The following is a 60948-nucleotide window of genomic DNA, read 5'->3' on the forward strand; positions in this document are numbered from 1 at the left end:
GTGAGGCTCCTGGGAGGTGGTGGGACCTTTAAGACCCATCTAGTGGGCAGTCTTAGTTCAGTGGGGGTGTGTCCTCAAAGGGGATTGTGGGACTCTTGCTTTTTAGCAATTGTGGAAGGGAACAAGGCTCCACTGCAAGTTCCTATCAGCCACCAGCCTAAGGCAACAGGATGCTACAGCCATAGACTGAAACCTCTGAACTGTGAGCCGAAATGAAGCTTTTATTAAGTTGAGGTCTCACCTATTTTGTCACAGTGATGGAAAGCTGACTTATACCCCTTAGCTTTGGAATCTTGTCCTGGGGGCGGGCACAGCTCCTCTCAGAGCTTTGGTCAGGTTGGGTACTAAAGCAAGTAGCCAGGTTCCTACAGTTTCATGCTACACTGTTATGCACAGCCAACATCGCTCATGGGAATGCTGTAGCTGCCAGACAGACATCCACGACATATAGTATATGAGCAGCTGCTTTGAAAACTGGACGCTCATCCTGGCTCCACCACACGGAATCTTTCATCTCTTATCAATTCAAAACGGAAGGACCATTCAGGAGTATTCTCTGTACAGCCCCATGAGCTCCCATAATACACGATTTAAAAAGTATATATTTAACAATAACAACTCTCAGGCTTTGCCACCTTGTATGCTATTTTTGCAAACTGCATGTTCCTTCCAAAGCAAATTCTCGGTCCCAAACAGGGCATTTTCTGTCCAGCTGTTACTTGTGGATCTGATAGGCCGCTCAAGGGCATCATTAAACAATTTCATCAAAGAGGACATAAACTTGGTTGCTGCTGAGGCACCGTAACCTTGGATTCCAGAAATGATTTTATAGTTATGAGACTTCATAAAATGACTTGATAACAAAACTTGGCTCACATGGAAATCACCAGGCTGAAGGACTTTGTTCCAGTTGGAGATGTGAGTTGCATTTGTTTTTAAGGAAATATCTATGGGTTGATTGCCAGCTTTGTCTTTCTGCTAAATTTACAGTTTCTTTTGATCACTCTAAAGGTGGGGATGCTGCTCTTTGATTTCACAGTCACCGATCATTTTACTGATGCTTCTGCTGTGGGTTCAATTTTTGTTTGAACATTGACTGGCCGCCCTTGTTTTCCATCCACATCAGATGAATGGGAAAACTTAGCAGCTTACAAATGCACGCCGAAGCTTCATGATAATGATGTTCCATCTGCCTGTCAAAGCTTGGAGTAGAAGCCTCAGTACATCTAAACTATTCAGAGTGCCCTACATCTTGACTTGCAGGCAACAGGAAGTGGTCTGATTCACATGTGGGTCAAGATGTAGGAATTTCTGCTCCTCCATGTCTGCCTGCGTGCCACCATACTCCCAGCCACCATGCTCTCTACCACGACGATAATGGACTTAACTTCTGAAACTGTAAGTTTCCACCTCAGTTAAATGTTTTCCTTTATAAGAGTTGCTGTGGTCATGGTGTCTCTTTGCGGCAATAGAAACCCTAAGACGTGGGACTAGTGACAGAACCCACTTCAGACATAAGGTTGTTAGTGGGGACTCCATGTCCAAAGTCTACTGAGCAGAGCCTGTGACATAGGTGGTGCCGGAATCATTTTGCTCATGTCTTGTTTTAATAGGAACATCCCTTTTTAGGAGAGGAAATGGACTCAGCAATTAAGTAACTACACACCTCTAAACGATAGAGCCAGATGGAGTGGATTTCAAATATTGGCCTCTTTTTTTTTTTTAATCTCTGTTTCTTTTCTTCTGATACTGTTTTGTGAGACAGACCTTTTCTCTGTGGCCCAGACCTCAAACCTTGCAATTCTCCTGCTTCAGTTCCTGAGTGACGGGATTACAGACATGGAGCACATGTACCTCCCTGTGCTGCTCTCCTGAAGAAACCTGGCCTCTCACCAGGCAACCTCTGACTCAGGGACTTGGGCTTGCTGGGTAATCACTCACCACTGAGCTCCATCTCCAGGTTTTTTTAGTTAAGGGGTTTTATAGGAAATACTTTTTTTTTTTTTTTTTAGGTCCTAAAAAGAGAAACTTATTTTTTCCTTCTCTTTCACGGTGAGATGCTGCCAAATCTTTTTTGGTTTTCATCTGGGCTATGAACACACTCAGGTTCACTTCTGTCCGATGAATCCTTCTTTCCTGGGACAAAGAATAAAGAAAATTAAGTGCAAGGAAAACAAAGCGAGAACGTAGACGAGAGATTGCAGGGCAAACAGCACGTGGGCTCGCACTGGAAAGGGTGGGACCGAGTCACCCCCTCCTGCGTGCTTTATTTAGTAACAGTTTCACTGTTTGTCCTAAGAAAAGGAAGAAGACAGGAACATCACGTACATTGCTCCGCACCGAGTCTTCACTTTAGCTAGAATCCACTTCACACACAAAGGCGCATGCGGCTGAGCAAAGGCAGTCCAACAGCATTCCTAAAAGGGAACAAAGAGCCGTGGTCTTCAGGGGAAACCTAATTATGGTTCTCCCTCAGGTCAAACCTCTCCGGCTTCGGATCTCCTGTTATTCGCTGTTCCTCTTTTTATCCTCAGTCCGCCTTTTCTGTATTTCAGGAGTATTTCTGTCTCGGGGACTGTAAGTGAGCGTTTCGTAGAGCGTTTTGTAAGACTAGGGAGTAACTTACTTAACTGGAGAAATTAGGTGCTCCCCCCTCACCCCAACTCCACCCCTAACCTCACCCTACCTCAGGGGCTCACACATGAAGCATTTTCAGAGCTCAACCAGGGCCCCCTTCTACCTGATTTCCACAATACTGAGGACGTTTTTTATCCTGTTTTTTTTTTTTCTTTTCCTTTTTTTCTTTTTTCTTTTTTTTTTTTTTTTTGGGTGTGGGTACCTGTGTTCATGTGTGTGGAAGCAGGAGACGCCTCTCCTATGTGGCATTCCTCAGGAACCATCTACTTTGTATCTTGAGACAGGACCTCGCACTGGGACTTAGGATGGGCAGAGTAGGCTAGACTGGTTGGCCAGCAAGCCCCAGGGACCCACCTGTCTCCACCTCCTCAGCGCTGGGATTATGTGTGGGCTGCCACACCTGGTAGCTTTTTATTGGGCACTGAGGTTAAGCTCAGGTCCTCATGTTGGCAAGCGCATCATTGATGGTCTATGTCCTCGGTCCATTATCCTGTTTCTCACAAGGAACTTCCTTTCTTCCTGGAGGAAGGAAAGAAAAATGAAGGCAGTTCCTGTGACTCTTTCAGTTTTGTGTTTGAGTTCCTCAGTGGGCCCAGTTGGCCCTCCATGCCCTCTCTTTATTTCCAGCAATGCTCAGCCTTAAGTTTCTATTTAAACTGAGACCTGCTGCCTTAAGATAATCTGCATAAGTCGTCCTGGCTAAGTCTTGTCAATGTGATACCAACTAGAGATATCTGAGAACAGGGAACATCAACTGAGAAATCGCTTTCAATAGACTGGCCCATTGGCACGTCTGTGGGGTATTTTCTTGATTAAGGATTGATGTAGGAGGGCCTAGCTCACGATAGAGTTGGGCAGGTGGTCCTGGGTTGTGTGAGAAAGTAAGCAGAGAGGCTGGAGAGATGGCTCAGCTGTTCAGAGTGCTGGCTGCTCCTTCAGAGTACTAGGGTTCAATTCCCAGCAGCTCACGATAGCCTATAACTCCAGTTCCAGGAGACCTGATGCCCTCTTCTGGCCTCTACAGGTACTGCATGTACATCTAAACAGGTGACACACACCTCCTCATAAATCAAGAAAGAAAGCTGAGTAAGCCTCGGTGGCCAAGTGAATGCGCAGCTTCCTCCATGGTTCCTGCCTTTGCTCCTGTTCCCATTCCCTCACTGACTTCTATCCATGATGGGCTGTGACTGGGACAGGTTAGCATAAACCCTTTCCTTCCCCAGTTGCTTTTGGTAGGTGTTTTATCTACAACAGTAGAAAGCAAACTAGAATACTCCAACTAGAATTCCTTTCCTCCAGGCATTGTCGCTTGTCAAATTCCTAATTGGACAAGACCTGGTAGTCATTAGTCTCTCCAGGAAAGCTCTCCCCAAGTTTCCCAGTCTGACTTCGGAGTTCCTCCTTCACGCGCCACATCACATCAGGCAAACCTCTTCCACGACACCACTCACTGCCAGTGTGTAGCCCATAGCCATTCAGTTCCACCTCTGTTGCCGCACCCCCACGCAGGGTCTCACTGTGTAGCTCTGGCTGGCCTGGAACATGCTATGTAAACTAGGCTTCCCTAGAACTCAGAGATCCTCCAGCTTCTGCCTCCTGAGTGCTGGAAGCAAATGCCTACACCACCATGCCCAGATATTACTGCCTTCTTGATCTTGTCTGGATAAAATTATTGTCTCCTAAGATGTCTCCCAATCCTCCGCTTCCACCCCCCCACCCCGTGTCCACTCTTCCCCTTCTCTCCACTCCCCTTCCTCCTATCCCTCCCTTGCTCTTCTCCTTCCATCTCCTCCTCTCCAGATCTCTCTCTGTTTCCCAGGCTGGCTTTGATTCAGAATGTTCTTGTTCCCACCACTTAAGTGGTGAGTCCCACACACGCACACCGCACACGCAGTGGTGAGCTCCACACATGCACACCGTACATGCAGCTCACAGTCCTTCCTCTCTTTGGTCTTATTATTTACGCTGCAGTCACAGTGACCTTTTTGAGAAGACAGACTTCATTTATACACAATTCAGATAATACACAGAATTAGTTATAACGAGTAAAGTGAGTACCTGTGAGCCAACTTAAGAAATAGAGAATTAGGCATTGGGGATTTAGCTCAGTGGTAGAGCGCTGGTCTAGCAAGTGCAAGGCCCTGGGTTCGGTCCTCAGCTCAAAAAACAAAACAACAACAACAAACAAACAAACAAAAAACCCCAAAGAAATAGAGAATTAAAGGCGTGTAGTGGTGCATGCCTTTAATCCCAGCACTTGGGAGGCAGAGCCAGGCAGATCTCTGTAGGCCAGCCTGGTCTACAGAGCAAGATCCAGGACAGGCACCAAAACTACATAGAGAAACCCTGCCTCAGAAAACCAAAAAAAAAAAAAAAAGAAAAGAAAAGAGAATTAAGCTGGGCAGTGGTGGTGGTGCACACCTTTAATCCCAGCACTCTGGAGGCGCAGGTGGATCTCTGAGTTTGAGGCCAGCCTGGTCTACAAGAGTGAATTTCATGATAGCTAGGACTACACAGAGAAACTCTGTCTTGAAAAACAAACAAGTAATAAATAAGTAAATAAATAAAAATTAAAAAAATAAAAGAAATGAATTACCTTTGAAGTTCAGATTTTCTCCTCTCTGTTAACTATACTGGACTTGATATTAACATTGTTTTGTCTATTTGTTTATCTTTTTTATGTATTTGTTTGGCTTGTCTGATATGCTGGGGATCTCTCTGTCTGTCTATCTCTCTATCTCTCTGCTGATAGGGATCAAACCAAAGGCTCTACCACTAAACTACATATAACCTCATTATTTTGTCATTTTGTATGTCTCTCTAATCAATACATTCTTTAGTTTGCCTTGTTTTTGAACTCTGAAAAATGGCTGCATGGTGTTCACATCATGATTCTTTATGTGCAGTAATATTGTTTTGTAAACTCATCCATGTATTTTTATTTCTGTGTAGTATTTTATGCAAGTGTCTATGAATGAGCTAGTGGAGTTTTGGGGGGAGGATTCTGTGCAATCACCAGCAATGCTAAAACACACAGTCTTGACCATGACACCTAATGAGCAATTTCTCCTGGGAAGCGCTGTCCAGCAGAATTTCCTGTGATGATAAAAGCCTTCTACTGTACAGCAGCTTGACACTGTGGCCTTGCCTCCAAGCAGATGTGGATACTGAACACACAGAATGTGACTCTTCCATTGAAAAACTGAACTTTTGTTTTAGTTCTTGTGCTAGGGGCTGAACCCAGAGCCCCACACTTACGAGGCACTCACGATTACCACTGAGATACATTCGTAATCTACATTTGAAATTTTACTTTAAATAGCCAACAAGCTCCTGGTAGCCAGAGTGGCTCTTGAATGGACTTGCTGAGTTAGAGAGTATGTGCATCTTAGATATTATGAAATATAGCCATGTACTACATAAGGATTTTCTGTCAATAACAGTGTACAAGAAAGTGTCGCTACAAGATTGTAGTGGAGCTGAAAAGTTCCTATGGCCAATGATCTTGTGTCCCAGTGCACAGGACAATAGATTACAAGGTTATGAGGTGCTGCTGTAAGCAGACCTGCTGGATGGCCACCCATGTGATAGATAGCATAGCACAGACGGTACATGATGTTTGATGATAGATGGCTGTTTATGTGTCCATAATATGATATTCTTATTGTTCATTTAGAGGATGACCCTTCCACTTCCGTAAACTGTTTTACTGCCGAACAGCATGCCATACTATACTAGCTTTAGCCTCACACATCCCTGTTTACTGTTTACCTCATCTTGATCGTATCAAGAGATCCTATCAAAAGATTGACTTAGGCCATCCAGGCTTGTGTAAGCTCACTGTGTGTTTGCACAACAATGAAGTCAACAACACAGTTCTCAGGATGTGCTCCTGTCATTCAGCAGCAGGGACTGCACTGACAGATGTGTTTAAGCTGGCAGTGTTAAGTTATGCTCCCATGAGCAGCATATAAGAATTGTCAATGGTGGGTTTTTTTTTTTTTTTTTTTTTTTTAGCACTTTTCTTTTAATTGTTTTATTATAGAGGTATCCAATGGTATCTTATTTCAGTTTTAATTTGTAGTACTATCATCTGTTTCCCTCTTGTGTGTTGCCTATTTAGGTCTTTTGTGCCTTTTTTCTTTTGGCTTATTTTTAATTTTTTAAAAATTACATTTAATTATTTTATTTTAATTTTATTATACGGGTACATATGTGCACACACATGCTTGTGGAAGTCGGAGGAGACCTAGAGTCGTTTCTACCCTTTTCATGTGCTATTTTAGTTGACCTTTGAAAACCACCCATCTGCCAGGCGGTGGTGGCACATACCTTTGATCCCAGTACTTGGGAGGCAGAGAGATCTGTGTTTGAGGCTAGCCTGGTCTACAGATGGAGATCTGGGACATCCAGGGCTACACAGAGAAACCCTGTCTTGAAAAACAAACAAACAAAAACAACCCCCCCCCAAAACCAATCTAACCAAACAAACAGACAAACAAACAAACAAACAAACAAACAAACAAAAAGCCCCACTCACCTTAGATGTATAGATAACACTCCTCTGTGGGCCTTGATGGTAAGCCGAGGCAGTCTGTGTGTACAGAGCATTGGTGACTTCTAACCCCAATCACCTTCCCCATCCTCAGCCTGTCAGTACCCCCAACCCTATCCTGCTCCTGCAGACTTGAAATTTGCTACCTGGTCTCCATGTGTGGTCACTTGGCACACACACACACAGAGAGCAGTTACACAAAATTGTCTCAATTCAAGACTATTTCCTCTTGGCAATAAGTGTAAGTTCACTGAAGAGCAGATACTGTTTTCCCAGCTAAAACGCTCCTCCATGTGGCAATAGCACAAATAGTTTCTAGTTCACTTCACTACCAACTATTTCAAAAGTATGCATTTCTTTAAAGATTTATTTATTTGTGTGTGTGTGTGTGTGTGTGTGTGTGTGTGTGTGTGTGTGTGTGTGTGTTGATGGAGACCAGATAAAGCATCAGATCCCCTGAAGCTGGAGTTATAGATAGTAAGCCATTGATGTGGGTGCTGGGAACTGATCTTGGTTCCTCTGGAAGAGCAACAAGCATTCGTAACTAAAGCATCTCTCCAGGCTCCAAAGTATGCATTTATTGACAAATGTTAGATATTGTGAGGACTTCACCTTGTTTGGGGTTTTGTGCGTGTCATGAAGTGGTTATAATGAATTATTTCAAATGTACTGAATCAAATGTAGCTGGCCCTCCATATCCATGGGCCCCATATTTACAGATTCTGTATCTGCAAATTTAATTGATTGCTGGTTGAAAATATTCAGAAAAGAATGCCCTGGAAGCTGGAGAGATGACTCAGCAGTTAAAAGTGTGTACTACTCTTGCAGAGGACTTGTGTTCGGTTCTCAGAACCCACATCAGGCAGCTCATAACTGCCTGGAACTCCAGCTCCAGGGGAGCTAGCTGATGCCTCTGGCACGCTTAGACTCTGCACTGAAACACATGTGCCAGTGCACACACACAATCTTTAAAAGTGCACCTCTACTGACCATGTGCCAACTTTTCTTATTATTCCCTAAGCAATATGATGGAACAACCTTTTATATAGTATTTATGTTGGGGATTATCAGCAATCTCAAGATAATTTAAACTCCCTGGGAGGTTGCAATAGGTGGTAGGTAAATACTATGTGATTTTATACAAAGGAAGTGAGCATCCTGAGAGCTTGAGAGTCCCCTGTGTATTAGGTATCCCTGTGGAGCCCAAGGAGTGCACTCTAATTTGACCAGACTGTCTCATTGTTCCTGTATCACACCCAAATCCATCCGGGCCCCTTTCTCTGTATGTGCCCTTTTCTCTGTCTCTTCAGTGGATTGCGAGCACCTGGGACAATGGCGATTGGCAGGAGTGTCTTATCTAGTGGCAGGAAAAAATTTGCAGAGACAGCCTCATTCAAGATCCTTGGGTGATATTTCAGGAAACAAAGCAAAGCAAACACCCAGACACAATTTACGACTAATGTTGAGTATGCTAAAAGGCTGAGTCTTTGGGCCAAGAGAGAAAGGTCAAGGGTTGGGTTAAATTTGCAAGGGGTTTAGGAGCAGCAGGGAGTGTAGAACAACTAAGAAAGCAGTCTGCCTGTGTTCATGTGTTGAAGATGTAGTGAAGGGCCAGGTAGAGTGGCACAGGCAGGTCTCTGTGAGTTTGAGGACAGTCTGGTCTACATAAAGAGCACCAGGCCAGCAGGGGATACCTAAGGGTACCCTGTCTCAAAATACAAAAACAAAAATAGAAAGTGTAGTAAAGGGATATATGTGCCTTTGTCTCAGAAAGTTCTAGGTCTGGCATCTCTAAGCCGTGGCAGATCAGTTCCTGGTGGCTTTCCTGATTCCAAGGATCAAGGTAAGGGAAAGAATGGAAGGAGAAGTAATGTCTCCAAACTCCACTTAGGTAACTCTACACCAGACATCGGAAAACTCCTACATCCATAGGCCGTCAAGAAAAATGTAAAACAAGTTATATGCACACACATTCACACACATGTGGACCCCTTGAGAAAAATGACAATTTTGTATGGAAGAGATGCCTTTGTACACTTACACATGTATATGCAGGGTGCATGCACCCAGAGGTCAGAGGTTAATGTTGCATGCTTTCCTCTATCTCCATCTTATTATTATTTTTTTTTGCTTTGTTTTGTGTTTTGGTTTTTCGAGACAGGGTTTCTCTCTGTAGTTTTGGTGCCTGTCCTGGATCTTAAAGGCATTCACAACCACTGCCTGGCATGCCTGGCTTTTTATATAGGTGTTAGAACACTAAACTCAAGTCCTTCCTCTTATGCAGTGAGCACTTTAACAACTGGGCCTTTCCCCAGCCTTGAAATGACAGTCTTTTTAAGACAAGTCAGCTACCCAGAGTTTTATAGAGAACTTTTCAATTTTAAATATTGATTCAAAACACTGAAATTATACTAGGTGTGGAGGCGCAGGCCTGCAGTCCTACCATGTCAGAGGCAGATGGAGGAACTCTGAAGATGAAGGCCAATTTAGAGTATATAACCAGACCGTGTCTTAAAAATAAATATTAAATTACCATGAGGGGCAAACAGAACATATAGAAGCTGGAATTATTTCAGTAGGCCTCAGATGTGTAAACCCTGAAGCTTATTAAGTCAGGAGACTTTTGACAAGAGCAAATATCAGAGTTGTTTGGGAAATACTTAATTGTAAAAGATTTTCATGAGCTTGCAAAGTGTTGATGTTAGATTCTGGTCCAGACCTCTAGCCACCATAGAAGTCTGACTTGTGTCACCAAAATAGAAGCAGTTGACCAGCACCTGTCAAAGACTAGTGGACAGCAAAGGAGGGGCCTGGATAGAAAATTCTCAGAGACTGGCCCTGTTTGCTCTAGGAGCACTAGGCAGAAGGTCTAACCGCACGGGCACACTGTGCTGTTCCCTAGGGTTTTGCTTTGTCGCACTGTGAGATGTCACTGGGTCCCATCGCATTTCTTCTGGCTGGAGTTAAAGGAGGAAAAAATATATACAAATTTTATTTGAGGGGAATTGTCTTCCTGGGTGGGTCCCTTGGAGGAGGACCCAATGGAAACCAGCTTATTATATACCTCCCCTCCTTGCCCACACGAGGGTTGAGTGTATGGGTGTGGGCTGCTGGGTGGAAAGCTAGTACAAAGGGTGTCGCCCTGACAACAGGGCAGAGCAGGAGGTCTGGGAGGAGATGGTGATAGGAATCTGCAGGCATAGGGTGGGGAAATATAACCACCCGCATGAAAGGGGCGGCAGTCGCTGTAAAACGAGTCCCTTCCACTTCTTGGGTGACTCCATCTTCTCTTGACCTGAGTGCTTACATTAGCAAATGCACGTTTTTCTGACACACAGTCCCATCTCTCATCTGTGCCGGCGTCTTCCCCACAACCCCAGTGGACATACTTCCGCCTCACCTTACTACGGTGAGGCTTTTATCAACCCTCTACTGCTGCTGCAGCTGCCCTCTCCAGACTGGAGTTCTCAGCACAAGCAGGGCTTGGTATATTAGTCAAGCTGACAACCAAGAATAGCTGTCCCGTCTGGCCGTTCTGGAATTTGAACATAGAACTTTCCAGGCTGTCTCTAACTTCCTTGGCTGCTCCTTTCCTCCCAGCTCCTCAGTTTTCACTGATGCTCCCCTGGTCCACAGCACCCTTGTAAGACTTATCAAAACCTGATTAGCACAGTCCTGGGCCAGGATATGTGTGCAGCGCACAGAGCCTAGAATGGATTATAACCCTCTGAGCACACTTAGCCTGGTGCCCTGGGGACCTGAACACCTTGTGCAGTAATATGCTGAGGTCCAGGGTGCTAACCTTGGACTTCATCTTTCTGGTTCGGGCCTCTTCTGCAAACTTCCATGGTCACAGCTCTAGTCTGTGTGTCTTACCTGATTTCTAGGCTCTCATGTGCCTCCTGCAGTTCTCGTCTTGCTTTCCTGTAGGAACCTCAAAGTTGTCATGGTGCAAATAGAATTCAGACACCCATACCCCCATACTTCTATACCCCCCATACCTTCATACCCCCAAATATGCTGATTTTTCAATATTCCTTCTTGGTTCAGGGTTTCTTAAACTTTTTCCATTTATAACCACTTGTCACTTACGTACTTTTTATGTGACCCTAGGGGTATGTGTATATGTGCCAAAAATGTATTACTAATAAATCATAAACTTGTTTTAATATAATTCCTTGGTATGCATATAAGACCAAGGTGAATTTTCATACTGAGAAGATGGAGGTCCTTGTTTCTTTTTACAAAGAATTAAATATTGACTGAATATTCGATATTGCAGGGCATGAACCATCCTCAGCATTTCTTAGAGTTGATCAATAGTTTGGTCTTATCATTCTCAGCACTGAAGATGATGCTTTGCATACATAGAGAATAAAAAATGGCAGGAGTGGGCTAGTGAGGTAGCTTAGCAGATCAGGGCACTTGGAAGGAGGTATATATGTGTGTGTGCACGCACACGCACACATAACAAATAAATGTAAAACAACTTTCAATGGGAGAAGTACAGTTAGGGCCCTTTTGGAAATTGCTGGAAAAGCCAAGAGCAATAGCATGTGCCTCTATTCTCAGGCAGAGGCAGGAAGATCTCTGTGAGTTCCAGGCAGCCAGGGCTATGCAGTGAGGCCTTGTGTCAAAAAAACAAAGAAAGAAAAAAACCGTCAGAAAATGGTGGGAATTTTTTTTTTTTTTATGTGTTTATTATGTACACAGGGGAGGGGCACCAGATCTCATTAGAGATGGTTGTGAGCCACCATGTGGTTGCTGGGAATTGAACTCAGGACCTCTGGAAGAGCAGTCAGTGCTCTTAACCTCTGAGCCATCTCTCCAGCCGGAATTTTTTTTATATGAAACAAGTCAGCCACTCAAACAGCAATCTTTAAAATCAAACATTCTAATGATACACTAATTTGACACTTACATGAAGAAAATGATAGGAACTATTTTAAATGTTTTTTGTAATTAAACCATTATATTTCAATAAGAGAAGAACATCTTGCATGTACAGTAAAACACTGCAATTCATAGTATACAACAGTATATAATCTGTCGCTGAGGTGTCTCAGGCAATGTTCATTTATGTTACCTGGTGTGACGGCATACACAGGTCAATGTCCCTATCCTGTATTCAAATACCAGGCTTCAGTGATGTCCTATGAGGCAGCACAGGTGAGTATTGCCAGACACATCTCAAATACACTGAATGCTGGATTTTGAATGAATTTTAGTCATTACATGTTCAGAAACTTTTTTACAATTGCCAGTGAAAGAAGAGATTTAGTCCTTCAGAAATATTATGTCAGAGAGCCCACAAAGGTCAGAAGGCATCAGATCCCATGGGACTGGAATTATAGATGATTGTGAGCAACAGTGTGGGTTCTGGGTTCTGCTCTCTGGGAGAGCAGTCAGTACTCTTAACCACTGAACCATTACTTTAGCCCCTGCTGAAAAATTTTTCATGATCCCCATCCTACCTCCAGTTACATGATCCCATATGAGATTAAAACCTATAGTTTTAAAAGCCAGGCCTTGGTTAATGACATCATCTTCTATCCTCTAATTCAACTGCAAGCTTAGAGGCTATCTATGCTTCTTCTATTTCCACAATCTAAAGCTGTTGTTATCTCCCAAGTGTTCTACTGGGAGCATTCTGACTAATTTTCCTGTCTTCAGAATCTCTTCCTTCCCTGTAGTCACCAGATTTTTCTTTATACAGATCTGAGACTATTGCTCCTTTGTTTAAAACTTTTGACTCCTAATTAAGCATAGAATAAAGTCCAGATGCTCAGGTGTGGCACATAAAACCTTTCACATCCCAGCCCAAACCTACTTTCCCAGTCATGCAGTTTGCCTCTGATCTTAACACATTTAACCACACCAGATAGCGATGCACAGAGGCCTGAGTGTGATGTTGTCATGTGCTCTCATGCCCTGTGTCTTTGCTGTTACCTTGAATGCCCTGTCTCTTATTCTTTGTCTTGTAAAATTCCATCCACTCTTCAAAATTATGATCACTTGTCTCCTTTTTCTTTCTGTGGTGCCGAAGATTAAATTCAGGGTCCCCACGCCTGCTAAGCAAGTGTTCTACTACTGAGCTTGGCCTTATCACCTTGTTTCCCCCTAAGCATCTGGCTCTAATTACTAGCTGCTACTTATACAGTATTGGCTTATGTCCAATCTCTTCCCCACCACATTTAAAAAAAGATTTTATTTTTAATGTGTATATGTGTGTGTCTGTGTATATATGTGCACATGTGATGGATGCCCATGGTAGCCAGAAGGGAATGTTGGATCCCTCGGAGCTGGACTTACAGTTTTCTGACTTGGATCCCCTGGAAAAGCAGCAAGTACTTTGTTGTTGTTGTTGTTTTGAGATGGGGTTTCTCTGTGTAGTTTTGGTGCCTGTCCTGGATCTCTCTCTCTCTGTAGACCAGGCTGGCTGGCCACCGTCCGAGTGCTGGGATTAAAGGCGTGAGCCACCATCGCCTGGCTGTACAAGTACTCTTATCTGCTAGCAGTCTCTCAAGCCCACATCATGAGTTTCTTGAAGACAAGATTAAACTTTTTAGCCTTCATATCATCAGAAGATTTACGAGGATCTGTTATACTGTAGATGTTGAGTAAAAGTTTATGATTTGAATTGGGCAGGAACTTTGGACATGATTTTGCAAAACCATCGATGATTTCTTTCAGCACAGAGTTGTAGCTGTTTCTCTTTTTCAGAAAATGGAAACATCTCAGAACAGGAAAAAATCTCGTTGATAGGCTGGCTCCCTTGAAGATAGTTGCTATGTCCGTTGCCAGCCTTTAGTGAAGTCTCTTAGGGACACAGAGACTGAATTCTCAAACGACAGATGAGAAAAAGCATGTGGCTTTTTCCAAACATCAGAATTCCTCTGAAGCACAGATGATTCTCAATTTAAGACTTAGATTCTAGGCTCCACGGAAAACCGAATAGTAAGGTCGCAGTGAGCAGTTGTACTTATTTTATATGTAGTGCTCCACCCACCAATCTTGAAAAACTGATTAATTATCTTGAATGGTGTGTGCTTCTTTTACAGGTTTTGTAGATATTGGGGAAAATTTTTTGGTGCGCAAAACTAACCTAGTCATTCTCCTTAGCCCAAGCTGGGCTCAGAAGCAGCCGTTCACAAGCCTTGTGATGCCCAGAATGTGTAGATGAAATGAGCAGATGTGTATTTGTAGAACCGTGGTAGTAGCTTATGGGTGGGTGGGAAAGAAATTGGTTCCAAAATCCTTTCAAATACAAGAACTTGGTTCTCACTAGAATCCAAGCAACAAGTTGCAACTGAAAAAATGAACAGATTGGTCAGCTAAGTGTTTACAGGAAAAGCTTTGGGGTGGATTTTTTGAGACCTGCCAAACCATCCTAAGGTCCCATGCCTAATTTTGGTACCCTAGGTTCCTTTTCATCTCCTGGAGCCTCCTTTTGGCTTCCCAAAAGACTTCTGGGCGTTAGTTTCCCCAATGCTAGAATGTGAGGGATCTGGGCTCAGCACAAAACCCTCAACCTACTTCCTCTGGGAGCTTGGGATCCCGGGAGAGCGTCCTTGTGGGATCACAGATGGCGGAGGGCGCCGCTAGGGTGAAGAGTGAGCAACACTGGCTACTGGGGTTGCCAGCGTGGGTGGCTTTGCTGGGCCGCGCCCGGGCTAGGGTGCTGGCCCCGGCGTCAGCAAGGCCGCCCCCCGTCGGCCCTCCCCCGGGCGGGGCCAGCCCCGATGGCGCTGACTCAGCAACGCGAGGGGGGAGTTTTGTCCCTCCGCGGACCCCGTTTCTCGCGGCCACCATTGAGCGGGTTTCCTTTTTCCGGCGCTCCGGGTGCAAGAACTAGGTCCGACCAGCTAGGCAGCGGACTGTAGAGTAACCCAGAGCTCACCTGAGGACCCCGGAAACTAACGTTTCCCCACGAGGCAGCGTGGGCGCCATGAACAACGCGGGTGAGGCGCCCCTCTTCCCGCGGCTGTTTCCCTGGGTCTTCTCCCAGGCTCCGTGGACCCGTGAGGCCCAGCGGCGTGAAAGGCCGGGGGTGCGGGGGTGAGACCTAGGCGAGGGCGGGGATGTAGCCCTCCCGGAGGGCCAGAGAGCCAGGAGGGAGACGGCATCTTGCAGGAGGATGACCGGGGAGGGCTTTCTGACTTCAGCACTCTCCAGGATGCTCTCGCGAAGTTAAATCCAGGATCTACAGTGACTCTATCCTAAAGCTGCCCCCCCATCAGCCTCTCTTTTTTGGGGGGGGGGTAATAATTATAATGGCGTTTGATCTCCCCACAGGACTGAATACGGAGAAGGTAGCTGCTCTGATCCATAAACTAAATTCTGACCCTCAGTTCGTACTTGCCCAGAATGTTGGGACCACTCATGATCTGTTGGACATCTGTCTGAAGAGGGCCACGGTGCAGGGTGCTCAGCATGTGTTCCAGCACGTTGTGCCTCAGGAAGGCAAGCCAGTCACCAACCAGAAGAGCTCTGGTGAGGTCTTCGACTTCTTGCCTACTTTACTGACTGCAGCCTGTTTTGTCCTAAAAATGGCCTTGGGAGAACAGAGCTTTGTAGCACATTGAAAGTACTTGTAATAAACCAGAAAAGAGGCACAAGAACATTGCTTGTGTGGTGGCCTGTTAGCGTTTAGTTTGAACACTGAAGTGACAAATGGGTGATGGCCATTGACTGCACATCGCCATGTTGTCTTGATATTATGTGATATTGGATTGATGTGGCTTGTTATCATGCCATTTTTTTTAATCTTAACAGTTCATCTAGAAGTAGCTGAAGAGAGGCATAGTTAGAGGGGAGAGGTTGCATACAAAGATAACCAAAAATCGAAGATGAGCTATATGCCCTTGGTCACAAATAGTCCATACAAAAATATCCATGCACTAGAAGACTTCCCAGAATTACGCTAAGATCCAAATGTATAAAATAGAAAAAAAAAAAAAATGTGATTACAACAAAGTGTCATTGACTGTTTTTTAAAATGTGCTCCATGGTTGCAGCTGGAGTTACTGTGCTCATAGGTTAGTCCCCATCAGTAGGCTACTTTGTAGTACTCTTGAGTTCTCATTCCTGGCTGGCCGAGAATTCTTGTTTTACCGTACACTGTCCTGTTACCACTGTTAGAAATACATCTACACTGAGAGATTAGGTATCCAGGAATCCAAATAGGAGAAATATTCTCACAACAAAATTGAACTAAAAAGACCTTCCATTATTTTTCGTTTTGATACTTCTCCAAGTCCATGTGTACTTAAAGTAAACACATTAGTGCTACTTAGAGCAGCTCAAAAGGATACATGGGTAATATTTTGCTGTATGTAAATAATAGATTAAAGATTGATTAAGGATTGATTTTTAAATTTTGAAGGGAAAAATTATGACCTTGCAAAAATCTTTTAATGTAGTAGAAAGAGCTTACTTAGCATGCCCAGGCCCTTAGTTCAGAAGTGTTTGGGATGGTGAGGTCTGCCAGGCTACAGACTATCTAGTTAATATATTACAGTGGCCCCATGTGTTCCAATTGCAATGGTCTTCTAGGGCAAGCTGGGAAATGTAGTGTATCTCTATAATTTACTCTAAATACTAACAGAACAGTGCATGAGCGATGTAATTTGTCCTTGTGATGTTTTCATCTTAACAGCTCACCCGGAAGTAGCAGAAATAGAAATAGTGTATAGGAGAGAGGTGGTGTACAGATAAGCCGGAAGTCAAGATGACACTATTCAGAAACACAATTTAATTTTTCTTTCTTTGTTTCAAAAAACATTCTTGTTCAGAGTAGAAAATCTGTGAAGTACCAGTAGGAGAATAGTTTTTGTTTACCCATCAAGCCTTGAAGACGTTTATATGTGCCTTTTATAAACCTCTTCGTTTGTTCATGTTATAGACATGGGTTCTTATCTGTAAAGACATTGTATCCAAATATGTTGAAAGTTCCCTGAATTTCCTCCAGAAGAGCGCTACTCCTCATTCAAGGCTCACAAAGGCTTTCAGGATAGACACGCTGATTTTATCTTGCCGTAGAGTTGTGTTTTGAAGTTGCCCTAGTCCACACTAGTTTGGAATACTTACAGATTTTAGATTCCATCAGGCAAAATATTTGAATGTTCTGGACATGACTTCACATAGAAATGTTGAGTGTCATTGGAAATAGACCTTTAAAAACTCACTTACATTGGCACAGAAAGCTGTGAACTGTAGAAGCTCTGGTTATGCATTTATAGGGGTAAATGAAGACATGATTGTATTCTCAGTGCTTGTTATAAAGTCTTCAGGGATAGCATCATGTATGGGTTTAAAACATTGCTACATCAGACACTTACTAAGTGGAAGAATGATGGTATGTTGTGGTTGGAAATGTGGAACTGATGGCCAGGTGCATACAGAGAGTGTGAAGCTGTGAAGATAGAGGGGACAAATAGAAAAATAGTTCTTTGTAGCCAAGAATGACCTTGAACTTCTCACCCTCTTGCCTCCACCTCCTAGGTGTTGGATTATGATTGCAGCTATGTACTACTGTGTCTGATGTATACGGTGCTAAGGAGGAATCCAGGGCTTATTCCATGCTAGTTAAGCATTCTACCAACTGAGCAACATCTCCATCCTGGAACAATAGTGCTTCTAAGTAAATTTACTGCATTAACATGATTTTACGAGGAAAATATTTTGTTGTTTCATTTATGTCTCAGTTTTTAAATTATATATATTTTAGCTCTTGAGCTGAAGTAATCCACCTGCTTCAGCCATCCCAAACTTTTCATTTGTATTTAAATATTTATATAGTCCAGTTAGTCAAATACCTCCTTTAAAAACAATCCAGTTTTGGGGAAATAGGCAAGTGCTCTGTGTTAAGCTTAGCACTCACTGTCCATTCCAAATTCAGGTTTCTTGTGCATTCCAAATCAAGGTTTCTGTTCATTTCAAATTAAGGTTTCTGTTCATTTCAAATTAAGGTTTTGATTTTCAAATCATTCTCAGGTGATTTGTATTTCCTTAGCTCTATGTTCAGAAATGGAATGCTTTTTGGGCATTATCAAGAAGAAAAAGAATATTTTCCCTCTTCCCTAATGTCTTATGAAGAACTTAAAAAACAAGTTTCTTTATTCTTGGTGTCCTTTTTGGACATCATGTAATCTATTCATGATCTCTCTTCATTTTCTTTCAGTGTTCCTAGGTTATCCTAGAACTCTCTATATTATCTAGGCTGACTTGAATTCATAGCAATCTTCTTGCCTCAGTCTCCTAAGTACTGGGATCGTAGGTCTGAGCCACCATGCCCAACCTAAAAGGTTCTGGCTGGTTTTTGTTTTGTTTTGCTTTTGTATTTGAGTGAATGAGTGTGTGTGTGTGTGTGTGTGTGTGTGTGTGTGTGTGTGTGTGTGTATACCATATAGTAGTAATCCAAACATGTCTTTCAATTTGCTTTGGTTTCAATATTTCTGTTCTGGACTGAAGATGTAGTTAAGCTGGTAGAATGCTTAGCATGTACAAATTCCTAGGTTCAGTTCCTAGTATCACATAAAACCAAGCATGGTGACACATGTCTATATATTGTACTTGGGACATGAAGCAGAAGGATCAGGAGTTCAAGACTACTCTGGTTATATATAGTGGGTTATATGAGACTCTGTCTCAAAAACAAATGAATCTAGTATTTCTGTTCTTTCTTACTTAGTCTTGATGTCCGGATCTTTTGGATTTGGGGTTAGGAGGTACAGTTGGGACAGTGGGATCTGTAAACAGTCTTAACTTCTTGGTTTGCTTTCTCATTTTAGGACGATGCTGGATCTTTTCTTGTTTGAATGTTATGAGACTTCCATTCATGAAAAAATTTAATATTGAAGAATTTGAGTTTAGTCAATCTTACCTGTTTTTTTGGGACAAGGTAGGGGACTGACCTTGTATGATTTGTTCTGTTTCAATAGCAGCCTAGTTAGGGGCAGCCTTTATATTATTTTGCTTTTCTCATTATAGTGTGCCTTTTTATTATAGCTGTGCTAACATTCTGATTCCCCAAGTATCAGAAGTCTATCTTCTCAAAGGCAGAAGTACTTTTCCTTCTGTGGTGCCAGGGTCAGAGGCAGGACTTCTGGCATGATTTGACGAAGCTCTAACCCTGACCTCTTGCCCCACAGCTGCTTTCTCTGAGGAAATAACAAATCTATTGACTTGCTGCCTGTGTTTTTGTTCTTTTAAGCACCCAGTTTCTTTTGGTAACACCTTTGTGGGGAAAAAAAAAAAGCAGTAAATATTTTTATTTCAGCTTAAAATCTTTACAATATAGCTGTTCATTAGATGTTTACTGATTAAAGACTAACAGAATTTATTTGAACGTTAGAATGTATATGTAGCACATGGATGCAGTATGTTGCAATACATATGCATGTATAAGAAAAGACCAGATATTCTTTTGAAGACAAATACTAATATTTAATTGCCAACTTCAGTTTTAAAAAACTTATGTATTGAATTCTTAGCTGTCCCAAAACTTCCATTCTATTGATCACGCATGCCAGTGACGTGATTGGTTCTCTTTGCCCTTATTTATTATTTACTTACTTATTTATTTATCTTCTCTAACTTTAGGTTGAACGCTGTTATTTCTTCTTGAACGCTTTCGTGGACACAGCCCAGAAAAAAGAGCCTGAAGATGGGAGACTGGTGCAATATTTGCTTATGAACCCTACCAATGATGGTGGACAGTGGGATATGCTTGTTAATATTGTTGGTGAGAACTTGTCTCTGAACGGTGGTGTTAGCTCATCAGTCAGGGCTAGGTCATCTTGTCGGTTATGTTCGCAGTGGGACCGGTTTTCAAGAAGGCGGCATAGTTCTCTCTACAAGCCTTGACTTCTCATTCTCACTGTGAGGTCCCTTTCTTTAAATAACTGATAAAGAAATAGATGCCTCGAAGGCTTGACTCGGAGAAGAATTATTTAGAAGTAACTTCCCATAAAAAAATCACTCAGGGGCTAGAGAGATGGCTCTGTGGCTAAAGAGCACTGGTTGCTCTTCCGGAAGACACAGGATGATTTTCCTGCACCTACATGTGGCCCGTAGACATCTGTAACTAGTTCTAGTGATTTAAATCCTCTTCTAGCCCTTCCATGGTGCACAGATACACATGCAAGCAAAATACCCGTACTCACTAATTTTAAAAGAAAGCACCGAGGAATCAGGATGCATATTATCAGGGCTAATGATCGGGTAAGCAGTTAAAAGCACTTACTCATGTTACAGAAGACCCAGGTTAAGATCCTGGTACCTATGTGGTGGTTCACAACCATCTGTAACTCCAGACACTCTTCTGGTCTCCTCAGGCACACATGGTGCTCATACATAAATGCAAGCAAAATACTCATAAAATCAAAACAAATATGAAAAAGAAAAGACAGTTGGTTTGGTGGTGTAGATCAGTGGTAGAGTGCTTGCCTGGCATGCACATGGCTGTGGGTTTGATCCCTAGCAGTGCAGACAACAAACAGGCAGAGCAAGCAAGCAGACAGAACCCTGCATTTGTTTGGAAGTGTCTTTATCCTAACATTTTCTTTTGGGAGACTGCATGCAGAGTAATTATAAAGTATGATAGGTCAAAATATTAGAATTAATTTCAAGGTAGATAGCTGTGCATGTTAGAAGTCTGGGACTGGAGGTATAGCGCAGTAGTAGTAAGGCACTTTCTTACCATGCTGGAGGCCCTAGATTCAGTCCTTGGAATCAAACAATCCAACAAGACTGGTAAGGGCTGGGGTGAAGTCCATTAGGTAGAGTGCTGCCTGGCATGCACAAAGCTCTGGGTCAGTCTAGCTCTGAATAAACCAGGTCTAGTGGTGTATGCCCATAATCTCAGTACTCAGGAGGTCAAGGCAGAAAGACTTGAAGTTCAAGGTTATTCTGAGCCACCTAGGGAGTTTGAGGGCAGCCTGGACTACATGAAATCCTACCCTTGTTTATTAGTACAGCCTATTTAAAGAAGCCAATAATTTAGACAGGATTTCTAATACTGGAATTTATTTCACTTTATTAAACACTAAAATTTCTTGTCTTTTAGAAAAATATGGTGTTGTCCCCAAGAAATGCTTTCCCGAATCTCATACGACAGAGGCAAGCAGAAGAATGAATGATATTCTGAATCACAAGGTACGGAATATGAGTAGGAGGGACTGGGGTAGTGCACTGGACCTTAAAAAGAGACAGGATAACTATTGATGTCAAGGTCTATCAAAAGCATTGTGGCTACGCATTAACCTCAAGAATTCATTAAGATTACTGTGTCTTGTTTCTGTTGATTTTACTAATTCCCTATACGAATTCAAGGGAAGAGGTTCTGGGTTCAGTTAACCTGGGTCTTGAACACACAGGCTTCTGTGCTCCTCACTTGCTTCTAGTGGAGTGTGCTGAGGCTGTTCCATGTACTAGCAGAACCAAGCAGAGCAATTTGTTAGACCTCCTTTCAAAGTGTGCTTTGTTCTTGGGCTTACCCAGACCACATCAGTGTGGTTTAGCCACCCACTGAGGACTTGATGTAGTCACTGAGCTGTTTTTTATGGCTTCAGTTACCCTAATGAATCATTCTCCTCCACATTTTCCCAGGGATGATTATAAGCCCTGTGCGGTAGTGTTCTGCTCGCCAGATCTCTTTTTTAAGAACTGGAAGTTGCCAAAATCTGCCACCCAGATCTTCAAGGCTGAAATTAGATGTTATCCCCAGGGAAAAGAGTGCATTTAAAAATAAGCATAGATATGTTTCCCCAGTATTAGATGTAGACTGTTTCCTACCCAGGGAACTCTGGGTCTCTTATCATAAATCTTAGCTTTGGATTTCATTTTGATTGAGAGCAAGTTACTTCAGCACTGCAGTTCAGTTTCAGAATCTTTTTAATGTTGGGCTTCTCCCAAAATTGAAACAGAAAAGCATGTTGTAGGTGATGTAGTCACAGTCATAGTGACTGGCAGAGAAGGTCAAGTGGATAGCAAATAGGATTCTAAATGAGAATGTGTTAAGAGTGCTTAGTGCTGCCGTGATCTGTCTCCTGCTTTCGTAGGGTAGTGGATACCAGGACCAGATGTTCTCCCATGCATACACAGAGGGGACTGTCAATTGCAGAGAAAGATCAGTTCTATCCAGTATTCTTGGGGAATAATCTACATCTGTGTCCTCATTGAAAGTACTTTTCACTATCTGTCTTAGTGGACCAATTGGGGAAAATCACTTGTTTTTATAAACTTTGCCCAGGGTGTTAGCTGTGTTGTACTTTCAAGCGTAACTAGTGGTGATCTGTTAGGCTTATTAACTGCTTGTGTAACTACTGGAATGCTGAATAAGTTTCTATCATAGATGAGAGAATTCTGTATACGGCTACGGAACCTGGTACACAGTGGAGCAACCAAAGGGGAGATCTCATCTACACAAGATGCCATGATGGAGGAGGTAATAAGAGTCTTTGGACTTTTTGTGGCTTGTCTAAAAAGCTCCTGGAAACATCCTGCTAAACTGATTATGGAATGCAGTCACTGCAAGGGAATATTTAATTGAATGAAAGCTACTTGTCTTTCATTTAAGAGGTACAGTAGAGACAAAAGGATCAAGAGTTACAGGTCAGCCTTGGTTGTATAACCTCGGCTACAGGATACCCAGTCTCAATAAAACAAAAACTACTCAAAGCTGAAAAAAATAGTATTTATGCTTGCTTGTGTTTTAAGGACTTGTACTAGTTCCTAGTTAGGTTCTATATAAAACCTTTTTTTTTTTTTTTTTTTTTTTTTAATAAATAATACCTTCTGTGGGTTTGGCACTGGGGGAATAAAGATGAGAAGGCAAGTTTCTGCTCTCAAAGAGCTCAGGTTTTGTGTGCCATTTCCTCCCATCCCCCTTCTCCCGTTACTGGAGATGAACTCAGGGCAAGGCCTCTTGATCTACCATGGAGCTGTATCCTTGGCTTTACAAGTTTAGTCTTGGGAAGAAGAAAAACCATGAATAACGATAGTTAGTTGTGAGTTAAATGTGTGACAGAGTTCTCTGGTCGTGGAGGGAATGACTGATCAGGGAAGGTAGCTGAACCGTGTGACTAGTAGGGACTACCACCCCCAGGCAAAGGAAGTTTTGTGTCCAGCAGGTGGGATGTAAGGGCTCTTGGATAGACAGCTGAGCATCTGGGTTTATTCTGTAATGAGGAGTTGTCGATGTTATCTGTTAAAGTAATGTGTGTTGAACACCTAGAAAATTGAAAAGTCACCAAATATAGGTATTTACTATCAAGGCAGATAAGAGTCTGTATTAGAAATATCCATATTCAATACTAATAAACGTGAAGCCGAAATTCTCTGAGAAAAGAACAGATGTTATCTTGTCCAGCCTGTGGGCACATTGGTGAGACCGCAGTTTAGGACAGGAGCAGAGTGGCTTCCCAGTTTGTCACTTCAGTGGAAAACATGAATGTTAAGGGAGACAGTGCAGCATGGTGGAGCATGTCTGCAGAGTCAGATTGACGGCCTTTCCTGCTCATCCACATGGCCCAGGACAAGTTCCTTACTCCTTCAAGTCTTGGTTTGTTCATGGTTACCTATAAGTGTTTGATATGGTAGCTGTTTACATATGTGAATAGATGAATGAATGCACAGTGCTTATTTGCCATCTGCATTTAAATTATATTCAACTTTCTTAAATGTTCTGTTGAAGAACCATCTTTTAGTACAGAAGGAAAGAGACTTTAGAGTTAGATGTACTGTGGATTTAAAGCCGACTTGGTTAGATTTAAATCCTGTGATTTGCTCACCCACCTGAGACTCAGTTTGAGATTTTAAGATACTTCCCTCCTTGGAATGGTGGGAGACAGGGAGTGGAGGGAGGTCAGATAAGGAATTAATGTCAGAATGCCTGCTGCTAGTGTCCTGCGTACAGATAGCAAACGCTCACTAAACGTTTGTTGATTTCTCTTCCTGTTTGGAATGGTGGCTCTTGCTGAGACCATCTCCTGACAATTTGCCTTAACTTGTGATTAGATTAAGGCAATGGGAATATAGCCGGGATGAAGACCCTACAGTCAGGGCCAGCAAGGGAAAGATGGATTCCTCCTGCTTATCCTCTGACCTACACACATGCATGCACAAATAAATAAGTGAATTTAATAATTTTAAAGAAAGGTCCAGAGAGTAGGAAGAGTAGTATTACTACTATTTTTTTTTTCAAGACAGGGTTTCTCTGTGTAACTTTGGCTGTCCTGGAACTTGCTCTGTATAGACCAGGCTGGCCTTGATCTGCCTGCCTCTGCCTCCTGAGTGCCGGGGTCAAGGGTGTGTGCCACCACTGCCCTGCCTTTTTTTTCCTTAGGAGTTATTTTTACTTCTGAGTGTTTTGCCTGCATGTATGTGAGTTCAGGAAGTGCCCACAGAGGCCAGCAGACATCAGGTCCCCTGAAAGTGGAGTTACAGACAGTGGTGAGCAACCATGTGGGTGGCTGGGTCCTCTGTGAGAACAAATGTTCTTAACTGCCCAAGCCCTCTCTCCAGCCCCCAGATATACTTCTTATAGATTGTAAGTATCATATGGGCCTATGGTGTTTGTTTTAGTGATCCGTGGATTAATAATATGCCTTAAGATTTATGTCCAACCATAGGATTAGTAGAGGACAGTGAATGATACAGAATTGTAGACATACATCTTTACATGCTTTGTTTTGTTTTCTTCTCCTACCCCTACCTTGAAATCCAAAGAGAATATTTTACCATGCCCTGAGTCTGGGTGTTCTGAAGGGTTGTTTACTTAATGACTTATTTTATCTGTTCACTACAGATCTGTGTGGTAGGTTTTTACATTTTTACAATCTTCCAAATAACTCCTTATTATTGAACCCAGCTCTTTTGTAATGAAGAGTCTAGCTTCACTTAAAGCCACAAATTAGTACCTGTGATTTACCTAGCCTTATGAGCAAGTCTCAGTGATGACTTCACTGAGTAACCATGAAGCCGGGGTAGCTTGAATGGAACTTGTTTATGCCAAAGGCATTCTTTCGGAGAGGAGCGTAGGTGGTTTGTGGATGAGGCAGACTCAGCAGATCTTTGGAATCATGTAGCCACCTCAATTACAGCTGTCTACCATGTGCTCACTTTTGAAGCCTCCATATCCCTTTAGGATTACTAATGTATTCTTTTCTAAAACATGCTCTATTAAAAATAAATCCTGAAACAAAGACCACTAATACTTGCCAGGGCCCCGAAAAGGGACAGGAAGTAGTTTTGACAGCTTAGGAAATTCTATAGCAGGGGTTCTTTTTTTTTCCCCCTCTGTGTAGCTTTGTGCCTTTCCTGGAACTCACTCTGTAGCCCAGGCTGGCCTCAAACTCACAGAGATCTGCATGACTCTGCCTCCCGAGTGCTGGGATTAAAGGTGTGCGCCACTGCTGCCCCGCGATATAACAGAAGTTCTTAAAAACATTAATGGCACTGGGGAGTTGGCTCAATGGTTAAGAACACTGGCTGCTTTTCCAGAGGACCCCAGTTCTGTTCCCAGCATCCACATGGTTGCTCACAACCATCTGTAATTCCAGTTCCTGGGGATCCTACACCTTCTTCTAGCCTCTGGACACCAAGCACACATGTATGCAAACTCTTATGCACATAAAATAGAAATAAATAAACCTGTCTAGTGGTGGTGGCACACACCTTTAATCCAAGAGGCAGGTGCACCTCTGGGTTGGAGGCCAGCCTGGTCTATAGAGTAAGTTCTGGGACAGACAGGGCTACACAGAGAAACCCTGTCTCAAAATCCTTAAATAAAACATTGAGCCAAGGATATAGTTCAGTGGTATAGTATTTGTCTAACATGCTTAAGGTCTTGAGTGTGCAGAGGGCGAGAAGTAGGAGGAGCTGATAACACGTTCTCAATTATTTGGGGATTATACTGATGTCCATTCGTATTATCAGTGACAGTTAGATTTGGGCCAATCTGATAGGTAAACAACATTATCTCATATATAATTTTGGATGAGGCTGAGCATTTTTATAAACTATATTACTATCCTAAAAATTATTTTTAGATATATATTTTTAATTTTGTGTGATTGTGTCTGTGTCTGAGTGTATGTTTGTGTACCATGTGTATGCAGGATCCTGGGGGGCTCAGAAAAGGCTGTTGAGTCCCCTAGAACAGGAGTTAAAAGTGGTTGGGTCCTCCACAAGAGCAGCAAGTACTTTAAATCATTGAACCATCTCTCCAGGTTCCAAAAATTACTATTAAGAAAACAATATTATGTGTACATGTGTGTGTGTGTGTGGACATGTGCATAAGAGTGTAGTGTTGGAGGCCACCAGAAGAGGGTGTCAGATGAGATATGGTAGGTATCAGCCATTGGATGTGGGTGCTGGGAGCCTCTGCAAGTGCAGCAAGCACTCTTAACCACTGGGCCATCTTTACAGCCCCAGGATTTATATTTTACCTGTTTGGATAGGTCTTCCTGAGGTAAAATCTGAGCTGAGCTAAGATTAATAAGAGTGTGCCAGGCAGGGGACAGCAAGGACAAATGCCCCAAGATGGAAGAAGCTGGTATTCCTGACTGGGCGGTGGTGGCGCACGCCTTTAATCCCAGCACTTTGGAGGCAGAACCAGGCCTCTGAGTTCAAGGCCAGCCTGGTCTATAGAGCGAGATCCAGGACAGGCACCAAAACTACACACAGAGAAGATCAGTCTTGAAAAAAAAAATGGAAAAAGGAAGGAGAAGGAAGAAGGAAGAAGGAAGGAAGGAAGGAAGGAGGAGGAGGAGGAGGAGGAGGAGGAGGAAGCACTGTGGCTTGAACCTGGGAAATGAGGATGGGGTCAAGTGGGACAGATCGCAATGGAAATGGGAACTGGCTTAATATAGGACCCAGAGCTGTGGTGAAGAGCTTGCATCTTATTCTAAGAAAGATAGCTTTTAGGGAGTGTAAGCTAATATTTTGTTTGAAATATTTTTTTACTCTGAAGCTGTGCATATTGGCACACACTTGTAATTGTAGGGCTAGGGAGGCCGAGACAGGAGAAATCACAAGAGTGAGGCCAGTATGGCTATATAAAACCCTGTTTCAAGGAAGGTGTGTGTGTGTGTGTCTGTCTGTCTGTCTGTCTGTCTGTCTATCTGTCTGTGAGACGGACAGAGAGACACCTTCACTCTATCTTGAGAACAGATTGTAGAAATAGAGAAACTAGATTAAAAAAAAAGTTAATTGTAACACACAGGTTAGAGATTATAGCAGTTTGGGTAAGGCTAGAGAGTGAGACTCCTGAGCAGTGACATCTCTGGGTTTGTCTGGAAGGGATGGTGTTAGGACTTGCCAGTGAGCTGTGTGGAAGACAGGGAAGGGGAGATATCTTGGTGATGTCATGATGTCTTGAGGGAAGATTGTAGATAAGAGAAAAATCTTTTCATCAGTTAAATCAGGAGTGGGAAACTGTGGCAAAGAATAAAGGAAAGAAATAGTCATTGAGACTATTTGAGAGGAGGGAGATACAGATTGGTCTAATGAAGTACTTAGAAAGTTTCACAGTCTGCGTAAAGCAGTTCAGAAACTACAGACTGAATAGGTCTGCAGCAGAGGGGAAAGTCTGCGTTTCTAATTGTTGAATTCACATACTGCTCTAGAAGCCATCTCAACACTGTACGTTACCCCATGAGCTCATTCTCTTAGCATCCCAGAGCAGCATTTACCTTGTATATACCAGCATGTGCCTTACATGCCTTTCCTCTGTCTGAAGATAGATGTAATGCCTCTAGGGTGTGTCTGTTCTCTTACTTAGGTAGTGCTTTTGGTTTTTAAGCATCTTATTCCATCTTATCCACCAGGAAGCAGTAGAGAGTGCTTTTCTCCTGTCTTCTTCCTCTGTGTGGCTTCATCACAAAGGCCCATTCCATACCTCTCCAATAGTTAGTTATTGAACTCCTGAACTGCCTTCCAAATTCACTGCTTTTATGAAGACGCTGTGGCCAGACTGATCAGTGGTTCGTTTTACCTTTAAACCTCGTTTCCTCCATCAGTAAAAGTAGGAAGTTCCAGTAACTGATTTCTTAAGAACATTGTAGCAAGCCTAGTCACTGTGATACATACCTGAATCTCTGCACTTGGGAAGCTGAGGCAGGAGGATTGCAAATTTGAGCTACTAGATAGTGAGACAATATCTCAAAACAAAACAGCATTGTAGCTTTGTACTTTATAACAATGGAAGTAACTAAGTTTCACTGTGCTCTAGATTTTTTTCAACAACCATTGCTTCTAAGATTGTGCCACCTCTACATAGTTCCAGCCTCTGGAGTCTTCAGATTTACCAGTTTTCTCTGAACTGCTATCTCCTAACCTTTCATTCATTCCTCATTTACCTCCGGTGGGCTTTCAATTCTCTAGTTCTCACCTTGGGAATATTTATGATTGCCCTCCTCGTACATCCTTTCTCCCTCACCTGTCCAGCTGTCTGTCTTCCAGATGCAGCCATGTGCATGAGAACCGACTCGGTCCCAACTGGTTGTCTTTAAATTGAGGCAGGTGGGCTGTGCTTTTGTTCGGAATACTATGCTTTTTGTGCCTTTTCCCCTTTTTCCTCCCCTTATACTCTTTATGCCATTTGCCATGTTAGACCACAAGTCAATGAAAATAAATCTCTGCTAGAGGAAAATAGTTTTAGAAAAGCTGATTAAAATTGGATTTTTTTTTTATACACTGAAACTCGAAACTTAGACTCTGTCTTCTTAGAAGATGTATTTTTTAAAAATTATTTATTATTATTTTATGTGCATTGGTGTTTTGCCTATATATATGTCTATGTAAGGGTGTCAGATCTTGGAATTACAGATAGTTGTGAGCTGCCATGTGGGTGCTGGGATTTGAACCTGGTTCCTCTGGAAGAACAGTCAATTCTCTTTACTGCTGAATAACCATCTCTCTAGCCTCAGAAAATGTATTTTTTTTAAAGATTTATTTATTATGTGCCCAGTGTTCTGTCTGCATGGATGCCTGCATACCAGAAGAGGGCACCAGATCTCATAGATGGTTGTGAGCCACCATATGGTTACTGGGAATTGAACTCAGGACCTCTAGAAGACTAGCCAGTACTCTTAAACTTCTGAGCCATCTCTCCAGCCCCTTAAAGATTTATTTATTTTTATATATGTGCATTGGTGTTTTGCCTGCATGTATGTTTGTGTGAGGGTGTCAGATCCCCTGGAACTGGAATTACAGACAATTGTGAGCTGCCATGTGGGTGCTGGGAATTGAACCTGGGTCCTCTGGAAGAGCAGCCAGTGCTCTTAACCACTGGGCCATCTCTTGAGCCCCCTTAGAAGATGTATTTAGCTAGAGATAGGAATTTGATCTTTCTTATACAGACTTCAGCTTTTCTGGAGGGTTATAGGTTGGTAGACAAAGATTACACATTCCCAGAGTGAGAATACTTTAACTTTCCAACTTAATTAGCAGTTAAATTAATCAAGCATTAAAAGCCAGATGGACTAAGAGCCACGTGTAGCCATGCTCAGCGTGGCTTCTCTTGACTGCCTTCTTCCAAAGGTACGAGGGAAAACGGGCTCAGTGGATCAAAGACATGAGAGAATTTTCCCAATAACTTATTACTGAGAAGAATAACTAAAAGCATTGACTTATTTTTTAACATAAAAATAAAAATGAATAAGACCACATAAATATTGGCTAGGGGGTTGGGAGAGTAGAATCAGGTTCCAGGGGTCTCTGTACTGAAAGCCTTTAGCTTTCCAGTATTTTGGAAAGCCAACATTGTTTAAGCTCATTGCCTTGACTGTGTTAGTTTTTTGTTTTGTTTTTTTAGATCAGGTTGGATTGTATACCTGTTTGCTCTGAAATCACAATTGGAAGGCACACACAGTAAATTCTATGTACATAGTACTGCTCTAGGCATTGGAGACTTCACAGTGAACAAGTCAGTAGGAATTTCCACCTCTAGCTGACTTTCTGGTAGGTAGAAACAGACAATGTCAAAGTGTACTACCCTGTGGAGAAGACAGAGAGGGGAAACAGAGGTGCCGGGGTGCATTTCCCCAGTGCCTTAATGTGGATTCTGACGTGTAATTCTATTCTGAGGAATATGGTTGTGCTGTTGTGCATCTTCTGTGTCATGAATGTCAGTTAAATTTGTGAGAATCAGGTGACACTCCTGCTTTGTCCACCAGAGAGCAGACGTGGACAGTCAACATTAACTGTCATTTTTGTACCTTTGGAAATAGCATTATTTCAAAACAGAGACTCTTGCATATCAAGAAAATGTAGTCTCACGAGCCTTCTTCGGGATTATACTTTGGAATATTCCTTAAAATTATTTATTGTTACTGACTAGGGCCAGATATCCCCTCCACATTGGTACAGTTGGGTTCAGGGGTGACAGATAACTAGTTGGTAAAACTCCATGTGGTTTTGATTGTTTTTCGAGACAGGATCTCACTTATGTAGCTCTGGCTGTCCTAGAACTCACTGTGTAGACCAGGATAGCCTCAAACTCTCAGAAATCAGCATGCTTCTGCCTCCCAATGCTGGGATTAAAGGTGTGTGCTACTCCTGGCTTGCAAAACTATGAGTCTTAAGTTGAAGAAATTTTCTAGAATCTAAAAGGAAGAGCTGTTAGCCATATCATATATATTTGATTGAAAGCTTTAGAGTTCTAAGAGGTGAGCAACTGGGTAGCTATGGTCTTGAAAAGGGGCTTACTAGAGAAGAAAAGGGGCTTACTTCAGTTTGATAACAAAAATGCAGACTTTTTAAAAAGTTTAAAAATCTTTATTATTATTTTATTTATTTATTGGTTTTTTGAGACAGGGTTTCTCTGTGTAATGCCTGTTCTAGATCTCTCTCTGTAGACCAGGCTGGCCTCGAACTCATAGAGATCCGCCTGGCTCTGCCTCCCAAGTGCTGGGATTAAAGGTGTGTGCCACCACCGCCCAGCTTATTATTATTTTATTAACACTTGTGTGTATGCTGTGTTTGTGGGTGGACACATGCCATGGTGTGCATAAGGAGGCTGGAGGGGGCAGCTTCATGGAGTTGATTCCTTGCACCTTGACATGGGTTCTGAAAATAGAACTCAGATCCTTAGGCTTGGTCAGCCAGTGCCCTTACCTGCTGAGCCATCTTGACCGGTGCCAAATATCTTCTGATGCTTTCGTGTGTGTGTGTGTGTGTGTGTGTGTGTGTGTGTGTGTGTGTGTGTGTGTGTGTGTGTTTGTTGCTTCAGGTGCAGCTTTGGGGAGGAGGTAGTAATTTAATATTTTTTCAAAAGAGATGTTACACTTTCTCTCTCAGAAAACAGGACAGGATGAAAAGTAAGTGTAACATCTCTTTTGAAGGTTAATCTCCTGTAAAGATAGTGGAATCACAACAATAAAGAACTAACTGCTTATATGCATGGACATGAGGGAAGCCCGGAAATGAGGGAAGCCCTCAGGCATGTGGACAAGAGTGTGCTTTCTGATCCATTTTTATGAAGTTTAAGAGTAGGCAAGACATGAACCATGACTGTAGGAGTCAAATGACAGTTACCTTGGGAGAGTATGTGAGTTATTTACTAAAAAAGAACCAGGGACCCCTTTTTAAGTCATTCTGTTCTGGATTGTGGGTACTTCTGTGTATGTTAAAAACAATGAATTGAGCTATACAGTTAAGAGTTGTGCATGCTACGCTTCCTGAACATATGAACAAAAAAAAGTAAGAAAAATAAATTAGCTTGGAGTTTGGATTTGTTATAGGAGGTAATAGGCAAGTTCCATTGAATTCTCAACAGGAAGTGACTAACAAAGTGACTAACAATGCTTCTAAAATTATTTACCCTGAGGTGACGTGGAGAATGAGCCAGGTGTGCTGCTACATCCAGGTCACATGATCAACATGACTGAGGTGCTTAGAGGACACAAAATAGCCATGATACAGTGGGCCTCCCCCACTTCCTCTTTTTTTAACAGGGAGAGAGATCGTGTGTACGTTTCCCTGAGTACATGTACATATGGGCACAAGCATTCTGCAGCACAGGTGTGGAGGTCAGAGGACAATTTACTAGTCCTTATTCTTAAAAACCTTGTGCTGTGTCTTAGGAGAAGTTCTATGACACCCAGAAAGCCATGGAGTACATTTACAGCATTTTGGAAAATTGAGTCCGAACTCAGTTCTGACCTGCCGTTCACTGGCTCTGGGACTTCAAGCATGCCACTTAACTTCCTGAGCTTTCTCTCTCAAGTGACAGTGACAGCTGCCATCTTTGTTGAGAGGATTGAGAGCTACAGTATATAGATTATAGTACAACACAGTAGGCCTTCAGTAGATGGACCCTTTTTAAAGCTTGTAGCTTTGAAAAAAGAAGCAATACTTTTCTGTAATAGCACGTGACTTCAGTGATCTCATAGTCACTGGCTCTATGATTTTAAGTAGATTACTTCATTTCTTTGAGTCACAATCTCATCTGAGAAAAGGGAGGGAAGGAGTAGATTACCTTGAGAGTGTTACGGTAACTAAGTGAACCTAGTAAGTATCTATAGTCTGGTCCAAGACAGCCATACTTCGTAAATGAAAGACTCACTTCTCTTGACTGTAATGGGGCAGACAAGTATGTGGATCTAGGAGTGAAGCCGAGTAAGAAAGGAGCCTGGAACAGGGTAGAGAAAGAAGAGGCAAATTGTTACAGTTTGATTGTGTGTATGTGTGGGGGAGAAGCAAGAGTTTCACTATGTAGTTCTGGCTGGTCTGGAACTTGCCTTGCCTAGACAAGGCTGGCCTTGAACTCAGATCCACTTGCCTTTCTAGTGCTGGGGTTAAAGCTGTGGGCCATTAGACCCAGAATAGTGTCTCAGTCACTGTTCAGTTGCTGTGAAGAGACACCATGACCAAGGCAACTGTTATAAGAAAAAGCATTTAGTTGGGAGCTTGATTATAATTTCAGAGGTTTAGTCCATTATCATCCTGGCAGGAAGCAAGGTGGCATGCAGGCAGGGCACTAGAGCAGTAGCTGAGAGTTATGTCTTAATCCATAGGCAGAGAGAGACTTTGTACTAGGAATGGGCTTTTGAAACCTCAAAGCCCATTCCTAGTGACACACTTCCTCTAACAAGGCCAGACGTCTGAACCCTTCTAATGCTTTCAAATAGTGCCACTTCCTAGTGACTAGGTGTCCAAATGAATGCACCAGTGGGGGCCATTCTTATCAAACAACCACAGCAGAGTTCTCAAAGGAAAAAAAAAAGACAAGGAAATGTGAGAAGAGAAGGAAATATTTTATATATTTTGACCTTGTACAAAGTATTGATTCCTTTTTTCTTTGTATAAAATGTAAGTAATACAAGCATATTTTTAAATTTTATTAATGCTAACACAAAGGTCTTGCTATAGCTTTAAGAAAATATATTATTTGGGGCTGGTTAAGAGCTCTTACAGAAGACCTGAGTTTGATTCCCAGTATCCATATGGAGCAGTTTAGAAGTTCCTTTATTTCCGGTTCCAGAGGCATCCAACGCCTCTCTGGTCTCTTATAGCACCTGTGCCTCCCTACACAGACACACATGTGCACATAATTAAAAGTCAAAATAAGTATTTAAAAATGCTCTGGGGACTGGTGGTATTGTTCAGAGTACTTAGCATGAATAAGGCCCTGGTTCAATCCTCAGTGGTGCGGGTGTGGGCACTCGTGGGCGCTTGCACAAGCATACACACACACACATGCACACACAACACACACACACACACACACACATACACAAGCACACACACACATACACACACATACACACACATACACAAGCGCACACACTCACACATACACACACAAGCACACACACACACTCACACATACACACACACACACTCACACATACACACACACTCACACACATACACACACACTCACACACACTCACACACACTCACACACACGCGCACACACACACACTCACACACACACACTCACACACACACACTCACACACACACACACACTCACACACACACACACACACTAAGGGCAGGAGTGAGAGTGGAAGAGGATCATAAACAATGCAGTATTTTAAACAGTCTGTAGTAGGGTTGGAAAGATGGCTCAGCTGCCCTTGCTGAGGAACCAGGTATAGTCCCAGTACCTATGAGGCAACTTACAACTGTCTAAACTCCAGGATCTGACAGTTCCGAGGCTCTGTGGGCACCAGGTACATATGTGTTACAAATATATACAAGTTTGCAAAACATTCATACACATAAAAAAAAAAAACAAAAAACAAAAACAAAACCAGATCATTAGTAATAGGTTTTCCTTTTCCCGCCCTTCCGCCTCCATAAGTTTCTCCACCCATGCAGTAAGCCAGATCAATCCAAATTGAAAAACTATAACTGGTTTATTTGAGCAGAGCAACTCCTGGGTGGGTTCTCCAGTCCCAGAGATAGAGGCCAAAGAAGTTGTGCCCCCAAATGAAAGCAGGGAGATTTATGGGTTGTAGATGAGGAATGATGACGGGTCCACCACTGGGTTTGTGCCCACGCATGCTCAAACCGAGCACTTTGGCAGGGACTTGTGCAGCTGGCAAGTTCGAGGGGGGGGGGTCCCTTCCCACAGTAGCCTCCTAGAATGCGGAACTGGACTTTTGGGCACCTTCCCTTTGTTCAGAGGCTCTCTGAGCAGGTGGGGTTTGGAGAGACAGGAATGGGGCTGTCTGGATTGCTGGAGCAGCTGGAGGTTCCAACTGAACAATCAGCAGAGTGATAACTTGGGTTTTGGGTTTTGATGGGTGTCAGTGGTGGACAAGCTTCTCTCTCTCCTTCCTCCCTCCCTCCCTCCCTCCCTCCCTCCCTTCCTTCCTTCTTTCCCTTTCTTTTGAGACGGGGCTCACTATATACTCTGACTGGCCTGGAATTCACTATGTAGCCCAGGCTGACCTTGAACTCACAGAGATCCACCTGTCTCTGCCTCCCGAGTGCTGGGATTAAAGGTGTGCGCCACCATGCCTGATGTGGGCAAGTTTCTCAGCTAAGGCGATTTAATTTGCAGCACATTGCTAAGAATATTACTATATTCACATTTCGGAGTTGTATTGTTCAGAATGCTTGAACCCTTAGATGTTGACTGTGACAATTTCTGAGTCTTGGAGTAGTAGAAGGTTTCTTTTGCAATTTCTGAGGTTGAAACATAGCTGTTAACTCCTCAATGCTGTTTAGGCTTGTGGAAATGAAACCCATAATCGCCCTTCTCTTACAGATATTCCGAGTGGTGTGCATCTGTTTGGGTAACCCACCAGAGACCTTCACCTGGGAATATCGAGACAAAGATAAAAATTACCATAAGATTGGCCCCATCACACCCTTGCAGTTTTACCAGGAACACGTGAAGCCACTCTTCAATATGGAAGATAAGGTTAGAGGCTGGTACCAGCTTTCAAGTGTTTGTTGTTTACACACAGGGTATAAGATTTCCAGGTTAAAATGCTCATCTGTCAAACTAGATGTTAAAGACACTTTTTGTTTTCCTTCTCTAAAGTTTGTATGCACCTAACAAAAGTAGGCACACCAGGATCACTTTCCCCTAGTGTTTCTCTTCAGAGAATTTCTGACTCTAGGCCAAGAGCCAGCTTATTCCTACATCCCCAACCTTCTTCCCTGTAATGTAGGGTCCAGATCAATCTCAGGACAAAGAAAAATGGTGGTATATTGGATGTTGCATATAGGCTCAGAGCACCCTAATCTGGCCTTTCTGGGAACTTTCTTGTTAAAGGAGGCGTCGTCCACTCTTGGCTGTTCTTCCTTCTTCTGCGTTTGCCTAGCAGGATGACCAGGATCTCCTTCCTTGATGGGCTTTTTGACCCTCTTCCAAGAAAATTGCATTGCTTGAGCCTCTCTTACACTTTGAGCAAGGGCCTGTGGCAATGTTCCATGATTGGCACCTTATGTATTCTATGCAGTATGACAATTAATTTGGGGGCGGTTTTTCCCAGTAGGGAAGACAAGTAGAAACAGCTCTCAAGTGTGTTCTTTGTGCTAATTAGAATATGCAGTACCTTTCTTTATATGTGTTTGGCCAGTTTTTGCTTGTTACTTTTACCTTGTGGCTGTAGTGTTTATTCTTGTAGTTGGAGGTGATGAGTTTGTAACCATAGCAACCTAGCAGGGAGGGTTGTGTCTTGCTTGACATCCTTGGTCTTGTGCTCTAATACACATGTTCTTGATCTCAAAAGATTTGTTTTGTGAATGACCCACGGCCTCAGCACAAGTACAATAAATTGTACACAGTAGACTACTTGAGCAATATGGTTGGAGGGAGAAAAACGCTGTATAACAACCAGCCCATTGACTTCTTGAAAAAGATGGTTGCTGCCTCCATCAAAGATGGAGAGGTTAGTACGGCCTTACGTTTCTGTGTCTCCCACATGGGGTAACGTAGCTGCTGCTTTCCTCTCACTGTTTGGTTCATGTTGACTCTCTTCTATTTCTAGGCTGTGTGGTTTGGCTGTGATGTTGGAAAACACTTCAATGGCAAGCTGGGCCTCAGTGACATGAATGTGTGAGTGCCCGGAATTCAAATAGAAAGTTCTTTGTGGGTTGTTGCTGTTGGAGTGCACTCGTGTGCGAAATGCCTCTGCTGAGGTTCATCAAGACACTGAGGTTGGCCTAAGGGTGGGTCTTTCTCTGCATCTGTGAAGTTGTGGCTCCTGGCAGAGACTGCGCATGTGTACCTGCTGTAACCCAGGAAACCAAGATCGTGCTAGAGCTGTGTTCCTAAGATGCTGGCCTATGTGGAAAGACACTGAACATGCAGTGGGTCGTCGGGAAAGCTGCTCGGCACATTTGGGTGTAATGAGAGACTTTCCAGAGCTCTTTAATGATCTTTCTTTAAATGCTTCTCCTACTTTGATGCCTTATATATTTTCTCTTCAGGACAAGCTGGTTTAGTTTATATATTTACTTGAAATCATTCTCCTTCATCTTTGGTGACATTGAAGGTTCATTTCTAAGCTGAATCAGATAAGGTTCCTTGGTTTTAAAATATATCATTTTAGGGACTAAAGAGATGGCTGAGCAGAAAGAAGACCTGAGTTCAGTTCTCAGCTAATGTCAGACAGTTCACAGCCACCTGTAACTCCAGCTCCCGGGGTTCTGATGCAGACATGTGGCATATACTCTCACAGGCACACAATTGCAATCTTTACAAAATCATTTTATATTTACAAAATCATTTTATATTTACCCATAAATAAATGTTACTAGTAGGAGTAATGTCTTGATATTTAACAAAAGGAAAGGAACTTCTAATGGTGACACTTTGTGGTTTTATATTTGAAATTAGTCTCCAATGCTTTAGCATTTATATGTTTAAATGTCACATTCAGAGCAAAGTGGTGGCACTGACCTGTAGTCCCAGCACTTGGAGAATGGAGGCAGGAAGGATCAAGAGTTCAAGTCAAGCTCTGCTATATAGTGAGTTCAAGGTCAGCCTGGGCTACCTACATAAGATCCTGCCTATAAAGTAATTAATTCCACAGTCAGTGGTTTGATTCAGTAACTGGGAGGGTCTATCAACTTGAAAGAGACCATTTTTTATAACAAAGAAGCGATTTTAAAAGCTTTCATTTTTTTAAAAGAAGTTTTCTTGCCTAGCATGGTGGTGCACAGCTTTAATCCCAGAACTCAGGAGGCAGAGGCAGGTGGATCTCTGAATTAGAGGGCAGTCTGGTCTACAGAGTGAGTTCTAGGACAGTCAGCTATGTAGAGAGACCCTTTCTCAAACAAAAACAAACAACAACAACAAAAAGAAACCAAAAACAAACAAAAAAGAAATTAAGTTTTCTTTTCAGAGTGACAGTACAAATTGAACTCGTCAGCGTTTATTATTGAGAGTTTATTTGGTCGTCTTCTATTGTCCTGCACACCATAGTGACATAGGAGTCCACTGATAGTGGTTCTGTGTGTGCCGGTGCTCTGCAGAGCCACTCCTCTGGAGCTGGCAGGCTCAGTGTCCTCATAGAGTCACGCTGGCTACACGCTCCTTAGTTTACTTTGTCGTTGTTTTTACAGCTATGACCATGAGTTAGTGTTTGGTGTCTCCTTGAAGAACATGAATAAAGCTGAGAGGTTGGCCTTCGGTGAGTCACTCATGACCCACGCCATGACCTTCACTGCTGTCTCAGAGAAGGTAAGTCCCCAGCATGCCACTGATTGATTGGTCCATTGATGTACAAGTGGATCCACGTGCTCCTGCGACTGTCAGTCCAGCAGAGCCGTAGGCACTTTGTATTTGATTTCTGTTGAACATTAGCTTCCAAATAAGATGTTCCTGTTTCACTTGGTGTTCGGCTCTGTGCTCAGTGGTAATAGAAACAATAACATACTGTGAGAATGAAAATTTGGGCCAGCAAGAAGCAAAGAGGTAACTTCTTTTCTGTAATTTGGAGGGTTACTAAAGGAACCTAGGAAAAGATGTAAGAAAATGAAATAGGCCCTTAGAGTAAGCATCTTGATGGCCTTGCTCAGACTCACTTTCTTTGCATTGGTCAATCACATACACAAGTTACTGTCATACACAATAATTTGTGGCCTCCATGCCCATCACTGGATTTATACATAGCTGTAGGAAATGGGATGCAAATGCTTTGAGATCTCTATGAATGATGGTACTGCTGTTTCTTGGACCCTTTCACAAATAAGCTCCGTTCTAGGCTGTGGAATGGTCAGGGAACACAGAAAAGAGAAGACTTGAGCTATGTTGGCTCTTTACCCTCACAAGCAAACGTGTTCTATCTCCGGAACCATCCCCAGAAAGGCACTCACAGGCTAGCTACCTTACCTAAATTACTTTAGGAAATCTTTTGTGGTTGTTTTTGCTATGTTGCCCACTAGATTCATGATCACTAAAGCATTTAGAAATACCTGGCATATTGTTATGTGCCAGACTTTCTTAACCATTCTCTCAGAAGTCCTGCTATTTCTGAGCTGTTTGTCTGAATTGTTGTGTGTGCTCCCTAGGCAAACTGAGGGTGATAGGGTTTTCATTGTGTACTTTCCTCCCATCCCTTCCAGCTACTTCATTTGAGAGTATTCTTTTGACCTCACAGTGTTCCAGAACCTTGTGCTCTCTTATTCACATCCAGATCTTAGCTGGCTGTAGTGGTGCACTCCTGCAGTCCCAGCCCTGAGGAACCTGAGACAAGAAGACTGAGTGCTAGGTCCCAGTTTGCTCTATATCTCAAGACTCTGCCTCAAAATGGAAAAATTCTAACTCAAACCTACTCTTAGAGGTTTAACTACATTTCTATAAGTTGTAGGGTTTGGTCTTTAAGTAATAAGACTCTTAGATGTTCTGACTTTTTTCTGAATTCGAGCGCAGTTGGTGTGTAAAGTACCCTGAACTAATTAGGTAGCCAGTACTCATTCCTGATCCTCATGTGCTTTCCCTAAGTTGGTACAGAAGGGGAGGTCTTCAGCCAGGGAGCTATTTTCTTCATCATTATATCTTCTCAGCTCTATAGGTAGAGAGGTCGCCACACCAAGATACAGCAGATGTGTGGAGTACATCGCTGTTGCCTTTGCAGATTAAGAAAGCATGCACAGCATGCAGCGGTACATTCCTACACATAATTTTTTTCTTTAAAGGAAAACATTTGCCAAGCACTGTAGCTCATGCTTGTAATTCTAACATTCAGGAGATAGAGGCAGGAGGATTGCCATGAGTTCGAGGCCAGCCTGGCTATAGTGAGAGACCTTATCTCAAGAAAGAGAGAGAGAAAGAAGAAAGTTTTCTTCCCTACCAGTACGAGTTTTTGATCACTAAAACAAGTTTGAACTATATTTTAATAATCATACTGAGGTAAATGCACACTAATGATATATTCCTAAAATGTCCTTCTGTGTTGATGATTTATTTAATGGAATCTCGATGAAGCAGGACCCTGTATCATTCGATTTGTACATGATCTAGAGGACAACTTGACCTAGGTCATACAAGAATGTGCTGGGAAGATAGAGAACAGCAGACATTGTCAGACTTTGACAGGTGAACAGATGTGGTTGTAACAGTGATGTTTCAGAGGAAGAGAAGAGGGATTGCAGTGGGTAGGGTAGAGGGCAGAGCAGACATTTAACAAGCTGGGAGCATGGCTAGTTTGGCATTATTAGCACAGGTATTGGATGCCTGTGGGTTGGTTTGTTGGCTCAATCTGAGATCTGAGAAACTTGGTAGGAGTAGAGTGTTGGGGTGGGCAAAGCCAGAGGAGATGGACTCCCACGTGGGTGACACTCACCGGGCAGGGATGTGCAGGTGGGAGCCTTCAGTTGAAATGATTGGAAGATGACACGAGGGTCAGAGCCTTTCTCAGGCCGCAGAGATGGGGACTGTTCTGACACCAGCAATGTCCTGGGGAAACACAAGGAAAACTTTCCCAAATAGAGCCTGTCTTTTGTCCCTCTCTGAGTCTCTAATAAAGACTGAATGAGCGTTTTGGTGAGTGTCACTGTCTCTTTAAGAAGATGAACACTGGGCTTCGTTTATGAATGAAGACACAAGAGAGAGGACAGCTGGACTGGTATGAGATTGCTCTTTTTATTTCTGCTTTGCCGTTCAATCTCATATTAAATTCAGTATTCATGTAACTGAATCAGTAAGAACACACTGGGAGGGTATCATGACTTAGTTTCCTTAAATAGAAAACTGGGTAGCATAGTTTTGTTTTGCTTTTTAAAAAACTTTGATCAGGTCTTAGAATCTTTCCTAAAATGAATGCAGTGGGCTGCCTTTCAAAGAATGTCAGTGAAAGCAGGAGTTCGGGGACAGCTTTGGGCTTTGAGGGGTTGCTTCTCTCATTCCGCCTTTGCTTGGCTCCAGAGAGCCAAAGAAGTCAGGCTGTGTATCAGGTACTTTACCCACTGAGCCCTCCAACTGGCTCCATGTGCCTTTTCTTTTCTGTATAGAATAGAAAATAAAGGAGGCGGTATCGGGGAGGGGATGGCTCAGTAGTTAAGAGAGATTATTGCTCTTTAGAGGATGAGATTTTGTGTCCCAGCACCCATGGTTGGGGGCTCAGAAACTAACTAGCTGCCTGTCACTCCAGCTCCAAAGGGTCTCACACCTGCTCGCCTCCAAAAGCACCCACACATATGTGTGTACCCGCGCACATGCACACACACATAAATAATTTATAGGTCTTTGAAACAATAAAGGAGGTAGTGTTTCTTATTTTATTTTATTTTTACCCCCAAGAGATTAAAATTCCACTAATATTGGAGTGTCCTCTTGGTGACATAAGGCCCTGCCTCTGCAGCCTGAGATGACCTAAAGTGACATGACGCCAACTAAGAGAATCTCATTTCACACTGTCCACTGTTGTTCACTTTCTGGCAGGATGATCAGGATGGTGCATTTCTGAAATGGAGAGTAGAGAATTCCTGGGGTGAAGACCATGGCCACAAAGGTAAGGTTCAACCATGGACTCAGCAAACCTGGGGTCTGCTGCACTCTGCCTCTCCAGGTGGAAAGCTGTCCCAGTGTAGGGGTTTGTCAGTACTCATCCCTCTAGCTCAGCTGTTGTACAGGAGAATAGCAGGTTCTTGTTTGCCTTGAGGTTCCCATGGCCTACATGTACCAAGACCAACATGTGTTGTTGTTTGTTCCAAACCCCACTGACTCTGCAGGACTGTAACAGAACATCTTGGTCAAATGGAAGGTAGTGAGCCCTCTGCAGTGTCCTTGGTGTGTGTCATTTTATACATTTTTGTCTCTGTACCAGCATATTAGAGAAAGAAGCCTTCCAAGGGGAAGAATGGAATTGGCAAAAAGAAACTTTCTGTAGGGATCTCTTAGGATTCTCTTAAGTTATGAAGCCTAAAGTTACCATTTAAAACTTTTTTATTCTGCAGTCCCAAGCCCTGGTAGAATAAGTTACAGTGGCAAGGCTAAACAAAATAAGTAGGTACATACAAGTTGTAGGAAAATGTTAAATATGGATAACTGAAAGAAAAGATCTCTAACTGACCACTGATTAATAATTGGGAATGTGGGCTGGAGAGATGGCTTAGCGGTTAAGAGCACTGACTGCTTGCTCTTCGAAAGGACCCAGATTCAATTCCCAGCACCCATATGGCAGCTCACAACTGTCAGGGGATCCTCACACAGACATACACACAGACAAAACACCAATCAATGCACATGAAATAAAAATAAAGAAACTATTAAAAAAATAGTTGGGAATGTTCTTGGAAACCAGGAGATTGTTTTGTTGATATATAAAAGCTTTTTAAAGGCTGTTTTTATGCTTTAAATTTTAGAGTTTCAAGGTGAAAATGGGGGCTGGGAATATAGCTCAGTGGTAGAATGCCTGCTTAATGGGCACAAGACCCTACCTAGTGAGTCCTCAGTATGGACAGAGCAGGGAGGGTGAAGGAGGGGGAAAGAAGGGGAAGCCAGGTGCAGTAGCAGTCAGCTGAGCTGAGAAGCAGGAGTGGGAGAGCTCAGCCAGTCTGGGCAACTCAGTGAGGCCCTTTTTCAAAGCAGAGTCCCCCAAGTGGCCTGGGGATATAGCTCAGTAGGAGAGTGCTCACCTATGCACAAGGCCCTCCCTCCTTAGGTCAGTCCCCAATGTCATAAACAAAGGCAGTAGCTAGCTGTAGTCACATGCGATAGGACCACATGCATGTGTGGATTGGTGGTATTTTGTGGCCAGCTCTTTCTTGTCGTCTGTCTTCCGTACTTTTAGAGAAAACTATTGGTGAAATTATTAAGGTCACTCCATGTAGTTAAAAGGGAGGTTTATTTTGTGGGGTAACTTACAAGTAGAGAGATAGGTAGGTTGAAGGGTCTGGGAAAGGTGTGGCACAGTCTGGCGGTATTCTCTAGAGAACTCTGCTCAGTCTACCTCCAGCATCCAGGGTTCTCTCTCGGCCTTGCCTTGTAGGCGTGACCGTTACCGAAGCCTCAATGGGGCTTAGAACTTCCAGATCAAAGCTGGAATGGCTACCCACTACATCTCCTCCTTTTGTCTAAATAAGAAGGTTCTAACCTAATACAAGACTATGTACAAAGAAATGGTTATCAAATATTGTCCAGGAGTAATGAGGGATAATGACCTCGATAAGATGGAACTACAATCAATGCGAACAATATCAAGCAAGAAACACATACTAAAATCCAGAGAAGTCTAGAGAGTAAGTAAATGGCATGTTACAAAGATCATCCCAAAAGGTGTCCTAAATAACCTAAATCTAATACTTAATATGTTCTATCTAAGATATTATATATATACTAAGTTGTAACTATAACTGCTAGTCTTTAATCCCATCAAAGACCTGAGAAGGAATATAATGGTACCTGAGAAATGGAAGATGGATGCAAGCAACTTTTGGGAATCTTGCAAGAGTAGACAGAGACAGCTGGCAGCCTGGACAGTCACCTAATGTTTCTCAGCATTGTTGGTGCATTCAAATTGGCTACAGGCCTAGAGTATCTGACAGACCATTTTCAGATGCAGGAATTCTGAAAGACCATCTTAACCCTGTCTTGGTAGAGTTCAGAAGTCACTTTTCTTTGTATCCCACTTGTCCAGAAGGACAGCACTCATATTGTCAGCAGTTGAGGCAAGGGCAGTTCTTTGCCCAGTAGGCCATTTTGTACCAAGAAGACAAACTTCCAATGGAAATGTCTTAGAAGCCCAACATTCTCTTGGGATCAAATTGGTACTGTCAGGAGCAATTGTGTCTCACTTCAACAGAATTCTAAGTTATTTAAATGCCATATTCTCTAGGTTTATGAAGTGTTTGAAGATTACCTGTCCATCTGACCTATGTATCTATAAATCTGGATAACCTAACTAACGTAACTATAGAGATGACAAGCATAGGTGACTATAAATCTATAAGTCTTATCTACCTAAACAACCTAAGGACTAAGGCTTCATGTAAACAAGGTAAACAGTCTATAAGCAAATGTACGGTAAAGGACAATGACTTCAAAATTGTGACAATACACAAGATATTTATAATAGAGGTAGGAATGTATAGCGCAATAAGCAATATGACAATAATCTTATATATCAATATATAGAATACCTTAAACAAGTAGAACATACATACAGTATAACATATAAATTTATATTTGTATCAATATACAAATATTTTAAATAAGAGTAGAAATATATGTACATTATAACAAATATAGTTCTGTATTTGTATCAATATACAAATTATCTTAAACAGGAATTTAAAAATAGTTTACTTTTGTATCACATATAAGAATCCATAACAGTGCAAATTGTAGTGCGAATTATCTATTTTACTGAATTTGTTTACTAGTATATACAATAATCTACCATAATATCTTATACCTATCCATTCCATTTCTTCTTTTTCCCTTTTTTTGAGACACTTTTTCTTTTCTTAAAGAGAATGCTGAGTCTAATATTTTCTTCCACCCCCAACCCTAGAACCATCATCCATAACCCTGAGAAATATGAAACCTTAGGGATAAGGGGCATCATTTTCTAAGAATTGCTTCCTGCTCTTTAGGGGGTGATGGTATCTCTGTTGGATACTGTAAGAAAGCTCAGATAGTTAAATCCCAGTTAGACTAACTGTAGATTCCGCAGCAAGTCTCAGAGTAATGCGTAAGATTGTCTAAAATTCTGGCAAGAAGTGTAGTATGATGATGATTACCATGACATCATTCTGGATTGGGTAGAGTTGTTGTTGGGGCCCCATCTTCCTTCTGGAGACTTTAGAGATTGCTATTGGAAAAACTTACTTTTTAAATAAAAATGGAAAGTTTGGATTTAAAGATGACATGACATGTAAGAAAGAATTCCGAGAAATCAAGAGTAAGCATGGGGAGAATTAGAATCTTGAAGACAATGATCCCTTTTTATTGGTTTCCTGTTGTCCCACACCAGAGGGCTCTTCTGATATGGGACTAAAGAATCTCTCAACCTTTTCTTTTAGCAATATGCTTGGTTTTAGAGAAGGAGTGAGCCAATTTTATCTCCAAAGTCAGCTTGGTTTATAATTGAATTGGAACCACAACTTTTAGAAAACATTAACCACATAGCCTATTAGACTAGTTATAAGAATGAAAGGTGTGAGTGTGTAAACCAGAGATACAAGATAGACACTTAGAACCAAGCTTAAGCACACATCTCATCCAACAGGAACCAAGCAGCTCAGAAGAAGGGAGGGTTGATCTCAGCCTTCCTTGCTGGGGCACTGTTTGTGTAGAATAGTGACTTTCCAACTGTGTTCTTTGGAATGCTTATGTCCAAGGCTGGAAGCTGAAGGAGGTGAGGAGGTTGGAGATGACCTGATGGTGCTTCTCTTGCTCATATTTGGAGACTGCCTGAGATTAGCCGAGGAACTTGGCTTGAGGTTGACAGAACTTCAGTGTCTAACTGAGCAGCATAGCCCAGTCTGTCTATGATGGCCAGCATCTGAAGACTGTTAACTGTCCTTCCAACTCTCTTCCTTCTCCTTGTGAAAATGATCACTGGTAGATTTTGGTTAACCGTCTCTGGAGACTGTGTGAAGTCCGGCAGCTCTGTGTTTATATAAACAAATACAAGCCCTGCTAGTACACTTCTGTCAGTATTTGATAATCACATGTCCCTCTTCTATGATTCTGTAAGTTTTAAGTTCGCTGTTATGAATTACAATGCAGTGCTTTAAAAAGTATGTTTTCTTATTGGGTAAATTTCATGTTACTACAAATACAATTGGCTTTAAGTGTTGAGTAGAGGCTTTAAGCCTTAACAAAGCTAGCAAAAAGTGAAGGTGACTCTGTTAAATCTGTAAGTCAGTGATAGTTAAGAAATGGATGTAGCATGTCTTTATACTGCCAGCCAGCTCCCAAATAACGATATGGAGACGAAAGCTTGGTCATTACCTTAGGCTTATGCCACTAGCTGTTATAACTTAAATTAACCCATTTATATAAATCTATATCCTATCAAGTCACATTACCTCTCTTCAATTTTGCACCTCCTGTTACCTCCCCGTGTCTTGCACATGCCTAGATTCCTCCTCCTCTTCATTTTTCTCCCCAGAAATCCCACCTATACCTCCTGCCTAGCTACTGACTGTTCAGCTTTTTATTAGGCCAATCACAGCAATACATTTTCACCCATTGTACAAATATCCCACAACAAATGAACACTTATGTTATTGGCAGGGGAGATGCACAAAGATGGTTTCCCAGAGCGAGGCTCATCCTTTGTACTCCAGTGTTGATCCCTGTAATTTCCCCAAATGCAGAAAACTCATGTGCATAATCTGTAGCAGTTGGGACTGTGTTCATGCATCTCCCATTTTAATTTTTTAAAAAAGAAAGGGATGCTTATATTTAAAAGGATTGGATTACTTGTAGCAAACCTAAAATACTGGGTTCAAGTCATTTTCACTTGCTTCAGGTGAACGTCTCTGGCTCCTGTCTCATCTTTGTAAATGGGGTTTCATCCAAGAGAGGGCCTAAAGTTACAGCTTGCTTTTTTAGCATTTTCATTCTGTGATGTCACTGGGTTTTAGGTATAAGAAAGGGTGGACTCTCCTAAAGCTAGGAGAGTGTTCTGTTTTGTGTGGTTACTACTCTGAAGCCAGAGGATTCTGGCCCTTTGCTAGTTTTCCCTTCGGTTGGACCCTTGTGCCCTGTGCAGTGCAGGTTTAACCTCTCAGTCCCATAGCCTCTGTTATGTTGAGAGAACCAGGGTCTTCATGCTCACACCCTCTGGAATCTTCGCTGTTTAGCGAAGGCTAAATACTGTTTTGGTTGTTGTTCTCAAATAGCTAAAATGCCTGAGATTGTAGAGCCTCAAAGATAAGAGATTGAACTGGGGATGGGCAAGTAATAGTTCATTCAAAGCCAGAATAAATAACTCATATGTGTTTCTTGGTAATGTCCTTTTTGACTTACCAAGAAGGAAGGAAAACATGATCTGATTTTATTGGCACAGTTGGCCTGGCCTTTGGAGAGCACCAGTGTTTATTCTGCTGACAATGTATGTTTACTCCAGCAGGGTCCTCCTGTCATCCTGGTGAGCATTGGTGGGCCCTGGGGAGCCAGGCCTTGTAATTTGTGTGAAGTGGGACCCTGGAGTCTTGTTTCTGTAGACACTGTTAACAGTTTGTTACTGTTGTCTATGGGATTTTTGTCTGTTAAGATCCATGATTCTGAAAAGTGGCTTTGGTAAGCTAGAGGTAAACAAGCAAAGATACGTAGGCAGACTGTCCTTGCTCTCTGCCCTGGTCTGGCTTCAGTCTTCTCCACTGGTCATGTTCCTGGCATTTCCCACCCAGAGACTGCAGAGTAAATCAGATAATGTATTTCACAGACTGGGCAGAGGCTCCTTCTGACCAAAAGAGACAGAAGGAAGATTTGGGTCTTGCCTTGCTGTACCAGCTGGGCTACTTGATGCTGGTGAGTGTGAGTGTTCAGTGTTCACAGACTTGCTGTGCTACAGAGAATACATGGAATGACTCATGTCAAGCAGGCATCCCACACAGGTGCTTTCTTCCCTTGCTTGAAATGCTCGCCTCATTTGATCCTCGTATCAGAAGTGGATCTCATAGTGAGATAAGGAAAAAGACTGTGGGATTTGCCACCTTATTTTAAAAAGGTGATCTGATAAAATAGTTTATAAGCTGTTTAGAAGTTTAAGTTCGAGGAAATAGTGCTGAGGGAAGTGGCCTATACTGTAACCCTAGCACTTGGGAGGTGAAAGAAGGAAGATTAGGAGTTCAAGGCCATCCTGTGTCATATGAGACCCAGTATCAGCCCTTCCCCCAAAATAATAGAGGAAATCGCCGCTAGTTCCTCTCATCCTTAGTCAGAAATTTATCTGAGAGAGCGTAGTTTTTAAGCCAGAATGACTGCAGGCCCTTAGTGGTCTGTGACGGAGCCAAAATCAGAACCCAGCCTGACATGACAGCAGAGCTGGTTTTCCTGACTGCCAAGCTGTGCTTTCTCTGAATTTCTGTTTTGGAAACATCTGGCCCAGTCACAAGACAGTGCATGATTATGGCACTTATGCTTGAATGCTTGGTCATTCAGACCATTCCCAGTTCTCTCTCTCTCTCTCTCTCTCTCTGCCTTGAGCTTGTTGTCTCAAGCTGGAGTTCTCAGCTACGGCTTTAGCACCTTGCTCGCCTGCTGCCATGTTCCCTACCATGATGGTCATGAATTCTAACCTGAAACCACAAGCCCCAGATAAACTCTTCTGTAACTTACATTGGACATAGTCTCTTATCACAGCAATCGAAAAGTAACTAAGACAGTGATCGATCTTTTATTTTTTTAAAGATGTATTTATTTATTATGTTTACAGTGTTCTATTTGCATGTACACCTGCAGGCCAGAAGAGAGCACCAGATCTCATTATAGATGGTTGTGAGCCACCATGTGGGTACTGGGAATTGAACTTGGGACCTCTGGAAGAGCAGTCAGTGCTCTTAACCTCTGAGCCATCTCTCCAGCCAGACAGTGATTGATCTTTGGTGACCAGAAACAGTGGCTGAGGGGACATAAGACTATTCTTTGTGGTTTTGAGACAGGGTGTCATATAACATAATTCTTAGTGCTGATTCAGTCTGCTTTCGTGTGTGTGTGTGTGTGTGTGTGTGTGTGTCTGTGTGTCTGTCTGTCTGTCTGTCTATCTGTCTGTCTTGAGGCAGCAACCCACACTGTAGCCCAGGCTGACTTTGAACTCTCAGCAATCCTCCTGTCTTAGCCTTCTGAGTGCTAAGATTACATGAAAAAGTAAAAGAATAATATAACCCTTGAGAGCAGATGGTATTTCCAGTACTGCAAATTCTCTTCATTGGATGAAAATCTGGCTCACACCTTTTAATCCCAGCACTCAGGGAACAGAAATAGGTGGATTTCTATAAGTTCGAGGCCAGCCTGGTCTATAAAGATAGTTCTAGGACAGCCAAAGTTACGCAAAGAACCCTGTCCTGAAAAACAAAACAAAACAAAACAAAATCTCTTAATTTTCATTTTGAGCCAAGATACAATTGTTTTGCATCTTTTAAGTACACGAGCTTTTAAAAATATTTAACCCACATTTTTTATCTTACAAATAAATCTGCCTGTTCCTGATTTCATTTTAGTAAAATATCTAGACTTCCTCCTAAAAAGGAACCCTGTGTTTTCCAGTTAGAGAAACTTCAGCATGTTGGGTATTAATCAGAAAGAAACTTACTTGCTAATTTATATTAATCCTTTAGTATATCCAACATCATGATCAGAGTGTCTTATTAGCCAGATAGCACAGAATTTTGAAAGCAGTATATTCAAAGTTGAGTACAAAATTCAGTGCTTTCCTGTGGTTTTTACTGTGGAAGCAGGTATGCAGCCCACCCAGCAGCACAGCTGATTGCCCTTCTTGTAGGGTGCTACGGCATCTCTGCAGCTGTCAAAGGAAATGAGGAGTAAAGCTTTGTTCAGACTGTACAGGACAGTTACTCAAACTCCGTTTCTGTCAGAGGTGCCCAAGAGAGACCCCTGGATGGCACCTTGCCTTACAAAATTCGGTTTGCTTATGTGTGTATGTTCATTCCACAGCATGGTGTCGAGGGAGGAGTGAGTGTGTGGTTGCACCTGTGTTGTGTGTGAAGCAGTTGAAGCTTATTGAGAGATTGGATGTGTACAGGTTGCACAGGATTGGGGCTGAGCTAGGATTCAGGTCTCATGGATTCCTTAGTCATAGATGACTCTCAGAGAACAACTGGTATTTGCTGATGTGTATAAGGTTCACTTTTGGAGAGTAATTTTATGAGCTAAAGGCAGAGGTCCTTGATCTCCTGGGATTGGTCAAGTTTGTTACTTATGGCAGAGTGTTTCATGTTTCTCCATGACTGGTTGATTTAGCTGCCACCCATCACATCTGGGGAGTTCAGTTCTTTGAGAAGGACTTTTCATTGCTTGTTTTTATTAACTAAATGCCTGAATGACTTGGGCTAAAAACTAGTTCATGTGAGTGGAGTAGAGGACGCACAGGCTGTCGGGTCATGGCGCTTCGTTATTGACCTGGAGAACTCGAGACAGCTACCATTGTGCACACAGGGACACACCACAGGCCCAAGGCTTCAATCCTGTAAGTAGGCGTCAGCTTCTGAGAGAATTCCTCTTGTACTTAACAAAATGTTATGTGTATATTTGTGCAGGTTCCTGTAAAAGAATCTACTTTGCCCTAAAGTATGTTTGTGCTGTTTTAAGGATGAAGGTTTAGCACAGAATCTGGAGCGAGGCTGTGTAGACGCCTCTAGGTGTCTCACCATCCGTTGGCTGTGCATGTGGTGTGGTGGTGTTGAGCCTGAGTGTGACTTTCATCTACAAAGCTGGTGTGTAACTGGTATGTAAAGTGCAAAGGAAGCGCGCCTCTGCCTTGGCTGCTGCAGTTAATGCTCTAGACTGGCGGGTGCAGGAGCATTGGCTCACTCACTTTCTCGTTTGGAAAGGACTGTCTAACTTGGCCATGGTTTTGGCCTCAGAGCTTTGAGAATACAGATCTCAGCATGACTGCTACTACGTCACAGCTCCAATGTGAGCCTGGTTTCGTGAGAAAAGGCAGTGGAGATGGGTAAACCCGGTGCTGAGGGGAAGCCATTAGCAGTGGCATCAACTCCCATTTATCAACGGGATGCAGAGACCCGTGCATAGACCGTGATGGAGTGAATGTCCCCAACCCTCAGAGGAATTCATACTTAATCTCCTGGGACATGCAAACAGGGTTTGAAGAGGGCTGTGATGTGATAGAAGTGGCATTCATGGTGTGCTCCTCAGACTGTGAGATACGGGGCAAATAGACCGAGAAAAGCGAAGAAGGGGGTTTCTCCAAGAGGCAGGCGACTGGAGAGAGGAAGGGCTGGACATGGCACCTCAGTGGGCAGATGTGGGAAGGCAGGCTGAGGTGGCTGAGAAGGTGAGGGTGGAAAGGCTACCTCGGCAGCCAGGGCGTTGGTGTCTGGAGACTGAGGGCCATAGTCAGGGGTGGCAGAGCAGTCAGAGCAAAGGGGAGATGCTCTGGCTTAGATTCACAGGTGGTTTGGAAACTTTAGGAGACTGGGATGCTAACACTGTCCTGTATGCCAAACCAGCATGTCAGCATTGTGTCTTCTGGTCTAGTACAGTGGGGGCCAGGGTGTTGAAGCTGCCATGGTTGAGGCTGTAAGTCCCTCTCCCTCCCTCCCTCCCTCCCTCCCTCCCTCCCTCCCTTCTTCCCCCCCCCTCTCTTGTGTGTGTGTGTGTGTGTGTGTGTGTGTGTGTGTGTGTGTGTGTATGTGTGTGTATGTATGTGTGTGTGTAACAAACATAGGAATCAGTACAGGGTAACAGAGTGGTGAGGAGGGAGAGTGAACTGTGGGCCTCTTAGGAGTCCTCCAGAAGGAAGCAGCTTTATGGAGGGTAGAGCTTCTTGCCAGGGCTATGGAGAGGCTAGCTAGGAGTTGGTAGCTCAGACAGCAGTTCTTGGCATTTGGAACATGCTTTGGATAAATCAGAGGTGCGTGACCAAGCAGTATGTGGCCTGCCATCCAGGAGACTTACCCTAGAACAAGGAGTGATGTTTGAGGGACAGAGAAAATTTACCTGTGAAATCAGACCCTGGCCTGACCCAGTTACATGTAGTCCAGGCTTGCTCAAGGTCCAGGGAGAGGAGCCTCGAGCCCTGAGGTAAGCAGCTGTCTCTGGGCCACTTAGGGAAGGGCACTTCCTCAGGGTGGGTGCACTTTTGCTTATTGAGTGGAAGCCAGGTATGGTGGCGCACACCTTCAGTCCCACCACTCAGGAGCCAGAGACAGGAGGACCTCTGTGAGTTTGAGGCCAGCCTGGTCTACAGAGTGAGATCCAGGACAGCCAAGGACAGGTAAGACTGTCTCAAAAAAAAAAGAGGGAAAAGTATAAATGGGGCCAGTGAAATTGGGTAAAGGACCTTGCTGCCAAACTTTATACTGTGAGATTGATTCCTGAGATCCACGCAGTCTCCCGCACGTTGTCCTCTGACTCCTACCTCATGGCATGTTTGCACTTTCAAATAAATGTAGTTTAGACACTTTCAAAGATAGCCAAGCAGCCCTTCTTTCTGTGTGCGGTTTTACCATGCCTCACTTTTCCTGGGCCTTGAGCAGGACCACCTTGCCTTCTCCAGCCTTTGTGTCTGAGAAAGGCCATCCGTAATATCCGGCTCTACGGATATCTCATCTGTTATCAGCAAAGGTTCATGACCATGAATATGTCCTCAGCCCAGCCAGACATCTGTGTCTAGTCTGGAGAGAGAAGAAGCTTCTTAGGTCACTGTCCAGAGACAGTCATAGTGCAAGTGGTTATTTGGTTACCTCCCTCTGCCTCTTTATAAAACATTAATTCATTATGAGGGCAAGACAGAGCTCAAGTAATTTATTGCCTCTCTCTTTGTTAAGAGGTTTTTGATTTTTTTTTTTTTTTAATGTGTGTCTTTCTGTGTGTATGTGTGCATAGTACAGGTACCTTTGGAGGCTAGAAGAGGGTGGGTATTGGATCCCCTGGAGCTTGTTACAGACAGTTATGAGCCATCCAGCATGGGTTCTGAGAATTGGGTTCAGGTCCTCTGGAGAAGCCGCGAAGGCTCTTAACTGTTGAGCATCTCTCCAGCCTCTCCTGCTTTTCCTTTAATTTCTCCACACACGTGTTTGTGTGTGTGCACATATGCACAGCCAGCATGTGGAAGGCAGAGGGCACCTTGGAGGATTCCGTTCTCTCCTTCCATGTGAGTTCCAGGCATCACACTCAGGTCACTGAGCTTGGCACTAAGTGCCTTTACCCACTAAGCCATCTTGAGAGCCATCAGATACATGAAGACTTAAAAACGGCCCAGACAGCCCCAAAGAAAGTTGGCAGTTAGCTATCCAAGCTCCAGGAAGGACACGTGGAGGTTGAGAATATAGGTACAGGTTCCAGAAGTATTGTTAGTGTTACTAGTGTTATTACTGAGCATGAACACACAGCCCTGACACTTAGAAGGGAGAGGAACTGGAAAAGCAGTGTGCAGTGCTTTGTAACTACGCTGTTGCACCTCATCCCTTAGGATGCACTCTGCAGGTAGAGACTTCTGAACCTGCAACATAAATTTAACAGGTTTCTCTAGTGGTGTAGATAGCTTTGAAATTACCTCTTCTTCCTCTTCTTAGTGTGTTTCTAAAAATATTTTCTTATAGTAAACTTGAATCATTTGAGTAACTTTTTAAATCAATTAATTAATTATTATACATACAGTATTCTGTCTGCATGTGTCCTTGCAGGCCAGAAGAGGGCACCAGATCTCATTACAGGTGGCTGTGAGCCACCATGTGGTTGCTGGGAATCGAACTCAGGACCTCTGGAAGAGCAGCTGGTGCTCTTTTACCACTGAACCATCTCTCCAGCCCCTGAGTAACTTTTAATAGCCAAAAAAAATCGTAGATCATTTCATATATCTGGGAGAGAACATAGATTACCTCATGGTGTGACATGCTGTTTGGTTACCGTTATGTGTTGGACTGTGTGTGCACAGTGATGCACTGTGTGTGGAACCCTCCATTTGTAGCATAGAAATGACGGAGGATGTCCGTGTAGGTGTGCTGTACTCTTACTTTTCCAAGCTGCCGTGTGTTCTTTGAGGTATCATCGCAGTGGCTGGCTAGCGTTCTGTATGGTGTCTCTCACTCTGTCTTAGACAGTTTGGAACTCGAGACAGGCAGCTTTTGGTTTCCTTTCTGGGAGCCTTGCTGCACCCCTGAGTTAGGTGACAAATTGGCATCCTTAGTTCAGTGCAGTTGGACACACTCACCAGAGCTGTCTCACTGTTTATTATACACAGAGGCTCATTGAGGCCAGCCTCAAGTGTGTGGGCTTCCTGTCTGGTCCTCTCTGTGCTGGGGTTACAGGTGTACACCACCACACCTAGCTTAATGACTTGGGTTTTTTACCATACTTGTTTGTTTTTAAGATTTATTTATTTCATGTATATGGTGCTCTATCTGCATATACACCTTCATGTCAGAAGAAGACAACAGATCTCATTACAGATGATTGTGAGCCACCATGTGGGTGCTGGGAATTGAACTCAGGACCTCTGGAAGAGCAGTTGGTGCTCTTAACTGCTGAGCCATCTCTCCAGCCCTCACCCCTTTTAATGGCAAAATAATAATTAACTACAGATTGTCAGTAAGGTAAAGTATATAGAACAAAAATGACAAAAAACTAGGAAATATTTCTAATTCATAAATGGCAATATTGGAGCTGGAGCTGGCTCAGCAGTTAGGAGCACAGGCTTCTTTCCCAAGGACCTGGGCTCAGTCCTCAGCACCCACTTCAGACAGACACCCCCAGCCACCTGTAACCCTAGCTCCAGGAGCTCCAACCTTCCTCTTCTGGCTCCATGGGCCTGCACTGTGTGTATATACCCTCCTATATACATATAATTAGAAATAAAATAAATAATTAAAACTATGTATTAGCTTAAAAAAAAATGGTAATGTTTTGTTGTTTTAATATAGTCTGCAAGGTTTAAATCTCAGACCCCTGGCAGAGGGTCAGAAACTCAGGTAAGCGCTCCTGTCTGTAAAGCAGCCATCTGGGACTCTTCCATGAGTGAGTCTCAGTACCTGGCTCTGCAGCTTTATTCCAGACCCTGCCTGCCCTTCCCATACGAAGCTCTGAGGCGTTGCCAACTGCTTAGAAATTGCTTGTTTATTTTATTTTATTTGCTCAAAGAATGTAAATAAGCTTAATGCTTAAGTGAAATTGTATCTCTTGAAAATTGACTTCATTATACATTGCATTGTCTGTCTTCCTAAATGTTAACTTTGGGATCCCAATTTGCTATTCTCTCTTGGGCTGGGAGTTGAGTTCAGTTCAGAGCCCGCACACAATCTGCTGTGATCGAGTGCACCACAGCACCCTAGGGCTCCAGACTCTAGGTACTTCAGGTTTCAGCCTCACTGGTCCTCATCTTTTTGATAAAACTCTAAGACATGCAGTGTCAACAGTTGGAGCGGCCACGTCTGTTATCTTCCCAGGGTGCAATTACTTGGCAGCTTTCACACTGTGAGGGTGTGTGGGTCTCCGAAGAACTCATATCCTGCAGAGAGAGGCTAATCAAGGCAGGGCCTCTTGGCAGGGACATGGAAAGGGTGGGCTACAATTGATAGGGGATTTAATTTGTGAGGACTTAATCTGATCTGCTTTTGGAACAAGATAGTGCAGATGTACTCTCTGTCCATTCTCTCTGGGCAGTCTCTGAAGACTCATTTGATGGTGTGCTGATAGTATTGTTAGGACACAGAACTTCATTACAGGAGTCTGCCTCCGCCCTTTACCTGCTTGGCTGCCCAGAGCTGGTCTAGGACATGTTCAGCCTGCACTGTGGTGAGGGGATGATGGCTAATGTCTCAGATGGTGCTGGGAAGCTTTTGAGATGGTCTCGATTTATAGCCTAGGCTGGCCTCAAACTTACAGTATTCCTCCTGCTTCAGCCTGTTATATGCTAGGATTCCAGGCATTAGCCAGTGCATCTCTTTGACAAGGCAAATGCTGAGTTTCTCAGGAGTACATACTTTAAATGTGGCAGGAGTGGGTTTGGGTACACTAATACAGGTAATGGTAAGGGCCTGAGTACCCACAGAGCAGAGCCAGAAGCCCGAGTGTGGAATCAGGGCAGATCAGAAGCAGCTCTGTGCTCTCTCCTCACCCACCATTGGAAGAAGCAGCCCCGCATCAAGAGGGTGCTTACCAGGGGAGCAGCCCTTGACAAGGCTTGGTTGAGCACCCACATGTGTGCACATGCCTCTGTGATGCTAGGGAATGGAACCTAGAGCCATTGCACATTAGGCAAGTGCTCACCACTGAGCTCATTAGAGCGAGCGTTTTTCTCATGAGGGAGTGGTCTTGCTGGTATGCACATGTGATTGAACTACATCTTCCTCTATTATCTCTACCCTTATTTTTTGAGACAGTGTTTCTCACTGAACTAGGAACTTGCTGTGGCTGGCCAACAAGGCCCTGGGATCTACCTCTCTCCATACCTACCAGGGTCATGGTTTCAGGAGTCATGCTTAGTTTTCCATGTGGGTGCTGGTGATCTGAACTCAAATATTTATGTACAGAAAGCACTCTATCCTCTGAGCCTTCTCCCCAGCCCATAAAACTGTTTAAGACTTAATTTTTAGTATAATACATAGTAATTGGTATATAGATATAACCCACATAAGCTAACCTCTTTTTTAGATTTGTTTATTAATTTTGTATGTATGAGAGTTTCTCCTGTAGGCATGGGTGTGTAATGCCTGTGCCTGGTGCCCTTGGGGATCAGAAGAATATACATTGGATCCCTTGGAACTGGAGTGGATGGAATTAGACCTAGGTCCTTTGCAAGAGCAACAAGTACTCTAAACCACTGAGCTATCCCTTCAGCCATCTTTAATTATTTTAAGAGTATAAACAGGTCTTGAGGTCAAAGAAGTTTGGAAACTGCTTAGCTGGAGAACCCTTTGGAGTTTGGGGTGTATGTGCATGTATGTCTGTGTGTGCATGCATGCATACATTTGTCTTTATGTCTCCCCCGTGTATTACTTGCTTTGCTTTGTTTTTGAGTCAGGGTCTAATGAAGCCCAGGTCTAATGAAGATGGCTTTGAAATCTTGATCTTCTTGCCTTGACTTCCCAAATGCTGCTACTATAAGAGTGTGCTACCACACTTGACTTTAGAAGACCCTCTTGGGAGAAACATCTTTGTCTTCTCCCTTAGTCTTGGTCCCGCATAGGAATTAACACCACAGACCCAGGTTTACATAAAGAGGGAGAAAGGTAGCTAAGTGTCCATAGCAGATGCCGGCTTCACCTCTTGGGGAGTGGATGTTCTTTCCTGCGGATGCTTTGATGTGCATGCAGCGCTCCTGTTGAGGGACATGTTTTGCATATGCTTGTGCTCTGCATTCCCTCCCTAGCTCATAATCATCCTTTGTTTTTAACACACACTTTATTAGTCTCATTTTCATTTTGTTCTTCATACTGCTAGCGGCTTAAGCAGAGTATTTGCTCACATGAGCTTGCTGGAGGTATGGTCCTGAAGAGGAACTTGTGTGGGCCTTGTAGAGGCTGAGATTCAGGTTAGTCTCTCTGATGGAAGGAGGCAGGTTGCTAGTGTGGGTACGTACCTCTATACAGTTCCCCATGGAAGGGCCCTGCTGGGTAATGTGGGCCACTTGCTGTCTCAGTGATCTGGCACTACACATTCTCTTTCAGAAAAGTAAGGGCTGTGTGATCACTGAGTGTCACCTGTAAATGAGTGGCTGGCTGCTGGGCATAGTGACATGGCCCACCTGCATGCCTGTAGCAGCTTGCTGGTTGCTGTAGAAGTGTGTGAGACAGGAAGAACAGCCAGTGATAGTGGGAGTGTGGGTGAGGTGAGGTGAGAATGGAGCTGGTGTGCTTGCACTACTGCCTAGAGATGGGTCCTCCCAGGGCTGAATATGAACAAGATGCTTTCCACTAACCTGCTGCTGTACAAGTCAGCACTCACTATCAGTGAGGCAGCTGAGTGTGGGGCAGCATGGGACCTGCAGAGCCATAGGGCTCTCTGAACCAACCTTCCCTAGTACTGGCACATCGGTTGCTCCGAGGCCCCGTTTCATAATTGGTAAAGATACAGCCATGTCTGTCTTGTCTGCTTCACAGGATTGCTAGTAAGACTGAGATTCAAATGAGGTTGTAGGTTAAAGCTGGAAGACATTTTGTAAAAGACCTTTGCAGAAGGTCCCCTGTTCTCTGCCCACCCTCCGAACTCATGAGTCCCTCCTCTCTCCTCTGCAGGTTACCTGTGCATGACTGATGAGTGGTTCTCTGAGTATGTCTACGAGGTGGTGGTGGACAGGAAGCATGTCCCAGAAGAGGTGCTGGCTGTGTTAGAGCAGGAGCCCATCGTCCTGCCAGCATGGGACCCCATGGGGGCTTTGGCTGAGTGAGTGGTACTGCCTCCAGCTCTTTCCTCCTCCCATGGGATCGGATGTAGCTGCCAAGGACAGATCCAGGGACTGAAACCAAAGTTACATGGGTGGCTGTTCCCACAGGACACAGGCAGACTCTTGGGTTCCCAGTCTCCTCCAGGAACCTCTTTGGGAAAGATGCTTTATGCTGAAACAAATATTCATAAAGGAAAAAAAAAAGGGGGGGAAAGATCGGGTCACACTGTCTGCTCTCCTCATCTCTAACAGCTTAGGATCTCTTAGCATTTGATTTGGAGGTAATTGTCCTAACTGTCTTGGTCTTTGTGTTTGTAATAAGAGAATAAGATGAGCAGCTGAGGTGTACGGAGAACAAACAGACCCATGCTCCTGTTCCTAGAGTAAATTGGGGGAGGGTTAGCTAGGATTTGAACTCTCAGCGCTGCATGCTGCCTCACGGGTCCCTGTCCTTCCTCCATGGCAGTCACTAATTCAACTTTTGCAGGGTTGCTTAGTGTGGTTCTACTTAGCCTGAGAAGGGAAGGTTGATCAGGCTGACATGATTCCTTCCTGTGGGGCACAGCTCTGCTGTGGGTCAGGTTAAACAGAGGCTTAGAGCAAACCTTGGCGGGGCCTCAGCTGTCCTCACTGGGCGCCCCACTGGCAGGTTTCACTTGTCTCTGCCTTGGGAGTTGGGTGGGGAGAGAAAGTGATGCTCATTCTTTCTGATAACTCGATGGTGCTGAGAAGCTTTTGAATAAAACACTCTGCTAAATGAAACTGAGCCAGCGTGTCTGCTCTGTAAACTCTGAAAGTGTGTATTTAGCTGCAAATGGGAGCGGCCGGTGGTTGAGATTCTTCAGAGTGAAGAACCAGGAGCGGAGCTCAGGGCTCCCCGCTTCAGCTGCTCTGCACGGTATGCCCCAGCCTGCACCTGCCCACCTTCATCATTCTCATGGCTTCTGCAAAGGGCCTGCAGGCACCAAATCTGAGAGCCCGTGTCCCTGCCACCTAGCCTGCTTCCTTCCCACCTAGATCCAGTGTCTCTACAAGGTGGGGTCTCCAGTGGGTCTGGCCTTAGGGGCTAACGAGCCTGGGTGGACAGACCACATCTGTGTCAGTGAACACTGAGCAGGATCTCTATGTAGATCAGTGTCTGTGCCCCAGACTTTTCTGGCTCCCCAAAGTTGTTCCCAGCCCTAGCATGGGCTGTTGTTTGCCATGTCACTTCCCAAGGTCCAATTAGATAATGACCCAAGCCTAAGCCAGTGTGTCCACAGTATTTGAGTCATCCTATTCTATTGATAATCCATCTCTACACATGTGAGACCACAGGTCTGAAAATACGGGTCACCTCCAAACTGAGGTCAAGGAAGCTGACAGCTAACTTCTCATTTCTAACTATGTATACCAGAAACAGTGGAGTGCATCTTGGCGTGCTATGAGAGGTGGAGTATAGTGGCTCTGGCACTGAAGAGCTGAGTCAAGGGGATTGCCAAGAGTTCAAGGTCAGCCTAGGATACATAATGAGTTCCAGACCAGCCTGAACTGAGCTCAAGAGCCTATTTCAAACAGAACAAACAAATGAGAAGAATGATGAGAAAAAGGAACGCTAGAATTCTGTACTCAATAAAACTGCCTTCCAAGAGTGAGATAAAATAAAGGGCATTTTTAGAAAAAGAAAAATTGACTTTCACCACCAAAGAAGGAGGTGATCCAGCGTCGGGGGTTAAAATGCATCAACAAACACAAAGCAAAGACTGCTAAATACAGCGGTCATCTGAACAGATCATGACTGGCCAAGTCTCACAGAGTTCACAAGAAAACTAAGAGCATGAAAACCCAGAGGCAGGTGGATCGCTATGGGTTTGAGACCAGGCCAGCTACATAGTAAGACCTTGTCTGAAAACAAACTCCTCCTCCCTCAGAAAAACCCAGATCATAAAAGTAGCTGGAGAGGCAGGTCATTGGGATTGACACATCAAAAGTCTTATCATCTGGTTAATTTTAGATAGTCGTGTGTTAACACATGCTAAAACTTTCTGGATCTCTAGGAGGTAAACCTAAGATAGTTCCCAGACAAGGATGAATAGCGTAAGAAAACACATTCCACAGAGGTAGAGGGCTGGTGAGACGTCCCCGCTGAGAAGAGCGCGTGCTGGGGCAGCCTGACACCCGAGTTCAGTCCCAGGACCCATGGTGGGAGGAGAGGACCAACTGAAAGTTAGCCTCTGGCCTGCCAATGTCATGAGCATGTCTGTTTAACTACATACAGCATACAGTCCTATACGCGACACAGTAATAAACATTGGCTAAACATTTATAAAGAAGAGAGGATGGAGAAAATAGCAAGAAAAATAGGATATCAAAATAAGATAGGATACATGACCAGGTATGATGTGGCTGATGACTTTATACTCAGCACCCTGGATGTGGAAACTGGAGGATCTCTGAGTTCAAGGACAGCCATGGTCTGTAAATTGAGTTCTGGACCAGCCAGTGAGACCCTATTTCCAAAACAAAAGAGAATCATATCTGACTGTCAGGAAGTTACAGTTTATATATAAAGGATTAAATGTGCCTTTAATATTTAATTGCATTTTTGAAGGAAATTGAGCTATGTGTTGAGTATAAGAGACGTGGGTGACTTTCAGTATAAAAATGCATTGCCAGGCATTGTGGTGTACATTTGTAATCAAAGATATGGGAGGTAGAGGACCCAGAGTTCAAGGCCACCCTCAGCCACATAGCCAGTTCCAATCCAGCCTGGGATATAGGAGACCCTTTCCCAAAAACTCACCAGGTAGTGTAATCACTG

The 60948-nt window shown here is 43.3% G+C and overlaps 1 protein-coding gene and 1 pseudogene across 1 annotated transcript; both read left to right on the forward strand.

Annotated features, from left to right (window-relative positions):
* Window positions 1–14839: 14839 nt before the first annotated feature.
* Window positions 14840–58914, forward strand: Blmh (bleomycin hydrolase). Its single transcript, XM_036197195.1, has 12 exons — window positions 14840–15153; window positions 15488–15685; window positions 18985–19094; window positions 19796–19937; window positions 21261–21349; window positions 22548–22640; window positions 35420–35575; window positions 36393–36551; window positions 36651–36718; window positions 38230–38347; window positions 41549–41618; window positions 58000–58914. The coding sequence occupies exons 1-12, from the start codon at window positions 15141–15143 to the stop codon at window positions 58149–58151; spliced, it is 1368 nt and encodes a 455-aa protein (XP_036053088.1). The 5' UTR covers window positions 14840–15140; the 3' UTR covers window positions 58152–58914.
* On the forward strand, window positions 46337–46488 carry LOC118590555 (annotated as a pseudogene).
* Window positions 58915–60948: the final 2034 nt, after the last annotated feature.

The sequence above is a fragment of the Onychomys torridus genome, chromosome 8 (assembly GCF_903995425.1).
Source record: "Onychomys torridus chromosome 8, mOncTor1.1, whole genome shotgun sequence".
Taxonomy (NCBI): Eukaryota; Metazoa; Chordata; class Mammalia; order Rodentia; family Cricetidae; genus Onychomys; species Onychomys torridus.

Bases quoted from the DNA above. Each gene is read 5' to 3' on its own strand.
- Blmh (XM_036197195.1), top strand. The intron at 22,641-35,419 runs GTAATAAGAGTC...CTTCTCTTACAG, and splicing joins AAGATGCCATGATGGAGGAG to ATATTCCGAGTGGTGTGCAT. The intron at 36,719-38,229 runs GTGAGTGCCCGG...TTGTTTTTACAG, and splicing joins GGCCTCAGTGACATGAATGT to CTATGACCATGAGTTAGTGT.